This window comes from Onychomys torridus, chromosome 7, assembly GCF_903995425.1.
Source record: "Onychomys torridus chromosome 7, mOncTor1.1, whole genome shotgun sequence".
Lineage (NCBI taxonomy): Eukaryota > Metazoa > Chordata > Mammalia > Rodentia > Cricetidae > Onychomys > Onychomys torridus.
In genome coordinates, this window is record NC_050449.1 from 37979985 (window position 1) to 38051389 (window position 71405).

The window sequence follows — 71405 nt, forward strand, 5'->3', positions numbered from 1 at the left end:
TAACCCCAGCTCTGGGGAGCAGAGACAAGTGGATAGGGACAGAGGGATGCCTATTGTCTAACTATGGAGCTCTGTAACAGACCCTGCCTCAAAAAATAATGTGAGGAAGCAATTGAGAAAGGCAGTTAGTTCCTACAACAATTGTTGGCTTCCAAAACCACCTACACAGGCAAGTGCATCTGCACACAGGAATAACCACCACCACCACCACCACCACCACCACCACCACCACCACCACCACACACACACACACACACACACACACACACACACCAGTAGCTAGGCTGTGGTGATATATTGTGTACCCTAATAAGTTTGCCTAAGGATCAGAGGACAGAGCCAGCCACTAGAATAGACATAGAGGTCAGGCAGTGGTGGCACACATCCTTAATCCTATCACTCAGGAGGCAGAGATCCATCTGGATCTCTGTGAGTTCAAGGCCACACTGGAAACAGAGCCAGGCAGTGGTGACACACACCTTTAATCCCAGTACTAGAAAGCACAAATGCCTTTAATCCCAGGAAGTGCTGGCTGGGCAGAGAAAGGCATATAAGGCATGAGGAAACAGGACCTCTCTCTGTCGCTGTGTCATGACACAGGTGTGTGGGTTCACACAGGTCCATGGAATGAAGACTCAGAGGCATCTTAAGCATGAATCAGGCCTTTCATGGCTGCAGGGGGGTCCAGCCTCAAAGGACTGAAGCACTAACCCTCCCCTAGGGCATTTTCACGTCTCTCTAATTACAGTTTAGCCAGTTCATTTCTGTACCTTCAAAGCAACCTGAAAGGAGCTTCCAGAGACCAAATGCCAAGTGCAAATCACTTGATTTCTCAGGTTCTATGGTTTTCCAGGTTTCCTGAACCAAGTTTTGCATAGGCCTTTGGTCTGTCCCTGGGAGACACTCTAGCTCTCAGACAAGATTCACAAAGGGCGATAAGAGAAACAAAAGGTGTGATTAAACAAAAGAAGGATTAGGGCTAGGTGCTGCTCTCTGGAACCAGGCCAGGAGTTTAGCAGGAATACACTACTTCTCTCTTTAGGCTGAAGATTTCACAGAGGTAAGAACTAGCGGCTGGCTGTTCTGCTTCTCTGATCTTTCAGCTTTCACTCTGATATCTGGCTCTGGCTTTTTGGGTTTTTTTGTTGTTGTTGTTGTTTGTTTGTTTGTTTGTTTTTGTTTTGTTTTGTTAAAAGACCATCTAGCTGGGCGGTGGTGGCGAACGCCTGTAATCCCAGCACTCGGGAGGCAGAGGCAGGTGGATCTGAGTTGGAGGCCAGCCTGGTCTACAAAGCGAGTTCCAGGACAGCCTCCAAAGCTACAGAGAAACCCTGTCTTGAAAAACCAAAAAAAAAAACATCTAGATTCAAACAACACTAGGTAGGCATAGTGCCATGTACCTATAATCCTAGCACTTGGGAGTTTAAAAATAGCCTTAGCTATTTAGTGAGTTTGAGTTCATGAGACTTTGCCTTTTTAAAAAAAAACAAAAAACAAAAAAAAAAACAGGGTTTCTCTGTGTAGTTTTGGTGCCTGTCCTGGATCTTGCTCTGTAGACCAGGCTGGTCTCAAACTCACAGAGATCCTCCTGGCTCTGCCTCCCAAGTGCTGGGATTAAAAGCATGCACCACCACTAGCTGGCAAGACTTTGTCTTAAAAATAAAGCAATGCGCCAGGCGTTGGTGGTGCACGCCTTTAATCCCAGCACTCGGGAGGCAGAGCCAGGCAGATCTCTGTGAGTTCCAGGCCAGCCTGGTCTACAAATCGAGTTCCAGGAAAGACGCAAAGCTACACGGAGAAATACTGACTCGAAAAACATAAATAAATACATGCATAAATACATACATACAAACATACATAAAATAAAATAAAATAAAATAAAATAAAATAATATAAAGCAATGCTGGGCATGGTAGTACATGCCTTTAATCCCAGCACTCGGGAGGCAGAAGCAGGTGGGTCTCTGTGTCAATTTCATCTAGAGTTCCAGGACAACCAGGGCTGTTACATAGAGAAACTCTGTCTCAAAAAGCCAGAAAACAAACACCAACGACAATAAAAACACATACCACACAATAGATATTGCAAGTATTTGATTACTGCTCAACTTTATGATTATTAATTAATTTTGAGATAGGTTTTCACCTTATGGTAAGTTTTATAAGTTTTAGGCCTCTGAAGGCCTCTCCACTGACACAGCAAAAATGAATCAGAATGAATTGGAAAGCCCAATTTAATGAGTAAAGTGCTCCTGGGTGATTCCCTAGCCCACAGAGAAGAGACTGGGACTTGAGACCAGAAGAACCACGTGTCTGTTTTCTGGGATGCAGCTTATATACCCTGTGGGAGTGGTCTTGAGCCTCTCTGGGGGAGGAGCTGTGTTTGGCGGGCTTTGAAGGGGTGGGTTTAGGGAAAGAGAAGGGGAGGGATTTGAGGTGGATCTTCCACCAGACTCCTTCCAAACAGGTATAGCCCAGGCTAGCCTGGAACACACTTTGTAGCTCAGGCTTGCACTGAACTCAAGATGCTTCTGCCTCAGTCTCCCAAATGCTGACGTACCAGGGATCAGTACCACACTCATCTTTGATTGATTTTTATTTTTAATTAATAAATGTATTCTTTGGGCTGGAGAGATAGCTCAGTTGGCTGCTTTTCCAGAGGACCCAGGTTCAATTCCCAACACCCATATGGCAGCTCACAACTATCTGTAACTCCAGTTCTAGGGGATCTGAAACCCTCACACCGACATATATGCAAGCAAAAGACTAATGCACATAAAATAACTAAGTCTAATAAAAATAAATGTATTCCTTAAGCAGCTTTTGGAGGGTCAGGCCCAGAGATGAGTTTTCTATACAAACTACCTCTCCTTTCATCTTCGCGGCAACTCCAGAACCAGACACTTGTTATGCTTTGAGTCTACAATGTCCCCTATGGTTTTAATACTCAGTCCCCAGCTTGTGACTGTTTTGAAGGCCATGGAGCCTTTGGAAGGTGCCATGAATGATGGCATGGATCCCTAAAGGTGGGCTTCTGAGAATTCTGCCTGCATTCCCAGCTTCTGCCTGGACTTCCTGTTTCCTGATCCATGTGGCAACATCAGTCCCCGTGCACTTATCTTGGTGAGCTTTTCCTGCCCTGATGAACTGAGTCTCTCTGAACCAATGAACCAAAACAGTCTTTTCTTGCCTTAAATGGGCTACAGAGAGCAAAAGTTACTAATGCAATCCTGTTGTATTGATAATAATTTTTTGGTGTCGAAATGGTCTTGGAAATGTAAAGTAAATTACCCTAAATTATCTAGCTATTAAATAACAGACTGCAGACCCAAATATAGGTTTTTGTGGCCACGCCCCCTGTACTTTCAACTGTTTGGGTTATCACTATCTCCCTCACCTATTAAATGTGTCTCAAAAAACAACTATTGCTCTTTTCTGGATATCAGGCTGGACCTGGCTTGTCCCATTTCTCTGACAGATGACCTCATTTTCCCCCACCCTTGTGTACAGGCTCAAAGGTGGGGCAGTATCCACGTGGTATTGTGTAGTTGTTGTTTTGTTTTGTTTTGTTTTGTTTTTTTAACTCTTTGCTCTTTTTTCTTACTCTTTGCTCTTTTGGGAGACCCACTACCCAGCTGCCAAATAAATCGTACATGGAGACTTTTTTTTAACTTATAAATGCCCAGCCTTAGCTTGGCTTGTTTTTTTTGCCAGCTTTTCTTTTTTCTCTTTCTTTCTTTCTTTCTTTCTTTTTTTTTTTTTTTTTTTTTTTTTTTTTTTTATAGACAAGATTTCTCTGTGTAGCTTTGTGCCTTTCCTGGAACTCACTCTGTAGCCCAGGCTGGCCTCAAACTCAGAGATCCATCTGGCTCTGCCTTCCTAGTGCTGGTATTAAAGGCATGCACCACCACTGCCCAGCTCTTGCCAGCTTTTCTTAACTTAAATTATCCCCATATACCTTTTGCCTCTGTGCGTTTACCTTTCTCTATTTCTACATATCTTTCTTTCTTCTTACTCTGTGGCTTTCTGTGTAACTGGGTGGCTGGCCCCTGAAGTCCTCCTCCTTCTCTGTTCCCTGATCTTCTCCTCCCAGATTTCTCCTCCTTTTTATTCTCTCTGCCTGCAAGCCCCACCTATTTCTCTCTCCTGCTCAGCTATTGGCCATTCAACTCTTTATTAGACCAATCAGGCATTTTAGATATGAAAAGTAACACGGCTTTACAGAGGTTTAAACAAATGCAACATAAAACAAATGTTCCACACCATAAACAAATGTAACACATCTTAAAATAATATTCTTCAACAGTATTACATAGTTCCCCTCAAGCAGTACTCTCAGATATAGCAAATAAAAATATAGGGAAATGATTTAAATTAAAATTTCAAATGTGGGTAGGAGGGTTAGCTCAGTGGGTAAGAGTATTTATTGCTCTTGCAGAAGACCTAGAGTTGAATATTGGTGAAATTATTAAGGCCACTCCACGTAGTTAAAAGGGAGATTTATTTTGTGGGGTAACTTACAAATGAAGGGATAGGTTGTAGGGTCTGGCAAAGATATGGCGCAGTCCAGCGGTGTTCTCTGGAGAACTCTGCTTGGGTCTACCTCCAGCGTCCAGGGTCCCAGAACCAAGAGAGAGCTCTCCTCTTGATCCTGGGTCTTCCGCTTCCTCCCTCAGCCCCGCCTTGTAGCGTGACCATTACCGAAGCCTCAGTGGGGGTTGGAACTTCCAGGCCAAGGCTGGGATGGCTACCCCCTACAATTGAATGCCCTGTTCACATCAGGCAGCTCACACCATTTATAACTGTAGTTCTAGGAAGTTCTGTCCCCTCTTTCAGCCTCTGAGAGCATTGCATGCATGTGGTACACATAAATTCATGTAGGTACACATGTATACACATAAATCTATTTTCAAATAAACAACAAATCTTTTTCTAGTATATCCCCATTCATCACAATTTAATTTTTTTTAAGTGCTGTGAATAGAACCTTTGGCCTTACACATGTTGGTCAATCAAATGTCCTATCACTGAGCTACATCCCTAAGTCCCATAATTCAATATTTGAAACATATTTATACTGAAAAACATTATTTGTATGGAATTCCAGTTTAACTGGGTGTCCTGTGTTTTGTCTGTCTGCTTTACTGCAGTTCTCCCAGCTTCTCTGAAAGGTTGGTCATCCATTCAAAACAGTTGGCCTTCTGCACCTGTGGGTTCCATCTTTGGGGTCAACCACCTGAAGTTAGGCATATTTGAAAAAGCAACCGCATCAATACTAAACACCTACAGATCTTTCCTCTTGTTACCATTTCCTAAAAATAGAGTACAACACCTGATTACATGTCATTTACATTTTATGAGATGTAAATGATGTAGATATGACTTATACAACAGGGTGTACATAGGCTCTACACAATAGTATTCCCCACACACTGTGGTGATATTTTGTTGTACCTTAATAAAATTTTCGTGAAGATCAGAGAACAGAACTAGATTAAACATAGAGGCCAGGCAGTGGTGGCACACACCTTTAATTGTAACACTCTGGAAGCAGAGAGCCATCTAGATCTCTGTGAGTTCAAAGTCACCTTGGACTGCATGAGATTGACTCAGTCTAGGAGATAAACAGAGCCAGGCAGTGGTGGCACACACTTTTAATCCCAGCACTAGGAAGGAGGTGATATGACTGGGCGGAAAAAGGTATATAAGGCAGAGGAGACAGGAACTAAAGCCCTTTTCGGCTGGACTCCTTTCAGCTGAGGACTCAGAGACTTTCAGTTAGAGGATTCGCAGAGTTGGCGAGGTGAGAAGTAGCTGTGGCTTGCTCCTTTGTCTCTCTGCTCTTTCAGCATTGACCCCAACATCTGGCTCTGTGTATTTTATCATAAGACCATTTTAGAATTTGTGCTACAAGGCACTTACGTGTTGACTGGGTTAGGCCAGCACATGCCCTGCAGGGGATGCTAAGAACTCACCGCTTCATAACTATGTTGCCCCCTTACTATTCCAAACTGTAACACCACTCTGAGCACATAACACCACATGTGCTAGCCTATAACACCCTGGAATAGCATCCTGCCAAGTCCATTCTCGCTTCCACCATCACTGTCTTTTCCCTCTGCTTAGCCAAGATTTGTGAGAGTGTGACATCATTTCTGTTCTAGCCATTTGAAAGATAGGATGGTAAAGAGTCATCATGACAGCACCAGGGAGATGGCTTAGTGTATAAAGTAAGTGTGGTGACACAGCTGTAACCCTGGCACCCAGTGGGAGAGACAGGTGGATGCTGGGGCTTGCTGGCTTGACAGTCTAGCCAAAGAGTTCCAGGTTCAGTAAGAGCCCCTGTTTAGAAAAATAAACGATAGGGAAGGGATTGAGGGAGACATCCGTTGTCACTCCCCAGTCTCCACCTCTCTTGCAGGGGTGAGTGCCTACACATGCACATTCCCCCACCCCTCCCCCCCACAGTTTATAGCTGTGGTGCAGCTCAGCGGTGGAGCGCTGCCTAAGAAACCCAAGAGGCTTGCAGGAGGGGGAGGAACACAAAAGCGCTTTATTAGTTTTTATTTTTTACAAGAGCAGCCCAAAGGACTGTGCAGAACGAAACTGGGGAAATACAGCTGTGGAAAAGCCAAGAACTGGGTCATCTGCCCCTGGATGCACAACAAAGTCACCAATGGCACCAGTCAGCACTGCTCCCTTTGGGTACGTTTTTGTGGATGAAGTCTAGACAGAACCTGCTCCCCGTGGCACTTAGGGAAGAGGAATAGGGCAGAGGCTTGGGTGCAGGTAGTGGGGGAGATAAGGTCTACAGAGGCATCTCTTCAGTCTAGGCAGTGAAACTATTTGCACGTTAAAATGAAGAGATCAAGCTGGGCATGATTCAATGATTCAGCCTTTAATCTCAGTACATGGGAGGCAGAGGCAGGCAGATCTCTGTGAGTTTGAGGCCAGCCTGGGCTACATAGCAAGTTCCAGGCCAGCAAGGGTACACAGAAAGACCCTGTCTTAAAACAAGCAAGAAACAAAACAAAACACACACACACAAAACACAAGTAAATAAATGAACAAAAATGAATAAATCAGAAAAGCTACACAATTTGAAATGTAGGGTATCTAGGGCTAGAGTCCTTGTAATTGTTTGGCTAGAACATTCTAGGCATTGGGACAGAATATACTTAGTCTCTTTGCTCTCCTGAAACTTATTCTCACAGGGAAGATAAATGACAGGTAACAAGCAAGTCAGCAAATGAAGAAATAAAATAATTTGAGGTTTTTTTTGTTTTGTTTTGTTTCGTTTGGATTTTTTTGGGGGAGGAGGGTTTTTGTTTTTTTGGGTTTTGTTTTTGTTTTTGTTTTTGTTTTTCCCAAGATAGGGTTTCTCTGTGTAACAGTCCTAGCTGTCCTGGAACTTGCTTTGTAGACCAAGCTGGGCTCTGACTCACAGAGACAGAGATCCGAGGATTTTAGAAAAACCAAATCTCATGAGAGACAGACAGCAGGGTGAGGTTTGGAATCTGTTTCTTTGAAGAACGAGATTTATCTGGAAACCTACAGACTAAGGAGTGGAGCGGGATCCTGCAGGGAAAGGTCCCAGCTGAGAGAGCTGAAGTGTAAACCAGGGCCCTCTGTGGGAGGGAGGCAAAGGGGTCAGGAGGAGGCCTCAGTCAGAACACTACAGCAGCAAACAGGATGACTGTGTCACAATGTGGGCCATGTCGGAATGTAGGTGGGGACAACTAGGTGAGAGGGAGTGGGTGGGCTCAGGGCATTAATTTTTTGTTTGTTTTTGGTTTTTGTTGTTGTTTTCAAGACAGGGTTTCTCTGTGTAACAGTCCTGGCTGTCCTGGAACTTGCTTTATAGAGCAGGCTGGCCTCAAACTCACAGAAATCTACCTGCCTCTGCCTCTGTCTCCCTAGTGCTGGGATTTAAGGTGTGCTTTACCAGGCCTAGCTAATTTTTAATTTTTACATGTATGTGTTTTGCCCGTATGTATGTCCTCCACAAGAGCAAACAGTACTTTTAACCACTGAGCCATCTCTCCAGCCCCCAGAAAATATTTTAGAGATGGAACCCTGCAGACTCAGTGCTCCAGGAGACTAAGGGGAAGGAATGAGTAGCTGATTCATGAGCCCCTTAAAGTAAACCTGTACAGAACATCCAGCAAATGCCAGGGCTTTTGCATGCTGTTGGTCACAAAAGTGTGTAAGACCGAGAGGGAGCCAGTCCTCAAGGAGGGCAAATATAGAGAGATTTACCCTGGATACCGACTGATTTGCACAGTAACAGAAATGTGCTCACTGGTGCCACAGAGGTGAGAGTGATTAACTCCTGCATGTGCCCCTGAATGAAGCGATATCAAGGGGAGGAAAGGCTAGATTCTATAGGAGATGGGTCTAGATGTGAAGGAAGGAATCTGAGAAACAGAATTCCAACACCTTGATTTTTTCCCGTGGGCTTGGGAAACCCATCTGCTTGGAGGAGGTCACAAGTCACAAGGCTTAAAGGAATGGTGTGTCTTCTTGGCTGTGCTCCAAACCACTGATGTTGCTGAATTTACACCTTAAACATCTGGCTTGATGACCTGATTCTGGCTATGGGGTATTTTATGCCAATATGAAGGCAGACATAGCTCCCAAAGTCTTCATCTCCCCAGGATATTAATATTATTCTATTATTCATTCAGTAGCATTTGATTTCTTTTTACATGTGTTTATTTGTGTATGTATGTATGTGTGCCATGGGATGCAAGTAGGGGTCAGAGAACAATTTTCAAGAGTCAATTCTCTCCTTTAACCAGGTGGATCCTGGGATCAAACTCAGGTCATTGGGTCATCAGGCTTGGTGGCAAAATGTCTTCACCTTCTGAGCCATCTTGCTGGCACCATCCAAAAACATTTACCAGCATTTATTGTTTACTTGGCAGAGAATATGTAATTGATGAATAAAGGCTAGAGAGATGGCTCAGTGGTTAAGAGCATGTAAGAGCCCCAACCTCAGATGGCTCATAACCTCCTGTAACAAAGGGATCTGACACTTCTAGTCTCCAGAGGCACATATGTGAGTGCACACATACACACACACACACACACTCATGTGTGAGCATACACACAATTAAAAATAATTTTTTTTTTTTTTTTTTGGTTTTTCAAGACAGGGTTTCTCTGTGTAGCTTTGTGCCTTTTTCCTGGAACTCACTCTGTAGCCTGGGCTGGCCTTGAACTCACAGAGATCCGCCAGTCTCTGCCTCCCGAGTGCTGGGATTAAAGGCGTGTGACACCACCGCACAGCACAAATAAATCCTTTTTAAATGACTGATGAGTGAACGGCAGAAGCGTGAATGGTTGAATGAATTAGTAAATAATTATAGCTTGTTGATGCTAGAAACAAGATTTAATTAAAAAGTTGAGAATGTCATTGCAAAAGCTAGCTTCGCCTTTAGCATTAGAACAGCTTTGAAGCCATCTAATGGCCCACAGTCAAAATGGCCGTTGTTTACTGTGGCGTGCAGAGAGTCAGGCCCCATGCTAAGCATGCCACATGCTTTCCTTGCACTCCGCCCCCAGAAGCACACGTACCAGCTTCATTTCACAGATGAGCGGACAGGCTTTGGGAGTGCTTATCACTCCATGATTCTTCCCCCACTTACGACACTGTTCTGCCGTCAAGACTGCTTGCTTATTCGCACCTGTGTTCTAGCTACTGCCAAAGGCAGCAGCAGTGCAGACATCCGAGGCTCCTGTTTTGGGGACTGGAACACCAAAATAAGTGTTTTCAAGTAGAGAAATGACTGTGGCACCTAACCAGAGTCCCCCTTCATCATTTCACTCCTTCCTGCCGAGTAACCAGTCAGCAACTGTAGAAAAGCTCTCCACAAACCAATTTACAAAATAGAACCTCCGTGGGGCATGGTGGTGCCTGCCTGTGGGATCCCAGCACCAACCAGCAAGGCTGAGGGAAGAGATTGAATACAGGCTGGGCTACAGAGGGAGACCCTGTCTCACAACAACTAGGAATAGAAAAAAAGGGCTGGTCTGCTAAGAGAAATGGAGAGCTGTAAGACACCATGTCTAGATTTAAAACAAGCTTCGACTCTACAATAACACAGGAAATCCAGAAAAAGCAAAAAAAGCAGTGTATAGGCCAGGGATAGGTCGACAAAGAGCTTGGGAGAAGACATGCCATTTGGAGCCATCTGAGAGAAGGGAGAGCATCATTTGTTGAACTCTAAGAAAATTACTAACTGGGTGTGGCTTTTTTAAAGATTTATTTATTTATTATGTATACAGAAGAGGGCACCAGATCTCATTATAGATGGCTGTGAGCCACCATGTGGTTGCTGGGAATTGAACTCAGGACCTCTAGAAGAGCAGTCAGTGCTCTTAACCTCTGAGCCATCTCTCCAGCCCTGCATTTTTTTATTTTTTTATTTTTTTTAGATTTTTGAGACAGACTTTTCTTTGTGTAGCTTTGGAGCCTGTCCTAGAACTTGCTCTGTAGACTGGGCTGACCTTGAACTCACAGAGAGCTGCCTCTTCTGCCTGCCTCTGCCTCCTGAGTGCTGGGACTAAAGGTGTGGCCATTGCCAGGCTTAGCTCATGCATGTAATCCCAAAATTTAGAAAGAAAAGGCAGGTGGATCTCTGTGAGTTCAAGGCCAGCCTCATCTACAGAGTGAGTTCCAGCACAGCCTTGTCTACAGAGCGAGTTCAAGGACAGCCTTGTCTACAGAGAGAGTTCAAGGACAGCCAGAGCTGATAGTGGGACTTTAACCCCAAAGATTAAATAAATAAATAAAAGAAAACATATTTATTATGTGTTAGAAATCATGAAAGACACTTCAAGTGCATTATTTTGATCTATTATTCAATCAATTCACCAAACGTTTCCTGAGCTTCTACTACACGCATACAAGGCCCCTTACTGTATGTCACTGGCAAAAGAAAGATCAACATGATTTTGTTCCTGTCCTCAGTGTGTTATAATTAAACATGTTAGCCAGGTGGTGGCAGCGCACGCCTTTAATCCCAGCACTTGGGAGGCAGGAGCAGGAAGATCTTTGTGAGTTTGAGACCAGCCTGATCCACAAAGTGAGTTCCAGGACAGCCAAGGCTACACAGAGAAACCCTGTCTTGAAAAGCCAAAAAAAAAAAAAAAGAATTAAACATGTTTATGAACAGCTATGGCACAAAGCTATAAACACAGTAGGCCATATAACTTATTGTTCAGTCCACACTGTAAGACTTTAGAAAATTAACAGCTGCACTATTGACAATTGTCCTGGAAAAATCCAGACTCTTCTGAGCCAACCTGCCAGGAGCACCTTAGCAATAAAAGAACCCCATGTAGCAGGAGCACTGGGGACAGATCAGCAATACTCAGTGGGAAACGTGGGTGTGAGTCGGGCTGGGCAAAGCCAATAAGCCAGACATTTCAAATAAATGACACACAGAAGGAGGAGAGAGACATACCTTCACATCCCATTCTGTATGCATGCAATTGTGCCAGACAGCAGGGAGGTGCAGATTTGTGATCTCAGCACTCATGAGGCTAAATAAAGCAGGTAGACCAGGAGGTCACTGTCAGGACCACTTTATGAGACTAGTTTATCTTTAACAATGAAAGGAAAATGGAAGAAGGGCTGCAGCTCCACGGTTAAGGGCAACGGCTGCTCTTTCACAGGTCCAGGTTCTGTTCCCTATGTCTATCTGGGGGCTCAAAACCACCTATAACTCCAGCTCCAGGGACTCTGCTGTCCTCTTCTAGCCTCAGGCATGCAAATGGTGCACAGACATACAGACAGGCAAACCACTCACATACGTAAAAGAACTCATTTTTTTAAATCATGAAAACAGTCTTAGCGGTAACTCAGAGCAATAGGTCCAGCTCCACTTTTGGAGCCTCTTGTTTTGAAGAGAGATGGGGACTTCATTTTATTCTGTCTGTAATAGAGTATCATTTTAAGGCCTTTGGAGCTGGCTGGTGATCTGACTGGAAAATTCCTGTAGCTTTTTATGTGCACTATGGGCTAAAAGGGAGAAGGAGAGGAAGTCCAGGAAGCTACCTAAATAATCCAAAGAAGAGAAAAGAAAAAAGAAAAAAAAATACTCCTGGCTTGGGACAGTGGCAGCAATCATGGGGGTGGAGATGGGGGTGGAAGTGATAATATAGAGAAAAAGTTGCAGGGCTTTTCCCACCTGGCAAAGCTGCTGTTCCCAGGAGACTTTTAGCAGGGGCCAAATGAGGGAGGGAAGATTGTTTCAGTTTGTTGATTGAACGGAGAGAAACCTGTGGAAAGTCAAGGGGGCTTAGCTCAGGGTCATCTGCAGTATAAGAGTTGAGGGCCACTAGGCGGTGGTGGCTCATGCCTTTAATCTCAGCACTAGGGAGGCAGAGGCAGGCAGATCTCTGTGAGTTCAAGGCCAGCCTGGTCTACAGAGTGAGTTCCAGGAAAGGCGCAAAACTACACAGAGAAACCCTGTCTCGAAAAACCAAAAGAAAAAGAAAAAGAGTTGAGGGCCATCTGCAGAGTAAGAGTTGAGGGTCATCTGCAGAGAAAGCTCCAGGCCAGCTTGGGGTACCTGAGACCCTGATTCAAACAAAGGAAAGAATGGAGAAAGGTTTGAGCATGAAGTTGTGGGGAGATCTGACAAAGTGAGATTCTAAGAGCTGGAAGGAGTGACAGAGTTTTTTTGTTTTTTGTTTTTTTAAGAGAAGCTAAGCATGGTAGTTGTATGCCTTTGATCTTAGTTAGTGCCCAGTGAGGCAAAAGCAGATGAATCTTTTTGAGTTCCAGGATAACCATAGCTAATTAAATAAATAAATAAATAAATAAATAAATAATGTAATAGGAGATAGATTGGGGCCAGCAGAATGGTTCCTCGGATAAAGGCGCTTTGCTGTCAGTAGATGCAAAGTCAGCAACTGGAATTTAACTCTGGAATCTAGGTGAAAGTAAAGAGAGGCTTGACCTACAGAGTTGTTGTCTGCCCTGCACCATGTGCTGTGAACATCTGCACCCTGCATACACACAAAACAGTATCGTTTTATATACGTATTTGAGACAGGCTCTCTCCAGTTTTGTAGCTCTGGTTTTCCTGAAAATCCCAATTAGACCAGGTTGGCAAAGTCTTGGAGATCCACCTGCCTCTGATTCCCAAGTGCTGGGAATAATGGTGTGCGCCACCGCTGCCCGGCTTCAGGCCTCATTTTTAAGATGACAGTTCTACTGTCAGTGGCTGGGCACTCTTCTGATTGTTCAGGCTCTTTGCTGTCCCTTCAGAGAAGAGTATTCAGAAACAGCATCTTGTCACAGGCTCAGGTACAGCTGGGACCCGGTGCCCATGCCAGCCTCCCAGCAACTCAACAATGTTATTTGTCAGGAACTGTTCCAGAACTGACTTGGAAAGTCCCCAAGGGGACCAAGGCGTCTGGCACGAGGACCCTGTCAATGTTTTCTTGATCTGAATAGACCAAAGTAAATTTATGCCTAAAAAGCTAGTTTCCAGATTTTACTGTCGTTTCAGACACAAGTTATTTTTCAAATAAGTAAAAACAAGTGGTGCATACTAATCTTATGAAAACAAAAGAGCAAAATGAACAGCAAGACCTCTGGGTGATGAGCAGACCATAACATGTGCCCTGATGAGGCCCAAAGATTCCTGGTAAGCTGAGCTGGCTAGCTGGTGGTAGTGAGGGGATGTTACCTGTCATGGAGACTAAACCTCTGCAAACTACACCTGTTTGGGGAAATGTGGTTAACCCATTTCCACCCTTGTTTGTCCTAGTGCTAAAGCACGTTTCTATTTGTTTACCTTGGAGGTGGATTTCTGAATAATTTTTCTGAAAAAGTATATATTTTATAAATGTAAAGATACTATATGCATTAACAAATATTTCATTTTTAGTTTCACTTTTTTTTATGTGTATGCGTGTTTTGCCTGAATGTATGTGCAGGTGTGATTGTGCCTGGTCCAGAAGAGGGTTTCAGATCTCCTGGAACCGGAGCTAGTCAGTTGTGAGCTGCCATGTGGGTGCTGGGAATTGAACCCAGATGCTCTGCAAGAGTAGCAATTGCATGGGGTGGTGGTGGCACACACCTTTAATCCCAGCATTTGGGAGGCCAGCCTGGTCCACAGAGAGAGTTCTAGGACAGCCAGGGATAGAGAGAAACCCTGTCTCCAAAAACAAACAAAAAAGTACCAATTGCTTTTACCCTCTGAGCCATCTCTCAAGACCCTCCTTTGTATTTTTTAAAATCACATTTAATTTTGTATGTGGGCAGATATTTGAGGTAGAAGACGATGTAAAGCATTAAGTTCTGGTCCTGGGGTCAAACTGAGGTTGTCAGGTTTAGTGGCAACGTCTTTACCACTGGGCCACCCGGCCACAAACCTTTACCTTATTATTATTATTTTTTAAGCTGAGGATCAAACCCCAGGCCTTGTGCTTGCTAGGCAAGCGCTCTACCACTGAGCTAAATCTCCAACCCCTTACCTTATTTTTTTAAAGACAAGATCTCACTGTGTAGTCCTGGCTGGCCTGGAACTCACTATGTAGACAGGAAGGCCTCAAACTCCCTAAATGATGGGAGTAAGGGTATGAACACAAACCTGGTCCAAAAAAAAAAAAAAAAAAGTATTTTTAAAGAAATTAATGGATTATCATTCACCTTAAAAATAAGAATATGAGTTGGAAGTTTAGCTCAGTGCTAATCTGAACTAAGGAGGAAAAAATGCACTGTGACCATTTGACATCACAACCAGTAAAACTGAACCCACACCGAAAGGGTCCAAATGAGACTGGGAGGTAGTCATGTACGCCTTTAACTCCAGCACTCAGTAGGCAGAGGTAGGTGGATGTGTGAATTCTAGACCAGCCTGGTCTACAAAGTGAGTTCCAGGACAGCCAGGGCTACACAGAGAAACCCTATCTCGAAAAACTAAAAAAAGGTCTATAGTAGTTTGAATGTAATTGGCCCCCATAATCTTGTAGGTAGTGGCACTATTAGGTGTGGCCTTGTTGGAGGAAGTGTGTCACTGTGGAGGTGGGCTTTGAGGTCTCATATATGCTCAAGATACTGCCCAGTGTTTCAGATCTCTTCCTTTTTGCCTGCAAGATGTAGGACTCCAGCTATTACTCCAGCACCACATTTGCCTGCATGCCTCCATGTCCCACCATGATGATAATGGACTGAGCCTCTGAACTGTAAGTGAGGCGCCCCAATGCAATGTTTTCCTTTATAAGAGTTGCTGTGGGAAAGGTATATAGGCATGAGTATACAGGAAGTAGCTCTATGGAGGCTGAGGAGTTGGCAAAGTGAGGTTGGCTATAGCTTGTTCGATTCCTCTGATCTCTCAGCTTTCACACCTTCCCCCCCACACCAAAAAAAAAAAAAAATAGAGTTGCCGTGGTCATGGTGTCTCTTCATAGCAATAGAAACGCTAAGACAAGGTCCAAATGGTGCCGATTCAAGAGTGACCCTGCTATTCTTCCCACCAGAAAAGGGCTGCCATAGACACTGAGTAGAACGGGTATTTGACCACCTTAACAGGAGGCCGACTGTTAAAGTGCTGGCTAGAGGGGACAGCTGTTTCATACAGCTTATTTCTTTTCGCTTGCGTCCTTCCTTAGTTTTGTCATTACAACCCAGTTCCCTTTGGAAATTAATTTCTGAAGGTTAACACCCACACACACCCACACACCCACCACCGCTTTTTTTTTTTGGGGGGGGGGGTTGGTCCCATACCTTGAATGGGTATGGGACTGTAAGGGAAAGGAACCCCACAAGTGAGAGGCCTCCTTCCAAATCCCTACCACCTAAGAATGGGACGGCCGGGGCTGGAGAGATAGCTCAGCGGTAAGTGCACCACCGTGGGCTGCACCAGCGGAGGATCCCGGTTTAGTTCTCACTCACGTGGTGGCTCTCAATCATTTGTACTCCAGCTCAGGCCATCCAAAGCCCCTTTCCGGCCTCCTCAGGCCCCAGGCACGAGTATGATGCACAGACTTATGCGTAGGCAAAACACTCAAACACATCAAATACAATACATTTTATATTTTTGGTTGTGAGCCTAGCCTTTAACATCTGAGCCATCTCGCTAGCCCTAAAATACATTTTAAAAGAAAGAAAGAAAAACAACTTTAGGCCTGGCAGTGGTGGCGCACGCCTTTAATCTCAGTACTTGGGCAGGCAGACACAGGCAGATCTCTGAGTCTGAGCCAGCCTGAGCTAGATAGAGTTCAAGGACAGTAAGGGCTACACACAGAAACCCTGTCTTAAAAAAAAAAAACCAAGAACCGGGTTGGGGATGTAGCTCAGTGGTAGAGTGCTTGTCTAGCAAGCACAAGGACCAGGGTTCGATCCTCAGCTCAAAAAACAAAAAACAAACCAAAAATGAAGGGCCAAACAAGGCCTCAGACCTCTTCTTAAGGGGTCATTTAGCTCACTCCAGGTGCGGGCCCTTGTATGAGTAGCCATTTTAAAATCTGGGTGGGAGGTGTCATGCTTTAAAAACTCAGACTTGTGAAAGGTAAAATAATAATAATAATAATAATAATAATAATAATAATAATAATAATAATAATGTACTTAGTGTGGTGGCACACTCTTGTAAATCCCAGCCATGAGTTCCAAGCTAGCCACAGCTACATTGCAAGAAGCTGTCTCAAGACAACAAAGCGCAGTCTTATGATGGAACTAAATCAGAATCACCAAATGACAACCGGCTGTTTTTTTGTTCGGGGCTTGCTATGGCAATGACGTCAGCAAGCATCCACTGGCGTTTGGTAAAGACTTGGGCCCTCAAAGGAAAAAAAAAAAAGTTAAGCGCTCCTGTAAAAGAAAAAATTGGGGTGGGAGGGAAAGAAAGGCTTCAGGCTTATTTTGATTGGATGTTGTTGGCAAGAAAGCAGGAGGAGGGCTAGAAACAGGGGATCATTGGTTTAGAGAACATATTTGGCTCTCTCTGATTGGTCTCAAGTTGGAAGCCGCGCCAAAAAAAAAAAAAAAGCGGGGGGGGGGGCTGCCAGTTAGTGACTAGGTTTTGACTGTCCGGGCCCCCGTTAATGTCGGTGTTCAGGGGCGGAGTGTATTGTCACATATGGTTTGGCAATTGTCAGTATTTCCAGCCTCCCAGCTGCGTGAGACTCAGCATTTTACTTTCCTTTGGCCCAGCTCAATTTTTATCTCTACATATTTGTTTTACTTAAACAAGACCAAGACGGCTTTTTCTGTTAAGGATAAGACATTAGGATCTGAAAATCCTAATAGAAACAAGTGCACACGTATCTCTGCAGTGAGGGTCGGACAGGAGAAGCTACGGGTTCCCCATTTCCATAAGTGAGTCCTCGCTCGCAGAGGCGGGCTGCCCTTCTTTCTAGAAGAGTGTCACTGCGGGCAGGAACAAAGGGTCACCTCGCCTGCACTCCGGCCTTCAGTAGCCCACGACCGAGGGCGCGCTCCCGGCTCCCGCTTTTCCCGGGAGCGGGCTCGGGGCCGGTGCCCCTTCCTGCAGCGTCCCCAACAGCGTGGGCCCCGCGCCGGTCCCACTTCCGCGCGTCCCTGGGTGGAGGGTGCGCCCTGGCCTCGCAGCAGCCTCCCGGCCATCTCAGGTCAGCTTCCCGGCCCGGAGCCCGCGCAGGCTGCCCTCGGAGCGCGTCCTTGGTCAGGAGTCAGCAGACCTCCCTCCGGCCCCGACCCGCGAGCCAGCTTTGGAGGGACGAAGGCAAGGACGACTGTCCCCGGCCACCATTCACTCCCCAACTCTGTCGCCTCCGCTCTGCAGGCAAGGCCTCCCCGTCCGTCCCTCCCGACGGCAGCCCCATGTGTCCCTGAGCTCGGCCCCGGCGGACGAGGGTCTCTCCCGACCCTCGTCCGCCGGGCCTAGGAAGCCGTGACGCCGCGGCGGCGGCGGCAGCAGCGGCCGAGCTCTCGCCATCTTGTAGGGAGGAGGAGCCGCGGCCGCCGCCATGCGGAGAGGCTGGGAAGGAAGGAGGGAGGGAGGCGGCGGCCGGCGAGCGAGGGAGGGGGCAGAGGAGCAGAGCCAGCTCAGCTCCGCGGCGACTTCGGGGGCGCCGACACACTGGCCCGCGGCCGAGGTAGCGCGGGGTGGCGGTGGCGGCGGCGGCGGCGGCGCGGGCGGCGGGCGGCGCGGCGGGGGCGGGGCGGCGGGCGTAGCGGCGAGGGGCCGGGTGGGGGCGGGCGGAGGTTTCCGAGGAGGAAGGAGCCGCCGCCATTTTGGGAGCTTCGAGTCAACAATAAAGGACCGAGGGTGCGGAGCGGGAGTGGCCTCGGTGGTAGGACTCGGGCCCGAGCCGCGGGGCGTGGGGTGAGGCGGTGTGGTCGGGGTCGGCAGGGCCATGAAGGTCGCGGGGAGCCCCCTCGGGCGGGCGTCGGGGTACGCTTGGGGCGGAGGCCCGAGGCCCAGGCCCCGGCCCGGGGAGGACGGGCGTGCGGGCGGGCGGGCGGGCGGCCGCTGAGTGGAGCGGGGGAGGCGGAGAGGAGTGGAGCGGTGGAAGTGTGTGCGGCCGGGTCTGGAGGAGGAGCGGCCGAGTGCCCGGGGCAGGCCGTGTGGCCGCGGGAGAGGGGATGGAGCGGCGGCCGGGACGCGGCAGCCCTGTGGGGGGCGGCAGGGCTGTGCTGTCCAGAGCCTGGGCTAGGAGAGGACCCGCAGCTCCTCGGCTGCAAGTAGGCCTTGCAGGTCGGTGGGAACTGGGGGCTTTCGGGAGACGTAGAGGGAAGGAGAGGCTTTTTTCCAGTTTGGGGGTTCTCTTCCGGGATGTCTGAGGGGAGTCCCTATTGTTTCCTACTCGCGGAGCTGGTTCCGGCTCTTGTGGCGCAGATAGGATTGCAGGGCACCAGACCCTTTTGCGTTTTGAGGAGAGAGAACTGGATTTGAAGAGTGTGGTTGGGGGAGGGGGCGAGGAATTACTGCCCTACGGTTACCGGACTCCAATCCTTGGCTTGGCTCTTCCCTTTCCCATAGCCCCCTTTTCCTTCAGAATAACCCTAACTTCCTGCTGAGGCTTAGAGAAATTGCGCTGCTTTTGCAAACAAAAGCCCTTGTTGGAGCTGAAGATACTGTCTTGGGTGTGAAACTGTCAATTGCTAACCACGGTCTGGGAAGTGCTGTAATTAACTCCGCCAGGGGCTCCTCCCAACTAAGTCTACTGCCTTCGCGGATTTTTTTTTTTTTTTTTAATGTGGGAATATAACTATCTAAATTGGGAAGGGTGGGAAGAATATTTTCTCCACTGAGATGTAAAGCTGCGTGCAGGTGTCAGTTTAAGAAGGGAGCAGTCTCACTTTGGATTGAAGGCAATAGGTCTTACTGTGCATGATTGACAGTAATGATGGTGTCCTTTAGTATTCAGAGATTGCCCCTTCATCCTCTTAGCACTTTGCAAACAGGTAAGCCTTCCTGTTGATCATAGTATGAACCTGTCAATACAGGAAATACCCGTTAACAGAACAAATAAACAACTTCATATGATAAGCCACATTTGTGAGCAAGTTATGTATAAAGTTTTTTGTTCGTTTTAGCACACAATATTTGCTAACAAAACTTGAGGTATATTTTGACTTTATAATTTTTGATGTGGGATACATTGGTGTATAGCAAAAATTAAAAATAAATAACCAGCACCAATTAAGCTAGTGTTTGGGAAGAGGGTAAAATGTAAGGGAGTTACAAGATAAAATCAAAGGAGTTGGGCTTGTGTTCTGGTCCTTGGAAATTTTTTATTTACTAAATCTTGATAATTCCATTTGGGGAACAGTTTAAAATAGAGGAGGTTGACCAACTCTTTCTTAAAATAACTGTTAATTAGACTTAGTACTCTGGGTATTTGGGAGGATTTTATTAAAGTTACAATTTTGTTTAACCCCCTGCGGTTGCCCCCTTAACTACAGGAAATTTCTTTTTTTTTTTAACAATGTTATTTTAAATTAGGATATACTTTCTGAAAAATGCTGTTGAAAGGCAACACTAACACTTTTTAGTTTGAGAGTTTGTTTTTTTGGTTTTTTGTTTGTTTGTTTTTGTAGTTAGAGGAGGGTTTTAGATTTTCAACCAAAAGATTTTTGACATGTAGATTGCTCCATACAGATTTTTTGACTGCTTCATTTATTTTGATAAGGACAAAAACTTAATTAAAAAGACAACTTCTGTGGTTGAAACTTATAAATCTTTTTGTATTGTTTGAAACAGTTTTCTCATTTAAGATCTCGGTTGCTGTCAGAAATTAAATGTTAGTGAATTGTCTTGCCTTGTTCAAATTTACATTAAGTAAATTGAGTTTCAAGTCTTACTATAATTAAGTGTAATGATTTGGGGAGGTGGTAGGAGTTGGAGAGAATTCATCAAAGGAGATTGAAGACCAGATTGTTATTTGACTGTGAATTTGAATTTTATCCTTAGTATCTTTCTGCCTCATTTTCTCTAGGTGGCTTTGATCTCAAAATTTTAAATGTGTGATATTGGAATCCTTGTAGACTGGGTTTTTAAGGCAGTTCCTCACTCTTCCTATCTCAACTAGTGATTTGGCCTACGTGTGGCTGTTAGGAGTTCTTTAAAAGGGAACAGCTTTTCACCCTGACTTTGCTGTTTTGCTAATTTAATTTTTTTCTTTGTTTCAGATTGAAGTGAGTGAATTCAGATATAATTCAAGCTTGTTAGAGGGCTTAAAAAAAAGTTGATCCGGTGCATGAGAGCAAGTTAACTCCTGCTGCTTACTGTTCAGAGACTCACAGGTGCTTGCCTGAAATTGCAATAAAGGACTCATATATTGAGCAAGACTTATTTATCTCTTCATTTTGGAGAGCCTCATAAACTGTTATTACAGTTTCTCTACTGACTTTGGAAAGTTTTGAAGTTTGAAAGAGACACCTTGGCAGTTAACAAAGCATGAGCACAGCCCGAACAGAGAACCCTGTTATAATGGGTCTGTCCAGTCAGAACGGTCAGCTGAGGGGCCCTGTGAAGCCCAGTGGTGGCCCTGGAGGAGGGGGCACACAGACACAGCAACAGATGAACCAGTTGAAAAACACCAACACAATCAATAATGGCACTCAGCAGCAAGCACAGAGCATGACCGCCACTATTAAGTAAGTGTTAGAAGCAAAGCTTGGAGACCTACAGTTTGTTTTTGTTGTTGACTGCTTCATGCCTTAAATTAACCGTTTTGATTGCAGATGGAAGGCAGATGACTTTGTTATGGCCAGTAGGTATTTGTAATAGAATATTGCTGCCATAATTAACTGAGCAAGTGATGAACATAGGCATCTATAAATTGCTGTGTTTAGAAACAAATGTGCTGTTTGTTGAAAAGTGAATAAAATGATCCCGTTCCGGTTTTTGAGACAGGCTTACTCTGTAGCCCAGGCTGACCTGGAAGTCATTGCAGTCCTTCCCGAGTCAGTCTCCCAAGTACTAGGGTTCAGGTGTGACCACCACCACACCTGACTTTTTTTTCTTCCCTTTTTGGCTTCTGATGCCTTAGTTTAGGCAACAGATCAAGGCTATTTGAAAGTTTGAAAAATAAAATTTGTTTGAAGTAGCAAATTTTTTTTGTTTTGAAATTTTATGTGCATGCACATTTTGCTGCATGTATGTCTCTATACCATATATGCATGCCTGGTGTCCATAAAGGCCAGAAGAGTGGGTTGAATTTACTGAAACTGGAGTTGCAGATGGTAGTGAGCCTCCTGGTGGGTGCTGGGAATTAAACCTAGGCCAGCGTTCTTAACCAGCGCCCCCCCCCCCAAAAAAAAAGCAAATTTAAAGATTCGGATTTTTACTTTTTAAGACAGAGTCTCACTGGGGGTGGGGGGGGATGGGGTGGCGGCAGCGGAAGCAGGCAGATCTCTGCGAGTTCTAGACCAGCCTGGTCTACAGAGCCAAGTTCCAGGAATTAACATTTAAAACTTCACCCCAATGGAAGTTGGGCTTCTGTTAAAAATACAGACCTACGTAAAATGGTTTAACATTTACAAATCTTAATATAGTGAGTGATACTTGGTCTATTGACTTGTGTTTTTGTTTTTTGTTTGTTTTGTTTTTGAGATGGGGGTCTCTGTAGCCCTGCCTTGATTGAATGCTGGGATTATAGGTGTGTGTCATTATACTGAATTTGAACGGTATTATGGATCTTTCTGGGAAGTAGTCTTTACTGGCTACTAGAATGTATAACTTACTGCTGTGTGATTCACTGTTGGTCTCTAAGAAGTCCCATTGTTTTGTTGTTTTGATACAGGACCACACTATGTTACCTTTAACCTGGAACCCTGTATGTAGACCAGGCTGGCCTGGAACTCAGAGATCTGCCTACCTTTGCCTCCCAAGTGCTGGGATTAGTGGCACAGTGGGATTAGTTTTAACTGGTATAGAAATGAAAAAAAATTTTTTGTTGTTTTTTTTTTTTGTTTTTGTTTTTGTTTTTAGTTGGTTTTTGGAGCTGAGGATCGAACCCAGGGCCTTGCACTTGCTAGGCAAGCACTCTACCACTGAGCTAAATCCCCAACCCCTAGAAATGAAAATATTTTATAAATTGAAGTTTATTTTAACAAAAATAGGAAAATTTAGGCTCCTTTCAGTTCCTAAGGGCAGATATGTATGTACTTCATTATGAATGTATTGTTCACTTACAGTTTTTGACTTGAGGTAACAGTCTTCTGGGATTTTCCTAGTGTGTTATCTCTTGGAAGTATTCGGATTTTGTCGGCTGTTTCAGAACTCTTCGGTACTTACTGTGTCACCTATTTCCTCATTTTGCTTTCTCACTTTTAAGATACATTTGAGTGTAATTTGTGGACCAGTTTTTGTGGTGTAGCTTACGTACTGTGTGTTGTTGAGTTTGACTGTGGCAAGCTATTTTACTAGGTTGTTATCTGGTATTTTTGCTTAGAAAGTTCAGTGGTGTCTGCAGAAGCAGAGGATCATGAGTTCAAGGCCAGTGTGGACTATATAGCAGGCTTTTATTTAAATTAAAAGAAAGAAAGGTACCTATGTTAGACTGTTTGCTCTTTATGTGGGCTCTAGCATTACATTAATCAAGCTAAGTTCTTATTTTGTTAGTAGTGACTGTTTTACATAAATTACCTAATTTGCTTTTTTTGAGATAGCACTTCTTGTAGCCCATACTGGCCTCCAAGTAACTATGTAGCCAGGGATAACCTTGAACTCCTAAACCTCCTATTTCCACCTCCCAAGTGCTGGAATCACCTGGTGTGTCATCATGCCTTCATTATATAAATTACTGATAAAATTATTGGACACTCAGTTTGTGTGTGAGAGAATAGAGGGTCTGGGAAGTAATTGGTGAAGCATCACAGAAGGATAAGGAATAGATCAAGACTTAACATCTGTTAGAAATGTCAGGACTTTGTGCTTTTGCATTTTGAGTCGAGGTCTTCCTGTTGTTCAGACTAGCCTGGAACTTCTAGGCTCAGGTGGTCTTTCTGCCTCATTGTCCTGGGTAGCTGGGACTACAGACATACTCTGGGTTTTAACAAGGATCAGCTAGTTAGCAGAAGTTACAGGCTTGGATGAGGGTACTGTGTTGAATTGGAAGGTACCTACTGTTGAAAAGCAGCACCTGTTGGTTTTAAATCCTGGTTACTAGGTAGCCCACTGGCGTTTCCAAGGACCTGGGTTCAGTTTCTTAGCATTAAATAAAGCAGGAAAAAGAAAAGGGTATAGTTACTAAGTTCTACCGAACTGTTACCATACAAGAACTTGAAACATTATTGCCAAAGTGTGTCTCCCTGAACTGTTGTAGATTTGGCAGTTTTTCAAGAAAATCCAGAAACTGGGCCTTTACATGAACTCTAGATGTTAAATGTTTGTGGCTAATTAAAATTTTTTAAAATACTAGTAGATCAAATAAAACATGTTTTGACAAACACTTATACTTCTAATCATAGGAGGATGGATGCTCTCAGCCCTTCTGTTTGTAAATTCATCCCCCTTAGATGATTTCTTAAAGAGCATGTTCATTAATGCTCTTGTTAATTAAGTACAGGAGTGTATTAAACTTACTGTGCTTTTTAGAGGGGTGGTACTATTTGAAATAAACATTTGCATTAAGGAGGAAACTCTGAATTGTGATAACTTTGTTTATTATATTCTCTCTAGACCTGGTGATGACTGGAAAAAGACTTTAAAACTCCCTCCAAAGGATCTAAGAATCAAAACTTCGGTAAGTTGGGTTGTAGAATTAAAAGATGGAAGAAGAAGACAGTTACAAGTAAAGTAGTTCCATGAAATGACACGTGTGTTTAGTCCTTTTCTTGTATTTTGTTTTATTTTGAGATAGTGTCCTATATAGTCCAGGCTTACTGCAAACTCTGGGTTCTCCTTCCTCAGTCTCCTTAGTGCTGGCAGTCTAGTTAGGAATGTCCCAACAGGCTAGCAGGCAGATCTTTGAGCATCTTCAGGCTTTTCAGATAGGATTTTACTATGTAGCAGAGGCTGTATAAATTTAATCTTAAAGCAGTTTGAAATGGTTGAAACTATAGTTAATAGGTAGATTGACTATAAAAAAAAAATCCTACCAGTCTTTGGGATTATGTAATATAAGGTGTTACATATATTAAAAGTAATGTGTGTATGTGTGCATATTCATGTCTCCTTTTTTGTTTGTTTTTTGTTTGTTTGTTTTTGAGACATGGATTCTCTATGTAGCCCCGACTTTCCTAAAGCTTGCTCTGTGGACCAGGCTGGCCTCAAACTCAGATCCGCTTGCTTCTGCAACTCAGGATTGCAGTTGCTGGGTTGCTGGGATTAAAGCTGGGCACAACCCCTTCCCCCACCTTCCAGCTGTCTCTCTTAGCCTAATTTTCTTAAGTTTTTTCCTCAGCCTCTCAGTGAGATATTCAGACTAGGTATTGTATCCACTGTATATGAATGTGTAAGAACAGGTATTCAGAGTTCTTCTATCCCAATATTCTCAACCAAGGGTGATTTTTGTAACATTTAACAATAGATAAGAGGTATTTTTTGTTATCACCTCTGGATCCATATAGAATAGCCTCAAAACAGTTATCTGGCCACAAATATCAAAGCTCTTTGCTTGAGAAACCCAGACATAGCCAAAGATACTGTTAGCTAGTAAGTAGAACTAGGGTTTGATTTCATATCTTGTAATTAATTGAATGTTATTTATGTAGAAATATTCTGCCTTAGACTGTGGTCATAGGTGGCTTTTCCCAAAGCTCCATTTCTAAGTGGTGTGTATTTGTTGAGTTATTCTCCAGGGAAAGCTGAAATATAAATTAAAGCAATAGTAATACGTATTTGCAAGATGAAGTAGATAGATAAAAGGTTCAGGTCCATCAGGCACTTTTTAAACATGCTAACTATGAAAGAACCAGGATTGTATTTTATTTTATTGGTTTGTTTGATTAGGATGTGACCTCCACAAAAGGAAATGAGTTTGAAGATTACTGTTTGAAACGGGAGTTGCTAATGGGAATTTTTGAAATGGGCTGGGAAAAGCCCTCTCCTATTCAGGTATGTTTATCCTTTTTGTTTCGTGAAAGTTATGATACATGCATTATACACTTCAGCAAACATTTTTTAAAAACTCATTTTATAACTGGGTGTTGGTGGCTCATGCCTTTAATTCCAGAACTCGGGAGGCAGAGGCAGATAGATCTCTGTGAGTTCGAGGCCAGCATGGTCTAGAATGAGTTCCAGGACAGCCAGGACTACAGAGACCCTGTCTTGACAAACAAAAATTGCACATACGGGTGTTTTGTCTGCATATATATCTGGTACCTGCAGAAGCAAGAAGGGGGCTTCAGAACCCCTAGAACTGGAGTTAAAGATGGTTGAGCTGCTAGAAATACGCATGCTAGGAATTTAAATGAGTCCCCTGGAAGCATAACTCTTAACTATTGAACCATCTCTCTAGCCCCTACTTGATTTTTTTTGACCTGTGGAAATAGTGTGATGTGTGTACACACGTCCGTACGTACAGTATTTTTCCGAGCTTTTTTTAGTGTTTTTTAGGCAGGGTTTCATCTAGTCCACACTAGTCTTGGATTGGATGTGTAGCTGAGGCTGGCCTTGAGCTCTTGTTTCCCGCCTCCCAGTCTTGGATGACAGGCAAACATCAGCACTCTCAGCCTTTTCTTGAACTTTGTATATACCTATAAACAGAGAGAGAGTTACAGACAGCTGTGAGCTGCCATGTGGGTGCTGGAAAATGAACCCAAGTCCTCTGGAAGAGCAGCCAGAACTCTTAACTGCTGAGCCATCTCTCCAGCCTCTTTTCTTGAACTTGTACAGGTTAAATTATAGAATCACTTCCTTTACTTGTGAGTCTCTTGGTGTATGTTTCCTAAGAATAGGGATTATGTGTGTGAGAGAGAGAGAGAAAGAGAGCATTTTTGTTATTGCTTGGTGAGTTTAAATTTTTTGTTTGTTTGTTTTCTTGAGACAAGGTTTCTCTGTGTAATAGCCTTGGCTGTCCTAGAACTCTCTGTAGACCAGGCTGGGATCAAAGGCATGGGCCACCATGCCCAGCCTATTTTATTTTATTTTATGTGTATGAGTGTTTTGCTTGCACATGTATCTGCATGCAATGCCTGAGGAGACCAGGCAAGGGTGTTGCATCCCCTGGAACTGGAGTTAAAAGTGATTGTGAACTGCCATGAGGATTCTGGGAATCAAATCTGGGCTCTTCTGGAATAGCAGCCGGTGTTTTTAACACCTGAGCTGTCTGTTCAGCCCCTAGCTTTTGATTTAACATTGTGTGCGCACAGATGTGTGGAGGGCAGAGGACAACTTACAGCAGTCAGTTCTCTTTTCCTACTAAATAGGTACTGGGATCATATTCAGGTGGTTGCACTTTGCGTCAAATACCTTTATCTACTGGCCCTGTTTTTAGACAGGGTCTCATGTATCCCAGGCTGTCCTCAAACTCTGTGTAGCCAAGAGTAACCTTAAACTTCTAATCCTTCTGTACAAGAAAGTTAGTGTTAGAGGCTTGTAAAATTTTATATTATATTTATATAGTTCTAGGAATCGAAGTCAGGGTTTTGTGCATGCTGGGGAAGCACTCTACCAATTGAGCTACATCTCCAGTCTCTTCGATTTATTTTTTAAACAGACATCTCTGATGGGTCCCTGTGATTAGGCTCAAGTCATGCTTTCTCAGCAAAAATACTGCAAAACTCGTGTTACAGGTTTCTCAGGGTATCGAATTTGAATTGCATATAGTCTAATGGGTAATGTCATTAATTTGGATTATCTTGTCTGATTTTTTTTTTTATTTTACTCCATAATGAATGATGACAACTACCTTTTGCCCCCTCCGTTAAAACTAGTCAACATTCTAGAGAATATTTAAAAACCAAACAAATTATCATTGTCTTTATCAAACTTTGATTATTGTATTTCCTAACTACCATCCTTACTTTGACCTCATCAGTCTGGGCTGTACTGAGTTTCTTGTAGGTTTCAGCTCAAGCAGTCCTTCCACATTTGGCCCATATAAAGAAGAACTTGCCCTTACATGTGCCTTTAAAAGAGTATTTGGGGTTTGTGATGCTAGAAGTTGAACTCAGGACCTTGATCACGCTAGCCAGGCACTCAGCCACTGAGATCTACTACTAGCCTTTCTCCTTCCTGCTTCATGTATGTTTGTGTGGACTCATGATTTTCTTTAAAAGCATGTTTTTGTGTCTCAGTTGTTACAAATTTGGCGACTTCTGGGTGGTTCATACATGTGTTTGTGATAAACTCTTCATTTTTATTGAGTGGTTCCTTTTGGTGTAACATGATAATTAGAATTATGTATCTTATGCTTATTATGCTCTGACCTTGGAATCTATGAAGTACTGATTCTTTTTTAGTTTTTCAAGACAGGGTTTCTGTGTATAGCCCTGGCTGTCCTGGAGCTCTCCTGTAAGACCAGGCTGGCCTTGAATTCAGAGATCCACTGCCTCTGCCTTCAAAGAGCTAAGATTAAAGTTCTGTGCCATCACAGCTGGCTGAAAACAGATAATTTTAATATTACACAATGGGTACCTTTTTAATTGCTTTTTTTTTTCCCCCCGAGACAGGGTTTCTCTGTAGCTTTGCGCTTTTCTGGAGCTCACGTGGTAGCCCAGGTTAGCCTCGAACTCACAGAGATCCGCGTGGCTCTGCCTCCCGAGTGCTGGGATTAAAGGCGTGCGCCACCACCGCCCGGCAACATTTTCATTTTATATATCAAGGGAGATAGGACAGCCTAGAAATGATCTTCTAAGATAGTGGTTTTAACCTATGGGTGATGCCCCCTTTGGGGGAGGGGTGTCAAAGATCATCAGAAAACAGATTTGCATTATGATTCATAATAACAAAATTACAGCTGTGAAGTAGTAACAAAATAGTGTTATGGTTGGGGTCACCACAGCGTGAGAAACTATGTTAAAGGATGGCCGCAGCATTAGGAGAGTTGAGAACCACTGTTCTAAGAAAGGACAGCTGGTGATTGCCCAAAGGGTGTTGAAGTGTGACCCTAGTTACTCTTATCAATAAAACCAGGAGTCATATTGGGCTGAAAGATCAGAGAAGCAGAGCAGCAGCCACCAGAGACTTCTTATCTCTACGAATCATCTGACCTAATTGGGGTAGGGGTATCCTGTCTCCACCTGCCTTATATTCCTGTCTCCACCTCCTGAGATTAAAGGCATGAGCCTCCCAGGTGCTGGGATCAAAGGCATGGCTCTGTAGTTAACTGGTGGCTAGCTCTATCTTCTGATTTCCAGGCAAGCTTTATTTTTCAGAATACAAACAAAATATCACCCAACAGGGTGTGGCTTCTTTGTGGTTTGAGACAGGGTCTCCCCGTTTATTCCTAGCTGTCCTTGTTATGTAGACTAGGCTAGCCTTGAGCTTAGAGATCCCGTTGCCTTCCAGTTCTGGGATTAAAACTGTAGACCACCACACCTGATGTACATGCTGCCTGAACTGCCTGCGTGAGATATTTAATTTATTATTAGACAAAAAGGGGCCTTGTTTACTTCTGACTTTGAACTCCCTATGCGGCCAAGAATGACCTTAAACTTTATACTCAATTTATGTAGTACTAAGGATCAAACCTAGCATCTATGGAAGCATAAAATAGTGATTCTTAGAATCATTCAGAATTAAGAAATCAATATGAGAATTCTAGATCCAAAAAGAGATTTGCAGATCACCTAATACAGGGGTCCAGCTACAATGAATGGGCTGCCTTCTACTCTTCATTTTTCTTTGTACAGAATCTGCTGTATAGATAGATAAGCTGACTTTTAACTGAAGACCCTCCGCCTGCCCAAATGCTAGAATTGAAAGCATGGACCATTGGGCCTCAGTCCTACCTACCCATATTCATCCCTTCCTCCATTCTGTAGACCAGGCTGGCCTCAAACTCAGATCTGCCTGCTCCTTGCTAGGATAAAGGTGTGTGTGTAACACTGTGCTTAGCTGTTATCCCATTTTTTTGTTTCCTTTCTTAAAATGAATGATCATCTTTTTTAGTATTTAAGACTACAGTTGTTTCATTTTTCAAAGTTTGTTTTTTAATTTTATGTATATGTTTTGCCTGCTGTGTGCACCTGGTGCCAGCTAAGGCTAGAAGATGGCTCTGGATCTCCTGGAACTGGAGTTATAGCCAGCTAATTGTGAGTGCCATGTGGTTGCTGGGAATTAGACCTGGTTTCTCTAAAAGAACTCTTAACCATTGAGCTATCTCTCCAGCCCCAAGAGTATAGTTTTAAAGGATACAATTTTTTTATTTTTTGGATTTATTTATTTTATGTGTGTGACTGCTTTGCCTGGGCCTGGGTATGTACACCATGTTCAGGTGTGGTCCCAGAGGTCAGAAGAGACAGTGTCAGATTCCTTGAAACTGGAGTTGGAGAGTCTGTGGATTCTGAGAACCCAACCTGGATCCCCTGCAAGAGCAGCAAGTGTTCTTAACCACTAAGCCATTTAATGGATATTTTTTCCCAAAAATATTAAAGCCTTTTAGATTAGATGTTTAAGCTGTCTATATTTGAATTGTGGGTTGGGTCCCCCACCCCCACCCATTACTGGATATTTTTCTTATTGCTGTGCTGTGTATGTTTGAAGACAGGGCCTTACTCTGTAGCCCATGCTGGCCTGGAATTCACTGTATAGCCCAGGTTGTACTTGAAATTGTAGCAGTCCTCTTGACTTACCCTTCCGGGTATGAGTTATCAATTCTCAGATAAACTTTCTGTTGTGTGTATGCACAGGGCAGAGGGCAGACTTGGGTGTTACTCATCACTTAACATCTACCTGTTCGGTGTTGATGCTCGAGACAGATTTTCTTTCTCTGGTGTTAGAGACTCTGTCACCAGATATGCTAGACTGGTTATTAGTGAACTCCAGACATCTGTTTGTCCTGTCTCCTTAGGGTTTACAAGACCTTGCTGTCATACCTGGCTTTTTGTTCTTCTTGTGTTGATTTTGTTTTTTACTTTTTCAGGACTGGGTTTCTCTACATAGCTTTGGCTGTCCTGGAACTCATTCTGTAGACCAGGCTGGCCTCAAACTCAGAGCTCAATCTGCCTCTGCCTCCTGAGTATTGAGATTAAAGGTGTGCACTACAGCTGCCTAACTTCCTGAACCATTTTTGAGAGATGGAATTTAGTTATGAATTGGCTGTAAGATTTTGGAGAATGAGGCATATGAAATTGTCTTCTCTAGATGTTGCCATCTGTGATGGGTGCTCACTCTGAGCCCTGTGTCCAGAGAGTGATTTTATTTTAAAGGTAGAGCATACTCCTTGTGAAGGCCTGGGAATCTGCTCTAGTTAGCTCTGCACTAACTTGGAGATTCTGATTCTGATTTTGTGTGTGTGGGGGGGGGGGGGGTGTGATGTGAGGAGATCAGAGAACAATTTTGGGTGTTGGTCCTTGTCTTTTACTTGAATGGGGGTCTCTCTCTCCTGTGCCCTTCCCCCTCCCCTAATTGCTATATATGCCAGGCTAGCTGGACCTTGAGGATTCTCTGTCTCCACCTCTCATCCCACCATAGAGTTAGGGACTACAAATAGGGACTATCATACCTGGCCTGGCTTTTATGTGGGTTTGGGGGATTCAAACTTAGGTCATTGTGCTTGGTCATGTTATATTACTAAACTAGTATTCACACCCTTAATTTATCTGACAAGGCAAAGAAATGATGGTCCATGATTGAGGGGAAATGGAGACTCCTTACTGTTAGCATCAGAATTCCATACTAGGTCAAGAAAGTTAGATTACTTTGTCAACTAGGTCTAACAAGGCGGAATAGCTTGTACTCCATGATTACAGCCTTCTGAATCCATTAGTGAGTTGTTACTTGAGCTAATCCTGGGTTGAAATAAGGACTAAAGAATCAAGTTCTCTGTCTTTAAGTCTAGCATTTCTTTATTGTTGACACTATAATAAGTTTGGATATGTTTTTCTTTTTGGCTTTGGTTTTGTTTCTGGTTTTTTCGAGACAAGATTTCTCTGTGTAGCTTTGGAGCCTGTCTTGGAGCTTGCTCTGTAGACCAGACTGGCCTCGAACTCACAGATCCTCCTGCCTCTGCTTCCCGAGTGCTGGGACTAATACCTAGCTGAAGTTAAGATTCTTAACCAGGGGTTGGGGATTTAGCTCAGTGGTAGAGCACTTGCCTAGCAAGCGCAAGGCCCTGGGTTCCCAAGGAATATCAGAAACTCAAGATTAAGGAGAAGAGAAACCCATAAAACTTCATTTGTTTGTTTATTTATATTTTATGTGCATTGGTGTTTTGCCACGGGTGTCTGGTCCCCTGGAACTGAAGTTATAGACAGTTGAGAACTGCCATGTGGGTGCTTGGAATTGAATCCTAGTCCTCTGGAAGAGCAGTCCATTTCTCCAGCCCCCAATTCATACCCTTTAAAGAACTTTGTAGCCAGGCATTGAGAAACCCTCAATACCAACTATCTTAACTTTTTATTTGTATTTTTGCAATGTGGGGAATGGAATGGGTTATATCCCCAACCTCAATCTTAAATTTTTTTAATGCTATGGAATCAAGTAGCCTGTTAAAAACTGCAATAATGGCAGCTTCTGATATAACAGAAGATTAACAAAATAGACACAAAGCAGGAAGAAGACATTAAGACCAGAAGGCAATCCCAACACTCAAGAGGGTCAGAAGTTCATAGTCATCCACAGCTACATCAGGAGGCCAGAGCCACGGCTTTTCTTGTTGACTACTTTACTGTGTATAGTAAGCAGACATTAATGCTATCTGTGAAACTAAACTGAAAGCATTATCATTGGACCATTTCCATGGTCTAACAGCTGTCTTAGTCTAACCATCTGGATCATCTGATGCCTGTGACTTGGATTGTAGGTAGAAAATATATCATTAAGGACTAGGGATGTAGGGAGCTTGCCTAGCATGTCTGAAAAGCCTCAGGTTTATGACCAGTGTCACATAAACCAGGTGGCCTGGCACTGTCAGCCAGGACAAGTAGTACATGCTTGCAATCCCAACACTCAAGAGGCTCAGAAGTTCACAGTCATCCACAGCTACATCAGGAGGCCAGCTGGGCTACATGTGATCCTGTCTCTAAAAGAAAGAAAAAAATATATATGGTAGGGGATGAAGTCATGGCTGTTTGTGACTTATCTCTGTAATAATCTAATTTCTGTAATAATTTAAAACTGTAGAGCTATTTTGGTAATTGATACAGGCATATATCAGTGGTTGTGAATCTGTGTTTTCCTGGCTTTTGTTTGTTTTTAGTTCTAGAAATTTTAAGTTCCATATTTCCTTCTAACATAAAAGTATGTGGTTTAACTATATTTAACGGTCCATTGCAGTTTAATTCTGAACGAGAGAGGTGAATGGACTTTCCTTACTCTGTTTTATCACTTTGAACAGGACACTTGTCACTGAACATTTTTTTTCAGCATTTTGTTTTATTTTGTTGAGATAGTTTCTTAATAGCCCAGGGTACCTCAAGCTCACGGCAGTCCTCCTATCTCTGCCTCTTGAGTACTGGGATTAAAGTTCTGAACCACCATGAGTAACGCTTTTTTTTTTTTTTTTTTTTTTTTTTTTTTAAGCTTTTAGGGTTTGCTAGAAATACTCCTGATAGTGGGCTGTGGAGGTGTATACCCTTCCTTGTAAACTCAGTAGCCTGGGTTTCATGATTTCATGATAGCCTGGGGTACATAGTAACATGACTGTAACTTAAAGAAAAGCCTGTTGGTAGAGCTCAGTGATGAATGCTTTCCTGGTATGCACCAGGCACTGGGTTTAGTGCCAAGTGAAGAAAGGCCACCCCACTAAGGTTTTAGCATGTAGTTCTGGCTGGCCATAAACTCAGAGATCCTCCTGCTTCTGCCTTGTGCTGGGATTAAAGATGTATACCACCACCATGCCACACCTCCATGCCCACCCCCATGAACTTTGTTTCTTAGCCTTTATCAGCGAGTATGAGTAGGAATTCTGCCCTTTTTTACGGAGGCATGGTATATTATGCTATAGGATAGCACGTTTTTCCTAATTTCATTTATTACTGTGAACGTGAGCATATGGCTGCCATGACACACGTGAAGGTCAAAAGACAGCTTTTAGGAGTTGGCTCTTTTCATGTATGTATGCTCAAAGTCAACAGGCAAGGACTCTCACCCACCCCAGACAGCCCTGTCACACTGGACATTGTATTTCTTTTTCATCTTTGGTGGGCTTTTTTTTTTTTCCCCCAAAAGACAAGGTTTCTCTGTGTAGCTTTGGAACCTGTCCTGGATCTCACTCTGTAGACCAGGCTGGTCTAGAACTCACAGAGATCGACCTGCCTCTGCCTCCCCAAGTGCTGGGATTAAAGGCATGTACCACTACTGCCTGGCTAATCTTTTTATTTTTAATTTCTAAAATTTGTGCTTGTGTGTTTGTGAGAGAGAGTGTGTGTGCATGCTTTCCATGGCACACATGGAAATCAGAAGACCTGTTTTGGGTCTGGGACTCAAGTCAGCAGGGTTACACATGCAAAAGATAAAAATCTGTTGAGCCATCACACCAGCCCCCATGTCACATTTTTAAGAAACAAACAGAACTATTCAGTAATTGTATTCTCAGGAATACTACCCAAATCTGTCATTATTTAAGATATGTTTTAATTTTTATTTTAGTAATGATTAATGAAAACTTTCTGTGTTTTGAAAGGGGCTCTTCCCTTTTTTGGGGAAGAGTTTGAAGAAAAGCTGTTGTTTAAAAATATTTCTCTCTCTCTCTCTCTCTTTTTTTTTTTTTTTTTTTTTTTTCGAGACAGAGTTTCTCTGTGTAGCTTTGAGCCTGTCCTGGAACTCACTCTGTAGACCAGGCTGGCCTTGAAGCCACAGAGATCCGCCTGCCTCTGCCTCCCGAGTGCTGGGATTAAAGGCGTGTGCCACCACTGCCCGGCATAAAAATATTTCTCACTTTTCTGAATTATTCAGAAGAGCATAATTTTTCTTCGTTCTGTATCCTTGTGGATAGGGACAGTAAGAGACAGGGTTTCTCTGTGTTAACAGCCCTGGCTGTCTGGAACTCACTCTGTAGCCCAGCTGACCTTGAACTCACAGAGATCCACCTGCCTCTGCCACTACCACCACCACCACCACCTGGCTTCCACTTTTCTCTGAAGCCTCTCTTTACCCTGTAGCTGACTTTTTAAATTCCATGGCCTTTTTCCTTCTTTCTCCCAGTAGTTACTGGGGTTCACAACTGGCCTACTCAGGGTTTTTGTTTTTGTTTTTTAAACTTAACAAACTGTCTTTGAGCTTTACTTTAAAAAGTGGTCATATATATATATTTGTCTGTCTATCTGAGCTGGGCTGTGACTCAGTAGGGTGTCTGCTCAGCCTGCTTGGAGCCCTTGGTTTGATCCTTAGCACCAAATAAAAAGCAAAGTGACTGACTGACTCACTCACTTGCTGGGAAATGGAGATAAGGAGGATCAGAATTTTAGGGTCATCTTGTGCTACGTAGCAGGTTAAGAGGCCAGCCTTGGCTACAAGTGACCCTTTGCTCCCTCCCCTCCAAAAGCCATGTATAGATGGTTATTTCCAATTTAGATATTATATATATTTGGTATAATTAGCAAGTTACTATATTTGGCCTTTTATTAAAAAACAATATTTTGAATTTAGAGCTTCAGAACCATTGAGCAGGCTCAATTCTTTTGACTTTCCTGCACATTTTTAGAACATGGGGGAAGGAAGTGTGGGGGGTGGTGCCCATCCACAGCTGTGGGTGGAGGTCAGAGTACAGCTTTCAGGTGTTGACCTCTCCTTTCTTCATGGGATCCAGGGATGGGTCAGCAGACTCATACAGCAAGGGCTCTTCCTGACTGTTTTCTGAGCCTGTTAAGTTATAAAATAAACTCTTAATTTACTCTAGGAATTGTCAGGGGTTGGGGGGGGGGGCTAAAGGCTCTGAAACAAAATACAATTTTCTAGAACATTGTCTTTGAAATATTTCACTGAGCTTGGCAGCTCGTGCCTGTAATCTTAGTATTCAAGATACTGAGGCAAGAGGCTCCCCAGGAGTTTGAGACCAGCCAGGGCTACAGACTAAGAGAGTCCATATGAAAGAGACAAGTCAGGGAGCACTGAGTGCTCCTCACACTTTTACTTTTTGAGATGAATAAGGGAAAAGAAGCTTTTGTCAAGACAAGTTCCTTTTCTCCCAAACCTGAAGGGTTCTATGCCTAAATATGTCTAGCTCCCACTTCTTTTTTTTTTTTTTTTTTTTTTCAGTAACCTTGTCTTTTCTAGTGTTTCATGACCAAAGCTGTTTATCTCTGAAGTGTAATGATGTTGAGCCATTATATGAAGCTTGGGGATAAGAAACGAGAGTGTTTTGCATAGTTAGCTGACTTGTAATGTCAGTTTTGAGGGTGGCAGAACATAGTTTGTTGTTGTTTCTTTTAAGACAGGGTTTCTCTGTGTAACAGCTCTGACTTTCCTGGAACTCACTCTATAGACCAGGCTGGCTTCAAACTCACAGAGATCCGCCTGGCTCTGCCTCCCGAGTGCTGGGATTAAAGGCATGCACCACCACTGCCCGGCTTTTGTTTGATTTTTGAGACAGAATCTTTCTCTGCATAGCCCTGGCTGTCAAGACCTCTGCCTCTGGGATTAGAGGTGTGTACCACTGTTACTATAGGATTAAACTACAGTTTTGGCAAATTTTTGGTTCATAATGGTGTTAATGATCACAGCTAATCCACTTGGGTCTTTGCCATTCATGCAAAATCCGAACAGTACACTTGAAAACAGTATGGAGAAGGGTATTTATTCTTCAGTGTAACTTAGAGAAGAATCTGGTTATAGACTACTTTTATTCACAAGTAATTTTTCCATTGCCTTGTTTTAGGAGGAGAGCATTCCCATTGCTTTATCTGGTAGGGATATCTTAGCTAGAGCAAAAAATGGAACAGGCAAAAGCGGTGCCTACCTCATTCCCTTACTTGAACGGCTGGACCTGAAGAAGGACAATATTCAAGGTTAGTTGGACAGAGTGTGTGTGAGAGAAACTGTCTGGTTATTCTTGGAGCTTTGTAGGTTTTACCCTTGGTCAGAATTTATGCAATCCAGACTTGTTACAGACTTTATTCTGTTCTTACAGTATTTGGCTTAATTGTCTAAAAGTGATTCCAACTTTTAAGGGGATTCCCCACTTTCAGGGTACTGTTATGTGACAGAGAGTTGAGACTACCCACGTGTGACAGGAGAAGTAAGCTTGATTGCCCTCTAGTTGAGAAGTTAACTGAGTTGTCATTGCTTATGGCCTATGAAACTGAATCTCCTTGTGGGAGCTGTGTAAGCAGGGCTCCTTGTAGAAACACTAAATGCTTCTGTTGTAAAGGCTTGAGCTTTGGGAGTTTTAAGAGCTTAAACATGGAAAAGAAGCAGATTTCTATAGTTTTCTGTGGAGTCAGTTCCTATAATTAAGATTTCACCTCTAAAGCTTTCCTAAATTTTCCAACTTTAAGTTTACAGTTATCTCACTTTACTTTCATATGATGTAAGTAGAATCTGAGCAGGAGGCGTTTAGTGAATCTCTTCTGTCAAATGTAGTTTAAGACTCTTAGAAATACTGTCTTATGTTATGTCTGCGTGATTAGACTTAATACCCCAGTGAAACTATTTTTATAGTTTCTTAAGCTTCTAAAATATGACATGTTCTCTCCTCCCCCTTCCTCTGTTCTTGGATATTTTCTAGCTATGGTGATTGTTCCCACTAGAGAACTTGCTCTACAGGTCAGTCAAATTTGCATCCAGGTCAGCAAGCATATGGGAGGGGCCAAAGTGATGGCGACCACCGGAGGAACCAATTTACGAGACGACATAATGAGGCTTGATGACACAGGTAGGGAATGACTGGAGTGCTCTGACCAATTGTAGTCACAAGTGCCTCTTTTTGACTTGCGTTTTAGACTCGTTTTTAATTATGTGGGTGTAGGCGTGGTTATGTACACGTGTGTGCGGGTGCCCAATGGGGAAGGCATTGAATTCCCTGGGGCTAGAGTTACAGGCAGTTGATTACCACCTAATGTAGGTGCTGGGAATTAACTTGAATTCTTTGGAAGAACAGTATGAACTCTTAACCATCTCTAGTCCCCAAGTGTTTTCTTCTAGAAAATAACTTTAAAAAAAAATTAAAAAAGAATTAATAGTGGGGCCGGGCGGCAGCGGCCCACACCTTTAATCCCAGCACTGGGGAGGCAGAGCTAGGTGGATCTCTTTGAGTTTGAGGCCAGCCTGGTCTACAGGGTGAGTTCCAGGACAGGCACCAAAACAACACAGAGAAACCCTGTCTCAAAAAACAAAAACAAAAAAAAGTTAACAGTGGGACTGAGGGTAGCTCAGTTGGCAAAATGCTTGCCTAGCATATACAAAGCCCTGGGTGTTCCTGTCCCCAGCACTAAATAAACTGGATTTGGTGGCATGGGCCTGTCATCCTAGCTCTAGGGAAGTGAAAACAAGAGGACCAAAAGTCAAAAGTTGATGGTCATCCTCACCTACATAGTGAGTTCGAGGCCGAACCCAGAACACATGATGCCCCGTCGTGACAAAACAAGAAATCCAGGATCAGAAGTACTGCAGTAGAAAATGAACAGTGGAAAAACATTTCTTTGAAGAGATAACTAAAAGGATACTCACCTTTATTAGTATTTTCAGGTTTTGTTTTTGAGACAGTATCTCTATGTAGGCCTGGCTGTCCTAGAACTTGCTATGTAGACCAGGCCATTCTGAAACCTCAAACTCGCAAAGATCTGCCTGCCTTTGCCTTCTGAATGCTGGGATTAAATATTTTTTAGTATTCTTTAATTTGGTTCAAAGTATTGAATTTATATTAAAATTGTTCTAATTTTCAAGGCTAAGAAGTATTAGTTATCAATTATGCACATTTGTGAAAAGTAGGCTGTGTTATAACATGAGTGTACAATATACATGGCAGTATATTTCAGATTATGGATTTCTTTTTTCAAGTAACTGGGTAAATAGGCTACACACACACATACATATGTAGAGAGTTGTTTACTCTGATGTGGTTTGTAGTACTCAAAAAGAAGGTAAATTTAAGTATTTTGAGAGATTGACTAAATACAGTGAGGTATATAGCCTGAGTAGTTTCACAGAGTAAGTAAAGAATGGCTGGCTTGTATTCAGTTGTCATGAAAGGCTCTCCATGGTATAATGCTGAGTGTAAAAGAGTCAACAAAATAGCAGGAGTACATTTAAAACCACCTATGGTCAGAATGATAATATGTATTATTATTATTATTATTATTTGGTTAGCTTGATATATTTTTTTAATTGTACAGTTTTTGTTTTTAGTAGCCATTCTGTTTTCCCTTTAAAACAGTCTGAACAATATTTCCTGGATTGAAGGCCTATCTTTTGTGTGGGAAACCCTGTGGTCTGTCATAAGACAAAAGCTGTATGCCACTTAGTTGGAATTAGTGATTTGGGAAACTAGCTTACTCAATGTAGAAATGAAACAAATATCTAGCTGTAATGGAGTGAAATAGGGGTATACAGCCCAAAACACTTCTTTTTACCGGTTTGTATTAATTTGTATCTCTATAAACAGTGTTTAGAATGATAAATACATACTACAGAATTATATAGATTGTGTGTGTGTGTTGTGTGCAATATAAAATTAACAAGAATATGTGTTTCCTGAATCTCTTTCTCCTGTAAATCTTGTGTAGTACATGTGGTGATCGCTACCCCTGGCAGAATCCTGGATCTTATCAAGAAAGGAGTAGCAAAGGTTGACCATGTCCAGATGATAGTATTGGATGAGGTAATGTTTCTTCATTTAAAAGGACTTTTCTGAGCCGGGCAGTGGTGGCACACACCTGTAATCCCAGTACTCAGGAGGCAGAGCCAGGTGGATCTCTGTGAGTTCGAGGCCAGCCTGGTCTACAAAGTGAGTTCCAGGACAGCCTCCAAAGCTACAGAGAAACCCTGTCTCTAAAAACCCAAAAACAAAAGGACTTTTCTGTACTATCAGAAGCTTTGCTTACGGTTTTCAGTGAATAAAGCAAAAGCTGTTTTTGTTTGACCTTTCAGTAAACATATCCAGATATTTATGTTACCAAATAACCAAGCCAAGTTCATTTTAAGTCTTCCTATTCAGTGGTACAAAAAGTATATAAGGCCTATCAACCCTTTTTTTTATATCTGCTACTTGATATTGTTCGCTCTTTTTGAAATTTGTTATCTCTTTGGGTTATAACCTAATATAAATTCCTTTTAAGAACTTAGTTAACTGAGGCCAGATATTTTACCTGGGAGGTAGAGTCATATGGGTCTCTTAGTTGGAGGTCATCTGGTCTACACAGCAAGTGTCAGGCCAGTCAGGGCTACATAGTGAGACCTGGTCTTAAAAGTAAACCTTTCTCGGGTTGGGGATTTAGCCAGTGGTAGAGCGCTCGCCTAGCAAGCACAAGGTCCTGGGTTCGATTCTCAGCTCAAAAAAAAAAAAGTAAGCCTTTCTTAACTCGTCTCTTGGATCTAGCAGTGCTCTATGCATGTAGCTTGTCAGTCTCCATGTTGTGGAGTATTTTCCTGTTTGGTTTGCTTTAGATCACTGACTAACTAATGAGGGATAGCACCAAATAGTATGTCAGCATTAAGTACATCATAACATGCTTTTACCTAATTTTTACAGTCTGATAAGGTCAAGGTGTCTTAGAAAGTTGTTGTGGGATATAGATAGCCTGTTTTCAGTTTCAGCCCAAATGGTTGGAATTCAGAACCTGGTTTGGTTTGGTTTTGTAAACTGTGACCACGGCAGCTCTTACAAAGACATTTAGTTGGGCTGGCTTACAGTTTTCAGAGGTTCAGGACATTATCATCATGTTGGGACATGGTGGCATGCAGGCAGACATGGTACTGGAGAAGTAGCTGAGAGTTCTACATCTTGCACAGGTAGCAGGAAGTGGTCTGTCTCAGGAGCGTGCTTGGGCATGTATGAGACCTCAGAGCCCACCTCCACAGTGATACTTCCTCCAACAAGACCACACCTACTCCAACAAAGCCACACCTAATAGTGCCACTCCCTCTAGGGACCATTTTCTTTCAAACCACCACATAGGGTCTTGCTAGCCTAGCCTGGCTTTGATCAAGGTATATGCTAACCACACCCAGCTCAAAACCTGTGTTTTTGACCAATATACTATCTTACCTCTTTATTGGAAATCTTGGGGGTTTTTGTTTGTTTGTTTGTTTTTAAATTATTTTCTTTAGGTAGGGATTATAGCCTCCTCTCTCTGTTTTGAGACAGTTTCATTATATAGCCCAGACTGACCTCAAACTCTGAGTTCTCCTACCTCAGCCACTTGGGTGCTGGGATTACAAGCATATGCTACTATACTTGGCTCCTTTTCTCCTGAATTACTGAGGATTTGTCTTGGTAACCTTGGATACTGTATGTATTAAAGAATTTATATTCATAGCCAGGAACAGCCTGTAGGTTGTGGTTTGCCCTTTATTTATATGCTAACCAAAACTTTTAATGCCTTACTCATTAAAATTGCCCTTTCTTTGTATTACAGGCAGATAAGTTGTTGTCACAGGATTTTGTGCAGATTATGGAGGATATTATTCTCACACTACCTAAAAATAGGCAAATTTTACTATATTCCGCTACTTTCCCTCTTAGTGTACAAAAGTTCATGGTAAGTATTAAATCGGTGCTTAGAATCTGTGTCGTCATGGTACTTTTTATGTAATTATATCTTCTTATCAGAGTATATGATTTATGCTATTTCAGGATTTTCTTTTCATGTGATCAGTAAAGATTTGTCCATGGATTTATTATAATTGGATGTAGCTGAAGTTGTCCTGTGTCCCAGCCTGATGGCAGTTGGGACAAATCTCTCCCACTTGCGTCCCCCAAGTAAACACACAGAGACTCATATTACTTATAAACTGTATGGTCGTGGCAGGCTGCTTGCTATCTGTTCTTAAATCTTAAATTAACCCATTTCTATTAACTATAAGTTGCCACATGGCTCATGGCTTACCGGTAACATATATCTTGCTTCTCATGGAGGCAGCTGGCAGCATCTCCCAACTCAGCCTTCTTCTACCCAGCCTTCTCCTCCCTCCTTGTCCCGCCTACACTATCCTTCCTGCCTGGCACTGGCCAATCAGCATTTTATTTATCAGTCAATCATAGCAACATATATTCACAGCATACAAGATAACCCACAATTGGGTTTTTGTTTTGTTTTTGAGACAAGGTCTCACTATGTAGCCTGGCCAGGAGGCTAGCTTCCAGCTCACAGAGGTCTGACTCCCCCTCCTAAGTTCTAGGATTAAAAGTATGTGCAACCACATCTGGCTTATACTTTTTTTTTTTTTTTTGATTATATAAACTGGATCTCTATGAGTTCAAAGCCAGCCTGGTGTTCTAGCCATCCAGTGCTACATAGTGACATAGACATTCATTCATATCCCCCCCCAACACCCAACACCCCCCCCCCATCTCTTCTCTCCTCTCTCTTCTCGTTTTTTTTTTCTTTTTTGTTTGGTTTTTGTTTTGTTTTGTTTTGTTTGGTTTTTTTTTGTTTTTTTAAGACGGGGTTTCTCTGTAACCCTGGCTGTCCTAGAACTTACTCTAGACCAGGGTGGCCTTAGATTCAGAGATCTGCCTGTATCTGCCTCCTGAGTGCTGGTGTTAAAGGTGTGATTCACCATGGCCTGGCTGTGAGACTCTGTTAGAGAGAGAGAGAGATCTAATTTTATTTATTTAGTATTTCTTCATGCCAAGGTGATATATTCCATAGATTCTGGGTAAATTGGTTAGAGCATTATCTTGGACACAAAGCATGCCCTAGAAACTACCTGTGTGGTCATGGTTATCTTCCTGTCTCAGCCTTCTGAATGGTGGAATACAGGCATGTACAACTCTGCATAGCTACATTTTGAATCTGAGACCTACCATTTTAGGTTAATTTGTTTATTTTATGAATATTCGTTTTGAAAAGAGATGCATCCATTACAGCAACACACACACACACACACACACACACACACACACCCCAAAAAAAGATATAAATTTAGGGTAAGAAATCGAGTTCAGATACCAGGCAGTGGGAGGCAGCACTCGGAGGCAGAGACAGGTGGATCTTTGAGTTCTAGGCCAACCTGGTTTACAGAATGAGTTTTAGGACAGCCAGGACCACACAAGAGAAACCTTGTCTCAGAAGAAAAAGAAGAAAAAAGAAATCGAATTCATGGGTAGAACTCTTTACCTAGCATGCCTAAAGCCTTATATTTAATTCCTCAGTACTTCTCCTCACCCCACCCCCCCAAAAAGAAGAAATGATGCATTTTCAATTTAATTGAGAATCCCAGTATTTACCTTAAGACTTCCTTTACTCTCCTCTCCGCCCCTCCAGAATTCCCATCTGCAAAAACCCTATGAGATTAACCTGATGGAGGAACTAACTCTGAAGGGAGTAACCCAGTACTACGCATATGTAACTGAGCGCCAAAAAGTACACTGCCTCAATACACTTTTCTCCAGGGTAAGTAGTGGGCTCTCCTGCTGAGTCCTGTCTTCCACTGATTCCCAGGAAATCAGACAGTGCATCATTTCCCCATTATCTTCACTGTAAAAAGTCTTAGTAGTGTTTCCTAAAGACAGCTTTGGTTGATTTAAAGTTAAAGCTGATTGAAACAGGTGCTTTACTCTTATTGTTAAATAACTTACCTTAATTACAGTTCATCCCAATTGTTTAGATTCAATCTTTGTGAATACACCTAATAGCTAAAATGATTTGTGACCTCAAAATCAGTACTGAAGGTGTTTTGGTCATTTTGTAAACATGTGCAGTGTGGGAAAAAACAGATTGTGGTCCCCGATAAGGTCCGAGAAGAGGACAGTCTGCCGCCTTCTCTCCTCTTAGCTCTCATACTGTAAAGAAACACTCCTTTTTCAGCCATTGGGCCTTTTTCAGATGTCATTCTAAAATGACCCTGCACTGTTGCTGAAATGTGCCCTGTCCTCTTCAGCCAAGTAAGACATGCTTGAAGGAGTGAAAACATGTTAAATTACATGCTTATCTATTGACAGAACGTAACCAGAGGCTCACAAGTACCTAACTGTGTATTTTCACTAGAAGCAATCGCTCTTTTCATTCGTTTTACTTACTTTAATTATGTACATGTATGTTTGTGTCTGTGTGGGGTTATACACACGAGTGCAGCTGCTGGGATGGAAGAGTCCAGAAAAGGGTTCAGAGCCTCTGGAAGTAAAGTTAGAGCAGTTGTGAGTCCTAAGATGTGTGTGCTGACAACCGAACTTGACTCCTCTGCAGAAGCAGTACATTCTCTCCCCTGCTGAACTCTCTCCAGCCCTAAAGCATTGGTTGTTTGTTTGCTGATTCGGTGTTAGCAGTGGCTTCATAGGGCATGCTTTCTATGAACACTGAGTCTGTATTTTTGTCTGGGGCAGTTAGGTGGCCCCTATGAAACACTCCGCTGCAACAAAACCAATTCTTAGCATTGGTTGGGCAGCAGTGGTGCACACCTGTAATTCCAGCACTCAGGAGGCACAGCCAAGTGGATCTCGGTGAGTTCAAGGGCAGCCTGGTCTACAGAATGAAATCCAGGACAGGCACCAAAACTAAATAGAGAAACCCTGTCTCAGGGAAAGAAAAAAAAGGGGGGGGGGGATTTAGCTCTGTGTAGAGCACTTACCTGGCAAGTGCAAGGCCCTGGGTTCGGTCCTCAGCTCCAGGAAAACAAACAAACGAGTTCTGGCTGGAGAGATGGCTCAGAGGTTAAGAACACTGGCTCTTCTTCCAGAGGTCCTGACCTGAGTTCAATTCCCAGCAACCACATGGTGGCTCACAACCATCTGTAATGAGATCTGGTGCCCTCTTCTGGCCTATAGGCATATGTGTAGGCAGAACACTATATACGTAATTAATAAATAAATCTTTTTTTTTTTTTAAAAAAAAAACCAACCAGTTCTTAGCAGCTGTTTACTAAACTTTTACATTTTTTTACATCTTAGGAAACTCTCAATTTTAGACTTCTTAAAGTTTTGGCTAAATATTTTCAAGATTGGCAAAACAAGTGTTTTTGTCTTTCTCCTATTCTTCTTTTGTGCTCAGCTTCAGATAAACCAGTCCATCATTTTCTGCAACTCCTCTCAGAGAGTTGAATTACTGGCCAAGAAGATTTCTCAGCTGGGTTATTCTTGCTTCTATATCCATGCTAAAATGAGGCAGGTGAGTATAAGTCTAGAACTTGCATAGATTTAAACCCCCCCCCCCAAAAAAAATTGTTTTAAGTGTTTATGTTTTCTTATGCTTGATGTTCCATAAATGCCTGTATTTGAGAATATACTGCTTGGCTCAGAGCAAGACCCTGAGTTCCAATCCCCGGTACCAGGAAAAGAATGGGCAAAAGAGCTCTTCTTTACTGACCTGACAGCTCTTCGTTTAAACCACCGAGTCTTACAGGACAGTGCAGACACACTAGCTCTCTGTCTGTGCTTGAAATCCTGGCACTTGGAGGACACAGAGAGGAAATGAAGAATTAGGTCATTCTCTGCTACATAGTACTTTTGAAATTAGCCTGAGCTGAAGGAAACGCTGTGGGGAGGGGCACAGGAAGAACACTTTCCCAGGTATAGATAGCTCCATGTAGCCATTTAAATTAGTTAAAAGCAACTACAATTTAAAAGTTTTGTTCCTCGGTCAAATTAGTACATTTCAAAGGTTCTGGTGGTTTCCTGTTGCTGGTGACTCCTTTATTGGAGGATAACAATACAGAGTTGTTTTTTTTTTTTTTAACAGAAAGCGCTGCTCTAGATTTTAATACACAGTAACTTCTCCTTACTTAGGATATCTTGAAATCATAAACAATACTAGATTGTATATGCATGTGTACTACGATATGGTTTAACTATTAGATGTAATAAAAGGTTTACTAGAATAATAAAACAATATATAACAATGTATTGTCATAATGTTAGATGAATGTGATCTCAGCATATCTTACACCTGTCCTCCTTGGGCTGACACAAAATGATAAAATGTTGCCTGATGAAATGAAGAGGACCACACAGACATAGTGAGGGATGCAGTTTTTGACTGCTGCAGAAAGGTTACTTGAACACTGATAACTGACAGTTTATCTGATAACCAGAACAGTTAAAGGACATGGGTAGTGTCTACACACTGTAGATGCACTGGACACAGTGATGATTCACATCGTAGACAAAGGAGGATACAAATTGCATCACTCCTTAGAAGTGTGTCCTTTAAAACTTAGGGATTATTTCCACAGTCTTCAGACCCAAGTTGACTATGGGTAACTGAAATTAGAGAAGTTAAAAACAAGGATGAAGCTAAACTAGTATATATATGGTCTGTAAGCTGATTTTTTTTTTTTTTATTTTAAAAAAGATATTTAGTATAAACAAATTTGGGGTTTGAAGAACTGATAGGGTAGGAAAAACCGTGGTAGACATTTTGAGTTGTATATAGATATTACTCAAATAGTTTATCCTCTTTCCCCCCAGGAACATCGAAATCGTGTCTTTCATGATTTCCGCAATGGCTTATGCCGCAATCTTGTTTGCACTGGTAAGTGTTTTGTATTTCTTGAGCCGACTGTTTATTGTCTGGATTACTTTCTGTAGCACAGTGAAGCCCGTGATGTAGCCCGCCACACCCTGCTGCCACTTTGAGAGCTTCTGAAGTTGAGAATGGCATCGGGCTCATCTGATGCTTATGCTGCATATGTGACTGTAAACTAGGTTTCGGATTGGTGTTTTCCTAATAGTTCTGATGAGCAAGCACAAATAAACTACACTAAAAAATTGCATTTTAGTGCTCACCTCGGCAACACATATACTAAAATTGGAACGATACAGAGAAGAGTGGCATGGCCTCTGCACAAGGATGACACTAAATTCGTGAAGTGTTCCATATTTAAAAATATAGAAAGAGCATTCTAGAAGTGTATCTTAGAACGGCAGTAGTGGCACACGCCTGTAATCCCAGCACTCAGGAGGCAGAGCCAGGAGGATCTCTGAGTTCGAGGCCAGCCTGGGCTACAGAGTGAGATCCAGAACAGGCACCAAAACTACACAGAGAAACCCTGTCGCAGGGGCATGGGGGTGTGGGATGGTGTGTGTCATTTTGTTTTTCCCTAGAATTAAACTAGTCTATACCCTAAGCCAAGATTTCCTATTTTTGGGTTATCTTATTACTACAGAAAAATAAACTTGGATAGGGTCATGGAGGCACATAATTCATACAAAACTAATAGATTGAGTGCCTTCCCAGCTATACGCTTGGAATTTAATCTTACCATTGTTGGTATGAGGTGAATAAGAAACATTTGAGGAAGTAGAAGGACCAGAGTTTGAGATATGCTGTATACATTGATAAATATACTCGTCTTTAGTATCACTGAGAGCAAATTTTATTTGGAGGTAGGTGTTAGCTGGTTGATTGGTTGGTTTTGGTTTTTTGAGATAGGGTATTACTGTATAGCCTTTACTGGCCTGGAACTGGATCTGTAGACCAACCTGTTCTTGAACTCACTTCTTTTCTCAGCTGGTCTTTGTATCTGTGTGCTGGGACTAAAGATGTGTACCGCCACACCTGGCCAAATACTTTTTTTTTTTTTTTTTTAATTGGAGACAAGGTTTCTCTGTGTAGTTTTGGGGCCTGTCCCAGAACTCACTCTGTAGACCAGGCTGACCTCGAACTCACAGAGATCCGCCTGGCTCTGACCCCCGAGTGCTGGGATTACAGGCGTGCCCCACCCCCCACCACCCCACCACCCCACCCCCCCCCCACCCCCAGCCTGTGGTTAACTTTTTTAAAATTCGGTGAAATATTTGTCTGTGTATAGATGTATCCATTATATTTTCCCCTGCATTTGGGAAACCCGTAAAGTAGTTTATTGATGAATGTAAAAGTTGTTAATTAAATCAATATACATAAGAAAATAGAAACTAGGCAGGCGGTTGTGGTGCACGCCTTTAATCCCAGCAATTGGGAGGCAGAGGCAGGCGGATCTCTATCGGCTACAGAGTGAGTTCCAGGACAGGCTCCAAAGCTACACAGAGAAACCCTGTCTCGAAAAGCCGAAAAGAAAAGAAAATAGAAACTGCATTTCCATCAGGCACCCCCCCCCCCCATTTTTCCACTTTTAAGTAAAAAGTTGGGGCTTAGGATCAGTGAACACTAAATTAAAGAAAAGGGAAGACATTGGTAGTAATGAACAATACTTATGTAATACATAATGTACTACACTGATTAATTGCTTTTATTTACTTATTGAGTCAGGGTCTCATGTAGCCCAGGATGACTACTTTTCCTCTCCTGAGTGCAGGGATTATGGGTATGCACCAATATGCCAAGTTTTACTCGTTGCTGGGAACCAGTCCTAGGGTTAGGGTTTTCTGCACTGCACTCAGCCTGCTTATGTATGGAATGTAGAAATAGCCATATATAAAATCCTACCCTTTGGGGTGACTGAGGCAGAGTAAGGCCAGCCTGTGCTACAGATGAGATCCTATCTCAAAAAAGCAAAGTAATAAATAAAAATAAAAAGCTACTTCTCCTTTAAGAAATGGTGATTTAATCAGAAAATATGGAATTAAAGCAAAGTTTGCATGCCATATAATCTTCATTGGAAGTACTAGGCTTTGCCATAGCAGCTCAGATAGAAGCCTTAAAATAGTATACAAATGAAGGGACAGAAAAAGAAAATGTTAAAAAAATGCTAGTTGGTGCCAAGTGTTGTGATATATTCAAGCACTGGGATGTGGCAGGAAGATTGTTTCAGGTTCAAAGCCCACTTGGTTTGCTAGTAAATTCAAGGCCATCCGAAGCTACAGAGTGAGTGAGGCCTGTCTTAAAAGTTGAGCTTGATTGACAAGGGAGTAATGTGAAGTGTTTTATTATTACTAGTTCTGGTGTTGATTAGAGTATAAAAGTCATGTAGTTTGAGATGAGATGCTGTATTATTTGACTTTATAAAGGGCCATAAAGATCTAACAAGGTATGGCAGTGGATGCTTGTATTCCTAATGATTGGGAGTCTGCGAGGGGAGCATGAGGTGAGGACTAGCCTGGGCCACCAGGGACCTTATCTGCAAAAGGGAAAAAGCAACATCATGAGTAGTTCTAGAAGGCGATGCAGAGAGAAGCAAGGGGACCCAGCTGTGACCCTGTTTGAGGGTTGTGATAAGTGGAATTCCCTTTCTGAACTATTCTGAATTTGTAAGTCTCAGATTAAATAGACAGTAGAATGAGAAAATCATTAGTTACAATGTAAGACTCATTTATGCAATCATCTTCCTGCATTGCTGTTCCCTAGATAGTTTTTAAGACTTTTTTTTTTTTTTACAGGAACAGAGAGTTGTTTATGATAATGTATGTAATCATGGAAGAGTGCCAGTAGTGACTGAATGAAGTGATAAACACAGGATACATTAGAAATCAGTGCATTGTGGTTCCAATTGTTTCAGTTCAAAAATAAAATGAAAATTATTGTTTTTTTTTTTTTTTTTTTTTTTTTTTTAAGATCTGTTTACCCGAGGTATTGATATACAAGCTGTGAATGTGGTAATAAACTTTGACTTCCCAAAGCTGGCAGAGACCTATCTTCATCGTATTGGAAGATCAGGTGAGTGAAAAGGGGATTGATTGCCTAGCAGACATCTTGCTGACAAATATAATCACTAATTTTTCTTTTGTAAAGTATATAATAGCTATGAGAGCAGAGAAATCATAGAAGTTTAGTTGTCTGATTCTTTTTCACTAATAAATCTGTGTCTAGAGACAAAGTTTGGCTACTTAATTAACCCAGGCTGTCCTGGAACTTAAAGTGCACCTGCCTCAGCCTCCTAAGTCTGATTACAGGTGAATGGTGGCTTATGTCATTCATTAAAGTTAAGCTGGAGGCCAGCAAGGTGGCTCGGTTATTGCACAAGCCCAATAACCTGAATTCAGTCCTGGAACTCATGGTAGAGAGAGAGAGCCAGCTACCAGCACACACATACACATAATAATAAAAGTGGTTTTGAAGGTAGGCTGGCTAGATGTGGTACACTTGGGAAGAAGCAGCAGGTGACGTCTGCATCAGAGGCCAGCTGGGTTTACATACTGATCTGAGGGCAGCCAGGACTACATAATTGAGAACCCACTCCCCCTACACAAAGTCAGCTCAAGTTGACATGGTGACGCATACCCTATCATCCCTAGGCTTAGGAGGCTGAGGCAGGAGGACCATGAATAAAATTGGGGCTGGGGGTAGACTGGAGAGGTAAGAGTTGTTGTTAAAGAACCTGTTAAGCTCTTTGGTTTGATTCCCATACCCACATCAAGTAGATAAAACCTGGAACTGCAGCTCGTTAACACAAAGTTAGGCTGCGTGGTATCTCACACACACACACCCCCAAAAAGGAAAAAAAGGTGAAAGTAATTACTGCATGCTTAATTTGAAATGGAGTACAAGGGAACTGTGTTGATTATGATTAGATAGTGTGATGTGAGTGTGCTGTTGAGTTGTGTATTTTGAAATGGAGTACAAGGGAACGGTGTTGATTAGATGGTGTGATGTGAGTGTGCTGTTGAGTTGTGTATTTTGACAGCTGTGCAAACAAACATCCATTTTGTCATTTGATGAAAATAAATTAAGTATACAGCTATCCCTTTGTGTTCGTGTGAAATGGGTTCCAGGACCTTTGCCAGCATCAAAGTCTGGTATTTTTAGTCTCTTTAAACATGTGGTACTTGCATATAAGTGGTGCACATCTTCTACATAAGTACTTGTTTGCAATAGCTTGTGCACGCAAGCTGACTTTGTAAGCGGGTGTTGCACTGTATTGTTCAGGGAATAGTGCCCCAGAAAAGTCCGTTCCTGTTGAGTACAGTTGATGAGCCAAAGGAAAAACCATAAGTTGTTTTATTTGTATTTTCTGTCTTGTTTCTACCATTCAGAATGTCACTAATTGAAAAGATTAATGCTGTATGTTTTGGCAAATTACAGACTTGAACATACATGTTGCTTTAACTCACTTTATTTACCACTTTTCAAATTTTTTAGCATAGTTTAAAGTCATTAAACACTTTTTTTTTTTTTTTAGGTCGCTTTGGTCATCTTGGCTTAGCCATCAACTTGATCACATATGATGATCGATTCAACCTGAAAAGTATTGAGGAGCAACTGGGAACAGAAATTAAACCTATCCCAAGCAACATTGACAAGAGCCTGTATGTGGCAGAATACCACAGCGAGCCTGTAGAAGACGAGAAACCTTAACAAGCACGTATGTATCTGACCATAGTGACCAGCACCTTCAGACTTAGGAAAGAAATAAGGTCTTCCTCCTCCAGCCTCCCCAGTGTCAGAAATAGGAATAAGAACCAAGACTCGCTTGGGTGCGGCAACCATGTCGTTAGAGACTAGGCCAGAGCTGCTCCTGGACAGCTTCCTGAGTCTGTGGTAGGAGTGGTACCTAACTCAGAATAATGAAAGGCCAAGGGCAGTGGCAGTCTTGGAATAAAGAGATTTCCTGCTCCCCTATTTACAAACCCTGTCCTTTCTTCTTTGGATGGGTGCATTAATAAATTAGGTCAAATTACCTGTAATGCCTTGTTATCAGATATGTAATAACACATTATAGACTTGTCTTTTAAAATGCCCCTCTAGTTTCTCACTTGCATTGGTGGCTGCTCAGGCGTGAAGCAGTTTTCCTTAGAGACAGATGCCTTGACTGGGCTTGACGCTTTACTCTCCAGTCACAGTGCAGACCTTTGACGCTGGAGAGTGAACTCAAGACAGAGCACTCACTGTACTACCACTGAATCTGCAGCCCTGCAGGAAGTGTCACTTCAGAGAATTTCCAGGCCAGGTGCTGTTGGGAGTGCCTGTAACCCCAGCACTGGAGACTTAAGAGTTTGAATTTGAAGTCATTCTGGGCTGCATAGCCCTGTCTCCAAAATAAGATGAAAGGCTTTTTTTTAAAATTTTCCTTTTGAGAAAGTTCGGGGAGCCAGAGGTGTCTTCAAACTGGTTGTCTACTGTAGGATGGCCTTGAGAACCTAATCTTCATGCTTCCTTTTCCCAAGTGCTAGGATTAAAGATGTGTAAATACTACCACACTTGGCTTTTTAATTATTGTGATGGAGACTCATTCATTCTTTATCAGAATCCTAGGGCATATGGGGGAAGTTGTTGCTTGGTTGATTATCCCTCCCTAGCTCACCTAAAACAAACTCATACCTTGGTCTCTTGACTCAGATCCCCTTGCCTTGGTCTCCTGAGTGCTTAGATCTATACATGAGCCACCATACCCAGCTAAGTTCTTGCAGGAAATGAGTAAACCCTGGTAGTTTGAGGAGAAAGGACTGAAGAGAGTCTGGGGTGGGGTTGTGAAAACATGTCTCTTTGTTTTATATTGCTTCTGTGGGTGTTCATTTTAAATTTCTAAACTTTTTCCATAGGCTTTGACAAACTACAAAAGGCTCCTTGGATCTGTGACACATCATTTGGGGGGGGGGGTGCTCTTCTCTTTGTGGGTTTTTTCATCTTTATTTTGGAACTATGAAGAGTTATATAAGAGCTCAGACATTTTTCTTTTTTTTTTTTTAAATTGGTGAAGAGAAACTGAGAAGAAATAGACGTTTTTGTTCCACTTGTTTGCACTGTGTGCTGACTGAACATTCGTTGCACTAACTGCTGGTTTTTAAAGATGTTTTCTGGGGAAAGGGGGACATGGAAAGAGGAAGAAGAGGAGGAGGGAGAAACCCTGGAAAGAGAAGAACCTTGGTGACCACACACACCTGTCTACAATTCTCCAGTAGCTGACTCTGCTGCATTCAACTTCTCCCTGGTTAATCATCGTTTTCAAGCCTGAAGAGCTTATTACTTATTTGTGCGAAGTGCCTTATGCTACGAGACCATTAAGAATATCATCTTTACACACAGCCCAAGGAATCAACAAAGTCATGTTCTGTTTTCTTTTCTTTTTTCTTTTTTTTTTCTTTGCTTGTTCATTTTTGTTTCAAGTTGAAGTCTCTTCCTGTTGTACCAGTCCTCATGCCCAGGGCCGGAAGGTGGACTAGTGATGGTAACGCCATTTTCCTTTTCTTTATATGGAGGAGTTGATTCACAACTGCAGTCCATCCACACTGTAAATACATGTATTTAAAAAAAAAAAAACAGTACCAAGTAAAATTTTCTTCTGGGCTGAGTAGACACACCATCGTCGCTCCCAAAGGAAAGAGCAGCCTCTCACTGCAGGAGCCATATGACAAGCCTCTGTGCTCTACAGCAGAACACTAACCTGGCTCACACACCTCCATGAGCAGTATGGCACTTGACGTGGAGACGTGTCAGAGCCTTGACCCTCTTTCCTCTGTGACAAAGCGCGTCCCGTAGAAAATTGGATGTGTATACTTGTATAAACTTTGTAAATAAGTTTTTTTTCTGGGTTCATATATATATATATATATATATATATACATATATATATATTATTTTTTTTGGATGAAGGTTGCTGGGATTAAGGGGATTGGAGTGATTATGGGAGCAGCTAAAGATGAGAGGGGCTCAGTTTTCTGCAACACTAAATCTAGAAAGTGCTTTGGCCTCTAACTCTAGGAAGCAGACCTGTGGAGCCCTGTGTTGGAAAGGGGCCAGAAGCCCAGGATGCACTGTCTGCACCACGCTGCTCTTGAAGTGCATTCAGGGGGTTTAGCAGAGAACAAGGAAGATGAGAACGCTGATTCTCTGTGATTTGGTTCTCCTGCTCTGAAAGTTTGAGGAACTTGCCAAGTTCTGCATAGGGGAACAAAGATTAATCTTCCTTGGCGTGTGAGAAGGGTATGGGGTGCAGTTTGAGAGCAGGGTGTGTGATGAATGCATTTGCACTTCAGAGGACCAGCCAGTACCAGCTCCCTGGGCTTGGCGGTTGTGAAGCTTAGCTGTCTGCAGTCACCTGTGGTGTGGGAGTGAGTTGCTGCCCTTGGCCCACCTTGATACATACACTTTTGCAGGAACGGGCAATCCCTGAACGCTGTTAACTTCATTGCTGCAGAAAGCTGCTTGTCGTGCATTCTCGGTGCAGCTGTGACAGAATGCTGCCTGTCATTCTGCACTGTAAACCGCTGGCAGGTACTCTAGGTGGGAGTGTTGCTGTAAATTGTACCCTCCCAACAAGCTCGGTGTTTGGCCTGATCTCCAGGCACGAGGAGTGAGATGAATCAACCAGTGAGCTTTCTTTTTTTTTTTTTTTTTTTTTTTTTAATGTTTTTAATTCCCTTTTAACCCAGTGTACTAGGTCAGTCAGGAGGCATCTAGGGAACAAAAAAAGCAAAAAACAAAATTTAAAAAAATACTGATTTCCATATTCCATCATTTTTCAAAACCTTGGTACTGACAAGGTATGTGTATGCTTTCATGCTTAACTCACCTGAATAAAGGACTCAATTATTCAAAGATGCTTTTTGACTTTGCCTAGCTCTAAAGAAGCAAAACTATTTGTGACTCAATCCCAAATTCCTTGGGAATGAAAATCCTGCAGATGCCTCCTGATGAGACATAAACCTGACTCCGTAACAACTGTAGCAAGAGCTGCACAGTACAATCCCCAGAAGGCAAGTCCAGTGTATGTTGGTTACTAAACATAAACCAAATTAAGGAAGTCACTTTTTTAGGGAGGGTGGGGGAGGGGTCTTAGAAAAATCTTCTTTTGACCAACAAATCTTGCCCTTGTACTGATGCAGCTCTCCTTCTTCCTGCCTTTGGCGAGACGAGAGGGATCACCCATGTGAACATTGCAGGAAAGGAGTATAAATGCATTTGGTATCTCGCCAGAGGGTATGTGGGTGAGTCAACAAAAAATGCAGCCTCTTGCCAACCTTGGGCTGCTCTGCCAGGTGCCACATGCCTACAGGTCCCTCTTAAAGCACAGACTCCACATGGAGAGCATTACTGAATACAGCCTCTGATGAGTTGTGGCACTTGGACTAGCTGGTACCACCGCAGGACACTGGAGAGGCTGCGGTGGGTGTGGTGCTCAGCTCACAGGAGCTGGTAATGGGAAGATGCCCTACTGACCGGGTCAAAGCCTGGTCTTTTTTTTTTTTTTTTTTTTTTTTTTTTAAATCCCTCCTAATAAGGAACATTGCTACTATTGGAAATTGTCTTTCAGGTTCTTTCCAGTAATTTTTAAAGTAACGGTTTTGTTTTTTCCAGTGGTTCATTTGGATGAGAGAACTACATCTTATTTTTAATATTCAGACTGTCTCCACCTCAGTGGTTTTAGCTTCTGGTCATATAGTTGTGTAATAAGTTATAAGACTGTTGCACATCTTGCTGCCTCAGGGCATGTTTTGTTTTTCTCTTCCTTTATGTTCTGAAGGTGAACGAAACTCTCCGTTAGGAATGGAATACATTTATCATAAAATGATTTTTCCTGGAAAGAGCCTAGCTAGTTCTAAATTATTTCCAAATGGGCACCGTCATCGTAATCCTGGGTTGGCCCAGAGGGGTGGGGAGGGGTGGGAGGTTGTCATAATTCATCTTCAGAATGAGGTGAGGGCATCTTTCCTTGGCCACTTGCTTTGTGCTGGACACCATCTCGCTCAGAACAGCGCTGCACAAAGCTTTGATGGAAAGTGTTGGAAACAAAACATCTCATTCTGATTGTTTTTGTTTTTGTTTGTTTTTTTTTAATAGGGGTGGGGGGGAGGGTACTGTGTCCCAAAGGGGAGGGAGTCTGCACTAAGGATTTAGAAACACTTTGGAAGCTTGTAACCTCATGGGAAACTGCCTTTAGCCACACTCCTGACTTTCAGATGAGTAACAAAAAGATGAAATAAGTTCTTGGGAATTAAGCCATGTTGTTTTAATTGGGTACATTTTTTTTTTTTTTTCAACTTTCTGTGTATCTTTAAAATTGTTGCTGTGGAATGATTTTCTTGCCAAGTATCTTTGTCAGGCAAAATTATTGGCCTCATGGGAGGTGAAGTAAGCCAGCTTTGGGGTGAATTTATGTGGACTTCGGTGAGTTTGTAGTTCTTCTTTATATTCATAAAGATAGTTTTTAAAACTCCCAAAGCAAATCTATGTTCTTCTCTGATGTAAAAACTCATCTTTGGAATAAAGAGTTAAGTGTCCAAGGGCTGTAACTGGTGTGAGGTCGGAGGGAGCTGGCCTGGCCTGGACTCTGCCCTCCACAGCTGACAGACTCCAACAGAAGTGGATTTAAATCTCCAGTAGACAGAGCTGGGCAGGACAAGGGAGGGGTGGGCCTGGGTTAGGTAAAGATACAGGCTGCTGTATTTTAACCAGTGGTTCTTGGGAAGGGTGCCTGGAGAAAACAAAGTCACTTCCCTTATTTGAAGCAAAACAAACTAGAAAAAATTACAATTTTTGTTCAGTAAAAATAAGAAAATTCTAATGTCCCTAGCCACAAGGGACCAGTTCCACTTTGAACAGTGGGACCTTAAAATTTTGAAAACTTTTTGGGGAAAGGGAAAATTGGCTTTCTGCTTAATTGGCAAATGTTCCAGTGGGTGGTATGTTTTTGTTGGGATGTGTTACGTTGTATGTACATGTCAAGGACCCGAGTCTCCACAGTTTATGCGTGGTTCAGAAAAGATGGTTGGTAAAATCTTGATTATTTCTTTTTGTTAATTTATCTCAATAAAAGCCCACTGGAACTCCAGATGTGTCTTGTATGTATGTTCTTGAAGCAGGTTGTGCCCCCAGGAATCCTAGAACATTTTATTGTGGTATTTGAAGTTGTGGATCAGCAGGCTTCTTGTGTGCCTACTTAAATTTGTAGACTTTGGTCATCCACCCTAGATTTCCTGCTTCAAACAGTTTTCATAGTACAGGTGAAGAGCCAAGATCAGTTGGGATTCTAAGTCATCAGCTCCCAGAATTGCCGTCAAGCAGAATGTGTTCACGAGGCTTAGGGAACTACAGGGAAGGTGCACAGACTGAGGTGACAAGCTCCCTCAGGATGCTGCTAAGATGCAACAGAATGCTGGTGAAAGATGGGCCTCAAGTGCAGAGATGGGGTCGGGAGAACAGGGCTGGGACCCGGCAACGCTGGTCACTGAGTGTCCTTAGCTTGACGCCATCTGCATTCCAGTCTAAACACACTTCTATTAATCCCCATAAACTGACCAACTATGTGGGTGGGCATGCCACAGCAATACTGTATATACAAGAACAAATGGTGGACTCAGCTGAAAGGTGCATTGTAGGATTGGGGGGAAAAATAAGCCCCAAAGTAGACAGCACAGTTTTGTTTGCTTATTGCAAAAGCTTCAGTATGCAGCCCAAGCTGGGCTCAGATTCCAGGCCTGTGCCACCACACCAACAATAGATTTTTGACATTGTAGTGTTTTATGGAGAAAGGATAATCAACAAAGAAGGCTGAACTATTGGGTGTCCATATTGCAAGAAAAGGTCTCCCATCTGGCAAAGCATTGTACAAAAATGGATCGTGGAAAACAGCGTGACACCCCAAAGTTCAGCTACTTTGGAGGTTGTGGCAAAAGGCTCCCAATCACTTTTCTCTATCTCCTTTACCCCTCCCCTCAGAAACTCTGGATCTTTCTGGATTTGGCCTGGTAGGCATGTTGTGGAGTAGATACAGCACAAGTGCTGGCTTAGAATAACAGTGTAGTTCGGGATTGAAATCATTTTACTAACATTTACAGTTTTGTGTGAAGTCGTGGTGGTGCATGTCTTTTTTTTGTTTTGTTTTTTAGAGACAGGGTTTCTCTGTGTAGTTTTACGCCTTTCCTGGATCTTGATCTGTAGACCAGGCTGGCCTTGAACTCTTAAGAGCTCTGCCTCCCGAGTGCTGGGATTAAAGGCATGTGCCACCACTGCGTGGTGTAATACATTTCTTTATAAAGGCGTGGTGACCTGTGCGTCAGCCCTTTGAGATTGCTGTAGGGCAGAGCCCCATGCTGTAGGGGCTCTGCCATGGCCACACTTCCATCCTCCCTTGAGTCTAGGGTCCAAATGTCTCTGCCTCACAGTTGCTTCCTCACTTGCTCCACAGATCGACTTGTGGGAGCTGAGTTAGCATCAGATCATTGGCTTCCATGTAGACTTGCTTGACAGGGATTCCCATACCCCTTACCACTCTCTCAGAAAATTGGAGGAAGGGAAGAGAATATAGCCCTCTTGTAACAGTTCCTTTATGGCAGGATTTCCTCTGGCTGCTTTGTCTGGAGATAGAAGACTCACTGTTTCCCACCTCTCTGTCCCGCTGTGGCTGTGCCCTCCTCACACTAACCTGTTAGGGATGTGTCATTTGTTTCTTGTCAGGATCCAGATTGACATGCACATGGTATTAGTGGCCCCAGGCAACAAACTGAAAAGGGAGAGAGAGAAGGGAGAGATTTTCTAGCTGGATGGAGGTGCATTCCTTTAATCACAGCACTTGGGAGGCAGAGGCAGGTGATCTATCTCTCTGAGTTCCAGGCCAGCCTGGTCTGCAAAGCAAGTTTAGGACAGCCAGGGATACACAGAGAAACCCTGTCTTGAAAAATCAAAAGGAGCAAAAAGTAAATGAGATTCTAGAGTTAAGTTACATCTGATGAATGCAATAAGCTTATATGAGCTTGTGAGAAAGAATCAGGCATGCAACTGGACAGTCCATGGCACACAGCGATAACCTCAGTTCTTATTGTGACTGGAGGTCAATGACAAGGCATGGGGAAGTGGGATGAGATTTTAGCAAGAAAATTAAGAGCATGTGATCAACATCTAAAGACTATGTAAGAAGACCTGGGAATTTTGAAGAAGGGTCCTCTCTTCATCTGTAGATAACTTTAGCTAATTGATTACCTTGATCTTAGGCCTGAAATGGATGGCAATCTACAGAGGTTTTACTTAATTTGTATAAGCAGAGTTCCAGGCAATGTGGTGGGCACTGACAGCCTCAGCTAAGTCTACCGATGAGTCCTTTGACCCACATAATAAGGAACATCCTGATAGAAGAGTCCAGACAGAAGCTAGGTGTGGCCCACATCTTTAATCCCAGCATTCCAGAGGTAGAGACAGGCTACTCTCTGAGTTTGAGGTCAGCCTGATCTATGTAGCAAGTTCCAGACCAGCAAGGGCCACATAGTGAAACTATCTTGAAAGAGAGGTGGAGGGAGGAGGGAAGATGATGGGGAGAGATCCAAATGGAAGCCACCAAAACTGTCAAAACAGTAAACCAAAAATACCACATTCTGCCAAAACAAGATTGAGGAGATGAACGATACTACCATATCTCCATCCCATGCATATATTTGGTCTGTGCAGAAGAAAATTCAGGAGAATGACAGTGGACTATTGTAAACTCCAGCTGTCATTCCAGATGTGGTATTCAGGGTTTTGGCTAGACCAAAGCTATCTCCTCTCCGCCACCTGACTTAGTGAAAGCATTTTGCTCCAGACTGACAACTATTTTCAGAACAGCTCACTTTGAGCTGATGCCCAGCTCAAGTGCAGAGAGGCCTTACTCACCTCTGAATTTATGGGACACCGTGTTGGTCGTCTATGTCAGATAAAATAAGTCCTCCACCAAAAATCATGACCTTGCTTCTTGAGTGACATTTCTAGAAACTCCGTGGACTGGAATGTGTTGCAGTATCTCTCTGAGGATAAAGACAAATTACTCCTCTGACCATCCCACTACTTAGAGACACAATGTCTCCTGAACTTGTTTGGCTTCTGCTAACCATTTGCTGAAAAATCAGAGTTGTTGCTGTTGTTGAGGGGCAGTAGAGGACAAGAGAAAACTGCAACAGGGATAGGCTGTATCAGATGTGCCAACTGGGCCTTAGGATCCCTCTCAGCATCTGTGACAGGGAGGGATGATCCTCTATGAAAGCCTTGGCCAGAATCACTTGGGTGAACAACAGCACAGACCCTGGGGATTTTGATGGAGGGTTTCGCCTGAGATGTATGTATCTTATTGGCAGAGTGCTTGCCTAGTGAATGCAAGGCCCTGGGTTTGATCGCCAGATCTGAAAAGTTTTGTTTTTTGTTGTTTTTGGGTTTTTTGAGACAGGGTTTCTCTGTATAGTCCTGGCTGTCCAGCAGACAAGGCTGGCCTTGAACTCACAGACATCCACCTACCTCTGCCTCCCAAGTGCTGGGATTAAAGGCGTGCACCACCACCACCACCACCACCACCCCCACCACCACCACCACCACCACCCCCACACACACTTTATTTTGTTGTCATTTTTTAAGATGTGGGTTGTTTCAACATGCAAGGCTTCGGGACAAGCCAAGCACACAAAGGACGCAAATTACAGAGACCATTTCCGAGCACCCCGCCAGCCGCAGAAATGTGGCCCATTGCATAGTTCTGAGTACTTCTCCATTATTCATTTATTATTCAATTCTCTTCTCTCCCCCTCTCCCACCATGTCAGCTATAATAATAAATACTAGCCTCTCGTGCCTTAGTCAAAGGTTTCAGCCTCAGCCAAAAGAGGCTTAAGCATGGACTGAGAAAAAAGTGACATGAAAGAATTGGTATCTGCTCCCACAGTGAGGTTTAGCATGTTTTTAATGTTTTGTGAGACAGAGTCTCGTGTATCCTTGGCTAACCTCCAGCTCAATATGTAGCTAAGGATCTCAAACTTCAAATCCTAATGCCTCTTGTACCAGGCTTTTTCTTTGGGGCCACCAACCAGCCCCCAAATCATGACACAGAGACTTACCAGCTTGGCCTAGCTTAGGCACGTTTCTGGCTAGCTCGTTTAAATTAACCTGTTTCTCTTTATCTACCTTTTGCCTCAAGTTTTTTACCTTTTCCTACTTTCTTATGGTCTCTCTGGCTGGCTGACGGCTGCCTGGCTTCTGGCCCTGTTCTTCCGTCCTCCTGTACGTCTCTTCTCTCAAGCCTAGATTTTTTCCTATTTATTCTCTCTGCCTGGCAGCCCCTCCTATCCCTCTCCTGCCTAGCTATTGACCACTCAACTTTTTATTAGACCAGTCAGGTGCCTTAGGCAGGCAAGGTGAAACAAATAAAACACAGCTTTACATAATTAAACAGATGCAGTATAAACAAAAGTAACACACCATTACACAGTTAAAGTAATGTTCTGCAGCATAAGTAAATGTAACACATCTTTGCCTAATTAAAATAATATTCATGGCTGGGCAATGGTGGCGCACACCTTTAATCCCAGCACTTGGGAGGCAGAGCCCGGCGGATTCCCTGTGAGTTCAAGGCCAGCCTGGTCTACAAAGTGAGTTCCAGGACAGGCACCAAAACTACATGGAGAAACCCGTCACAACAAAAACAAACACAAAAACAAAAAATTCTACAGCAGCCTCCTCTGTCTTCCAAGTGCTAAGCTTATAGGCATATGCCACCATACCCAGTTTATATGGTTCTGGGGATGAAACCCAGGCCTTCATGCATGATACAAGCTGAGCTATATTCCCAGTTGAAACTTGATTGTTTATTTGTTTATATTTTAGACCCAGTCTCAGTAAGTAGCCTTGGCTGGCCTGGAACTCATGTAGCTTTAAACTTGATGCAATCCACCTTCCTCAGCCTCCCGAGTAGAGTCACAGCTACACATTTTCATCTTTTGATGAATACGTGATTTTTCTATTGTGTTTATTCGGAAGCTAAAACATGTTTTGGGGTTGCTGGGGCGATGGCTCCATTGGTATAGTGCTCACCATACAAGCATGAGGATCTGGGGTTGCCTGGCAGCACCTTTGTGAAAAAGCCAGGTGTGGTGGCTGTGATTCCAGCCTCAAGGGGTGGAGACCAGAGAATCCCTTCAGCCTGCTGGCCGGCTACCATCACTCAGTCTGTGAGCTCCAGGTTCAGTGGAGAGCCTGCATCAAAATAAATAATAATAATAATAATAATAATAATAATAATAATAGTAATAATGTGGAGATCGATTTAGGAAGACACATCTACCTCTGGCCTCCACCCACACAAGGGCACCCATGTGCACCAAACATACATGCCAACACTGTTTCAGAAGAGATGTGATTAAATGCCAGGTAAACAGATGTAGAATATGGTGATCTTGTCATCTGGCCACTTGAATCTACATGTCATAGATGCCACTTTAGCCAATTCCCCTAAATCTCCTCCCCTGTTTGCTTTTGGATCAAAATTGGCCAGAAGAAAATCTGAGCAAGATTTAGAAAACAGAACTTGTGGGGGAAGAAAATATGTAGCAAACGGTGTCACTGTGGCCTAAAGGTCACCCCGAACCAGAGAGGAACCAGAGCTACACAAAGCAGCCGCCCAGAGCTTCCTTAAGAAGGTAAGGAAGGGGAGAGAAGAAAAGGGGAAAACAAAAGGCGTGAAAAGAAAATACAGGCACTGGCTGCCAAGTTTTCAGACCTAACGAAAGCCGCACGGCCCCTGATTGGTCCAATCATCACGGCAACGCCGTCTTCTCTCTCCTCACCCTATGTTTTGACTGAGCCATGCTGTGTTGCTTAGGCTGGTCTTGATCTCTGTTTGCAGAGGTCCCCCTCACGGTAGCATCTCCGGGAGCTGGGACCACAGGCATGCACCCCAACGCCAGGCTAATGCTTACTTCTAAATTATGCTGCTGTGCATTTTGCGTCTTTTCAAGCAGCCTTATTGTTTCCGTGGGGGGGGGGGACATCGGGTAAGGTTAGATAAATATAAGCTAATTAAGTGAAAGTAAGAATGCCAAATTGGCTAGGCATGGTGGAGCATGCCTTTATTCCCAGCACTTGGGAGGCAGAGGATCTTCTGAGTTCAAGGCCAGCCTGGTCTACACAGCTAGTTTCAGGACAGCCAGAGCTGTTACACAGAGAAACCCTGTCTTGGGGGAGGAGAGGGAAGAGAGAGAGAGAAAGAAAAGAAAGAAAGAAAGAGAGAGAGAAAGAGACAGAGAGAGAGAGCGCCAAATTGCCAAGACAACCTCCTTCCCATCAGAATCTGAGACACGTTTGCTTACCATACCTCCACAGTTTTTGTTGGTGGTTTTTGTTTTTGTTTTTTGTTTTGTTTTGTTTTTGAGTGGGGAGTTGTTGTTTGAGGTGGGTTTCTCTGTGTAGGCCTGGCTGTCCTGGAAATCACAATGCAGACCAGGCTGGCCTCCAACTCACAGAGATCCGCCTGCCTCTGCCTCCCAAGTGCTGGGATTAAGAGCGTGTGCCACCACATCTGACCTATTTGACTCTGCTCTGTTCATTTGGTCACCTCTTCGTCCCCTCTCCTCATCTCTCCTTCCCCTGGCCTTGTCCCTTCCCCTTCCTCTCCTCTCTCTCCTTTTTTCTGAGTCTCTATTCCCTTGAGGGCTGTGGCTCCTGTGGCCCTAGACACCCCTGAGCTGTCCTTTATGCTGTCTTGTTCTCATGAGTAGTTGAGCTGAGAGGACACTGCGGGACACTGTCCTGCACAATGCTTTGAGGCTGCTCTTTGCTCACCTGAGCCGTGCTGTGGAGGCATTGCCCAGGTGGACCCTCCTCCTACGTCTCAGGCCACAAGCTGGCGTCACATAAGCAGGAGGGTCCAGCTTTGTGGTGGTGGCTGAGAAGGAGGTCACTATTGCTGTGATGAAACACCATGACCAAAGCAACATGGGGAGGACAGGGTTTATCTGGCTCATACTTCCACATCACTGCTCATCATCAGAGGAAGTCAGGACAGGAACTCAAACAGGGCAGGATCCCGGAGGCAGGAGCTGATGCAGAGGCCATAGAGGGGAGCTGCTTACTGACTTGCTTCCCATGGCTTTCTCAGCCTGCTTTCTTATAGAACCCAGGACCACCAGCTCAGGGATGGCACCACCCACCATGGGATGGGGCCCTCCCCCATCAATCACTAATTTAACAAATGCCCTACAGGCTTGCCTACAGCCTGATCTTATGGAGGCCTCGTCTCAACTGAGGCCACCTCCCCTTCCATGATCCTAGTTTATGTCAAGTGGACATAAAACTAGCCAGCACCCTGATCATGCCTTAAACATACCTTCTCTCAAGCCAGTGGAATATTCTTTAGCCACGTGACAGGCCTGCACAATGGGAGATTAACACCGAACATCTCCACCCACAAACAGAACAGACATTTCCCTCAGCTGGCCCCCTGCGGGACTGCATCACAACAGCCTTTGAAGAGAGCTATCCTTAGTCCCACTTCGCCAAAAAAAGAAAACCAAGGCTCCAACAAAGTCTATCTGACTCCTCTCTACTTAAGGAGACCAAATATGGCGGAACCAAGGCCTGCGCCTCTGAGGCTTTCACTGGGGGTAGCCTTAACCTCAGCAGTCCCAGGTGAGTGGTCTAAGGATGGGCTTGGCTGCCCCTCCTTGAAGGTGTCTCTGTGGCTTGAGGGGCTATGACCCCAGGTAGCACTGATTGACAATGAGTGGGAGGTGTGAGGCCATGGCAGCCTCGCCACAGAAAAGAATTGTCACAGCCAGGACCAGCGTGGCCCGGCCTGACTTTGTATTTCTGCTTCCACTGTTTCTTACCACAACAGAAACCTCTTATCTGCAGGTGCACAGCTATTCTAGGAGAATGAACAGTTCGCGGCTTCCTATTAGCGCTCAGAGGATCAGTCACACCACCCGACCCGCCATCCCACGTCCCTGTCCCCTCCCATCACCGGATACCCACAGCTCCTCAGGCTAGAAGCTGCCGTTCAGGGCCAGCCTATGGCCACACAGGCCCTTTGCTCTCCTGTCAAATGGGGCTGAACCCCCAGCTTTTTAGTTTTCAAATGACTTTCCAACAGGCTACATATAGCAGGACACAGGACAGTGCATGCATGACACATGTGGCTGCTTAACAGATTCTTTTTTTTTTTTTTTTTTCCACAGTTTTTCAAGACAGGGTTTCTCTGTGTAGTTTTGGTGCCTGTCCTGGATCTCGCTCTGTAGTCCAGGCTGGCCTCGAACTCACAGAGATCTGTCTGGCTTTGCTTCCGGAGTGCTGGGATGAAAGGCGTGCGCCACCACCGCCCGGCTTGCTTAACCAAGTGTTATAAGCAGACACCTGGTCACTGGTTAGGACATCAACCACACCAGCACTCCAGGGTTGGGAAGATGGAATCAGGTCATTCTGGGACCCCTGAACCTCCAGTAAACTAGGAGGTCTTTGCCCAAGAATGCCATGAAGGGCAGGTAGCCGGACCAGGTGCACATGTCGTGACTGGCAAGTGTGAGGAAAGCAAGCAGCCATGTTCTGTACCACCAGAGAGGTGGCTGACACATTCTTATGTAGACATCATGGCCTTTAAAAAATTATTTCCTTTGTTTTCTGAGATTATAATATCATTGCTTCATGTCTCCCTTTCCATTCCTCCCTCCAAACCCTCCCATATACCCTCCTTACTCTCTCAGATTCATGGCCTCTTTTTCATTAACTGTTGTTGCATACTTACATGTATATGACGTATATATGTATATATACGTTTGTGTGCGTGTGTGCTCCTAAATACATAAATACAAACAACCTGCCTGGTTTCTATAATGTTACTTTTATGTATCTTCTCAGAGCTGGCCATTTGAATTCTTCCTGTACCCTCAGCTGGCCACAGTTAAGGCTGACAGGCAAAAATACTGAAGCACTCCAAAGCAGGGGTGGGGGGTGGGGGGGGGGGGGGTGTCTCGAGTGAGGACCTAGGTTTGGATTTCCAGCGGTCTGCCTGTAGTCCCATTGCTGGAGAGGCAGAGACGGGAACATCCCAGGGAATGTCTAGCCAGCCAGTCTAGTCAAATCAGTGAGCTCCAGGTTTTGAGGGCAACCCTTCTGCAAAATTAAAATAGAGAGCAATTGAGGAAGACAGTGGATGCTGACTTCTGGCCTCTATGTCCATGCAAGGGTTGAGGGGATGGGGAGGGAACATGGAGATATTAGCATGTGCTGGAAATGTCATGGAGATATGGAGATGAAGGACAGGAATTGCTTTTTGTTTGTTTGGTTGGTTTGGTTTTTTGTTTTCGAGACAGTTTCTCTGTGTGGCCCTGGCCGTCCTGGAACTTGCAGTGTAGACCAGGCTGGCCTTGAACTCACAGAGATCCACCTGCCTCTGCCTCCTCCTTAAAGCAGCAAAGGGGTTTGTTTGCCTCATTTAACAGGAGTCTAGTACTATTGTGAGTTAAAGAGGTTGTCTAGTGCAAAGAGGCTGAAGCAGGAGGATTGCTGTGAGTCTGAGCAAGCCTGGGATGCTTAGTTCTTGGCCAGCTTGGCCTATGAGAACTTGTCCCAGAAAAAAACAAAAGCATGGAGCTAGAGAGAGGGTTCAGTAATTAAAGGTGCATGCTGCTCTTCCAAAGGACTTGAGTTTGCCAGCACCCTGTCTGTCAGCTAAGCTGTAACTCCAGCTTCAGGGGTGCCCAATGCCTCTGGCCTCCACAGGTGGGTGTGCAAACATGAGCACGTGTGTGCATGCATGTGCGCGCACACACACACACACACACACACACACACACACACACACACAAATAAAAATAATAGGTTTTTTAACATTTTTTTATTTTTGAGACAGGGTTTCTCTGTGTAGCCCCGGTTGTTCTGGAACTCACTCTGTAGACCAGGCTAGCCTTGAACTCACAGAGCTCCACCTTCTGAGTGCTGGGATTGAAGGTATTCACCACCACCCTCCGGCAAAAATAAGGCTAATAAAAATAAAAACCCAGTAGGGCATGATGACAAATACCTTTAATCCCAGCACTCCAGAGGCAGAGGCAGGTGGATCTCTGTGAGTTTGAAGCCAGACTGATGTATATAGTAAGTTCCAGGCCAGGCAGGGCTCCATAGTGAGATCCATCCTGTCTCAAAACAAACAAAAGCAATTAGATATATCCCTGCAAAGACAGGATATACTCAGCCAGGGGCTCCCAGCCTGTTAAGGCGTGGCCAAGTCTTCACTGGGTTTGCTAGGATTGAGCTCTGATTTAAAATGTCCTTCTTCAAGATTTATGAACACTGGAAATCTCAGGGATTGCACAGCCTGTTGGGCAGAAACTGACTGTGGGGGCCGCTTGACTTGAGTTGGATCCCCAGGAGGCACCGACTTGGCTGGTATGAGCTGTGAAATACCTGGCCTAGCAGGGAGCTGCTCGATCACTTGGGCATGGTGGGTCCCCTGACCCCATGCCATGTTCCCACGGGGTGACAGGAAGCCACAGTGGTTGGGGTGCTAACAAGAGTTTGGGCAGGTAGAGCAGGCAGAGGCGGTACAGAAAAAGCTACAGCTGGCTGGCGTGGGGCAGATGCAGCCTCCACTCCCTTTCTGCAAAATTGCTGTCCTGTGCAGAAAGGAAGAAGGATGCCTGAGACGCCCTGCCCCACCTGCTGGGTGTGCAAGGGCTGGTGTTTTTGATCCACAGGTGGCTGTGGTTTGAGTAGAGTCCTTGGCCAAATGGAAGGCTCTGCCCTGGGGGTGAGGGGCACTGCATGCATCAAGCCGACAGCCAAACCGCAGAGAAGCAAGCCCCACGTGCCTGGCCACACGCTCCTGCACCCCTCATTTCCCAGGCTTCAGGTATAGCTCTCCTGCACCCCTGCCCTGTAAGCCTTGCCCTTTCCTTCCTAGGGTCTTTCCTGTCCAAGGAACAGCCTAGAGTAGGACACAGAACTCCAAGAGGTCCCACTACCAAGCAGCTGCTTCTACCACCAGGTTGCCCACTGAAACAAACCCCCATTGCAGACCTTGGACAGTTCTCTGGAAGGGGAAGGTCAGCCAGTTGGCTTGCATAGTTGGCTCCCTCGGGCACCAACTCTTACACCGTGGGACAACCTGTAGCCACATGAGGCCTTAGGGCTGCTGGCCAGAGCTCACCCTCTGTGCTGACGGCCAGAGCCTTCTGTGTGTGCTGCTCTTTGGACCTCTCAGGGCTGTTCTATTGTTCAAACATTTCTTAGCCTGGGCATGAGGGGAGCCTAGTGGGCATGTCAAGAGCCCATGGGGTTCAGCTTACCCACTGCTCCCTGTACCCCAGGGCAAGCTTCCTCTGAGCTTCGGCTCCTAGCAGCAAAAGCAGATATGAAGGCCCTGTCTTGCCTCACTCTAGGTGGACGTACAGCCTCTCACCCCATCCCCACATCACCAGCCCCTAGAACTACAGTAAAGCCAGTCAAGGAGAGGGAGGAGCCCTGGGGACCATGTGAAAGGAGAGTAGAGGATGCTCTACAGGATGGGATACAGCTCAGAGGAGGTGAGCAGGTAGAGTGGGGACAGCCAGGCAAGGAGTCCGAAATGCAAAGGCCCTGAGGTGTCTTTCAAGAGTCACACAGTCCCAAGTGTCTGCGACCGAAGCAGGAACAGGCCAACTGATATCATGGCTTGAGGGACCAAGCTCTGGTGGTGGGCTGGGAATGGCACCAAGCAGGTTTATAAGGGGTGCATTTTGAACACTGAGCTGTATAGCACATTGTAGCTATATATGACCAGTTGTGGAGCATGATGGGAAAGGAAGCATCTGTAGAGTCTGGGAAGATGGTTCAGAGAGTAAGTGTGCAAGCTTGAGGACCTGAGTTCAAATCCCCAGCATTAATTTAAAAGTCAGTCATTATCACCAGAGTCTATAACCCTAGTGTGTGGAGGGTAAAGACATGGAATCTCTAGAGCTCCTTGGCTGCCAGTCTAGCACAAGCCAATGAGAAACTCTGTCTAGGGGGTAAGGCAGTGCCATCCCTCTCTGGCCTGCATGTGTTCATATACACTCACCCCAATATGTGCACATGCACCTCACCTGAGCACATAAAATAAGAAGCAATAAAGGAAGCAATCAGAATCAATTAGTAGATTTTTGTTCTAAGCTGCATAACAAGGGCTTCGGAGAAAAGAAAGTCCCCCAGAACTGCACTGAGCACAGGACCACCTCTTGTGCACCAGTTACTGTCAATGAGACAGGAGATAATGCATGGCCTGAGGTGAGCCTCTGATACACCCACAGGATGCAGCCGATAGCCCAGTGATGCCAGGGCTGGCTAGACCTGCCTGGGGTCCTTGAGGTTCCCTGCAGGAAGTGGAGCTAAGAGATGGTCCCTTCTGACATAGAAATTCCTTAGGGATGGGGGCGTGGGGGTCCCCTATACCCCATTGGCAGGTTCCTGCCTGGTGAGACTAAAGTCAGTGTGCCACACAGGGAATGATACTGAGGCCACAAAGTACAGAAAACAGCGGTCCCAGCACTTGGCCGCCATGGAGGCCATCCTGTGGGACGAGCAGAAGGGAGCCTGGTTTGACTATGACATGGAAAAAGGGAAGAAGAACCTGGAGTTTTATCCCTCCAACCTCACCCCACTCTGGGCTGGCTGCTTCTCAGACCCTAGCGTCATTGACAAGGCTCTGAAATACTTGGAGGTGAGGGGACTGTGGGCGGGCCTGGCATCCTGGAGGCAGGACCCTCCCTTCCCTGCTGGTGGTACCTGTCTCAGCCTGCAAGTCTCTGTGAGGCCACTGGGAGCAGCCGTGAGGCAGGAAGAGAAGGGTCAGGAGGGGCGGATCTGCCTTCCCTGAGGGCCCAGGGTCCTCCTTGGCTCTGGCTTCAGCCACCACCCACAGTCACATCAATGTCTGGAACCTTCTAGGACAGCAAGATCTTGACCTACCAGTATGGGCTCTCTCTAGGTGTGGGATTTCCCAAATGTACAGAGGCAGACGGAGGGTATAGGGGCAGTCAGGCATGTACTGGGGGGCATGAACAAGAATACAGGACCCCTCATCCTCTCCTGCTCTACTGGGGACCCTTCAGCTGGCACGTCTACCTCCACCTGTCCAGTGGGTCCTAACATTCTTCTCCCTCCCTCCAAACTGAAGTCCCATGGGTCCAGATAAGAGGTGTGAGGGCCTACCTTGTAGAGAGTAAGCCCCTCTGCTCAGGGTGGGGACTTTGTATATTCAGATCCTGGCTGGTGGGTGTGGGGGGTCTAGGTATAGCTAAACCAGTTTCCCTCAGACCTGGGAGGTGGCTTTCCAGCTGTCCTAGAATTGAATCAACACCACCTTTATCATTTACTCAGCCAGCAGTGTATGAGGTGAGGTGGCAGGAGCATCCCTCTGTCTCTAGAACCGTCTTCCCCAGGTGAAGCGGTGCCAATCTCTGGACAGCACATTCAGAACTGTGGCGGCCCCCAGTGGCCACTCTTGGTCACTGCAGAGGCCAGAGCTGCAGGCCAGGCCAGCTCTCCCTGGGCCCTGGGGCTAGGGTGTTGGGCCCTGGGGCTGGGGTGTTGGGCCTCCAGGCAGTGCCCGCCTACAACTCATCCTTTTTAATATATTTTATACACAATGATGGTTTCATTATGACATTTTCAAAAAATATATGTATATAATATATTTTGATCACATTCTTTTCTATTACTTTACCTGACCCCTTCCATATCCTTCTGGCCCCCTTCCTCTTCCAAATTCGTCCTTCTTTTCCTTGCATACCTCTCTTTTGGATGACTCAATGAGTTTCATCAGGGTTGCTTACCGGAGCATGGAAGAGAGATTATTTGCAGGAACATGGCACCTCACCAGGGCTACACGGCTGAAGAAACCTATCTCCTTCCCCCGGAAACCATTAGCTTCTGTAAGCCCTCGGGGAAGTCAGCAGCCTCGTGTGTCCCTCCTCCACGTCAGGATGTTGACAGGCCCAGTCTTGTCCAGGTTTTGTGCTGTGAGTTCAAGAGAGCAGCAGCCATACTGTAGCTGGGAGATAACTGGACAACAGTCCACCCATCCTCCAGCCCTTACATTCTACACTCTTTCCCTGATGTTCCTCAAGCCTTGGAGTCAGTGATACAGATGTCCTATTTGTGACTGAGTGCTCAATGGTCACTGAATCTCCCACTTTGACCAGTTCTGAGTCTGCAGCTACTGCTGCCCACGGTACAAAGAAAGTTCTCTAGGCTGAGGGGTGGCACACACCTTTGATCCCATCACTTAGGAGGCAGAGGCAGGTAGATCTCTTGAGTTTAAGGCCAGCCTGGGCTATATAACAAGTTCCAGGTCAGCCAAGGCTATGTGGAGAGACTCTGTCTCAAAAACAAGCAAGCAATCAAATACAGTGAAGTTTCTCGGACAGAAGCATTACTGAGGGGTAAGCATAATCATTTCAAGGGAAATTTCTTGGGCATACCATATCCATTTAGCAAAACAACTATAGCTTCCACACCAGGGCCTGGCGTTTCCCCAACCCAGGGATTTTGACCAGGTTTACAGTATCAGACATGAATTCCTGCCTGGGTCATAGGACTCAAGTCTAATCAGAACACTATTGGTCACCCCTATGGCACATCTGCCGCTATCTCACCATGGGGACACCTTGTCTGGCTGGTCACTAGTGTAGCACCCAGAGTCCACAGCTGAGTAAAACCTTCCCCAGCAGTCTACACAGCACCTTCCCAAACTATGAAGTCTAGCCAGCTCCCTGACCAACAATTCACTGGGGGTGGGGGAGCACCCTTGTGCAAATGCTCATCCTCAGTATATGTTAGTTAGGGTTTCTTTCTTTCTTTTTTCTTTCTTTTTTTTTTTTTTTTTTTTGGTTTTTCAACACAGGGTTTCTCTGTGTAGCTTTGTGCCTTTCCTGGAACTCACTCTGTAGACCAGGCTGGCCTCAAACTCACAGATATCCACCTGCCTCTGCCTCCCGAGTGCTGGAATTAAAGGCGTGCACCACCGCCCAGCTTAGTTAGGGTTTCTAGTGCTCCAAGAAAACACCATGACCAAAAAGCAAGTTGGGGAGGAAAGAGTTTATTTGTCTTACACTTCCAGATCATACTCTATCACTGGAGGAAGTCAGGACAGGAACTAAAACAGGGCAGGATCCTGGAGGCAGGAGCTGATGCAGAAGCCATGGAGGGGTGCTGCTTGCTGGCTTGTTTCCCAAGTCTTGCTCAGCCTGCTTTCTTATAGCA

At 44.0% G+C, this 71405-nt stretch overlaps 1 protein-coding gene and 1 non-coding gene across 7 annotated transcripts; both read left to right on the forward strand.

Annotated features, from left to right (window-relative positions):
• The first annotated feature begins 18017 nt into the window (after positions 1-18017).
• Positions 18018-56236, forward strand: Ddx6 (DEAD-box helicase 6). 6 transcript variants are annotated; one of them, XM_036193047.1, is made up of 14 exons: positions 18018-18098; positions 20638-21105; positions 24134-24197; positions 25406-25510; positions 36378-36507; positions 37227-37373; positions 39223-39317; positions 41074-41196; positions 42925-43053; positions 44647-44763; positions 46062-46125; positions 49084-49185; positions 50648-50830; positions 52008-52759. In XM_036193047.1, exons 2-13 carry the CDS (start codon positions 20906-20908, stop codon positions 50821-50823), a joined length of 1452 nt encoding a protein of 483 aa, XP_036048940.1. In that variant the 5' UTR covers positions 18018-18098; positions 20638-20905; the 3' UTR covers positions 50824-50830; positions 52008-52759. The 6 variants fall into 6 exon arrangements, with proteins under 6 accessions (XP_036048940.1, XP_036048939.1, XP_036048938.1 ...); XM_036193046.1 differs by lacking the exon at positions 18018-18098 and adding an exon at positions 18209-18328 and having other exon boundaries at positions 52008-56236; XM_036193045.1 differs by lacking the exon at positions 18018-18098 and adding an exon at positions 18209-18296 and having other exon boundaries at positions 52008-56236.
• On the forward strand, positions 46372-46477 carry LOC118588092. Its single transcript, XR_004945499.1, has one exon. It is a non-coding gene; the product is annotated as a U6 spliceosomal RNA (small nuclear RNA).
• Positions 56237-71405: the final 15169 nt, after the last annotated feature.

Excerpts from the sequence above, each read along its gene's own strand:
- Ddx6 (XM_036193047.1), top strand. The coding sequence starts at position 20,906 with ATGAGCACAGCCCGAACAGAGAACCCTGTTATAATGGGTCTGTCCAGT. Across the intron at positions 36,508-37,226 it reads GAAGAAGGACAATATTCAAG|CTATGGTGATTGTTCCCACT; the intron begins GTTAGTTGGACA and ends GATATTTTCTAG. Across the intron at positions 41,197-42,924 it reads TTAGTGTACAAAAGTTCATG|AATTCCCATCTGCAAAAACC; the intron begins GTAAGTATTAAA and ends CCGCCCCTCCAG.